General features: G+C 42.4%; 4 protein-coding genes across 9 annotated transcripts; 1 reads left to right on the top strand and 3 right to left on the bottom strand.

Moving 5' to 3' along the window:
- Positions 1-23,510: 23,510 nt before the first annotated feature.
- On the bottom strand, positions 23,511-26,001 carry LOC306889135 (zona pellucida sperm-binding protein 3). 3 transcript variants are annotated; one of them, XM_079447854.1, is made up of 10 exons: positions 25,810-26,001; positions 25,526-25,704; positions 25,345-25,442; positions 25,179-25,270; positions 24,617-24,791; positions 24,444-24,537; positions 24,281-24,369; positions 24,116-24,201; positions 23,960-24,046; positions 23,511-23,884 (listed from the first exon to the last, which is right to left on the bottom strand). In XM_079447854.1, the coding sequence occupies exons 1-10, from the start codon at positions 25,862-25,864 to the stop codon at positions 23,730-23,732; spliced, it is 1,110 nt and encodes a 369-aa protein (XP_079303980.1). In that variant the 5' UTR covers positions 25,865-26,001; the 3' UTR covers positions 23,511-23,729. The 3 variants fall into 3 exon arrangements, with proteins under 3 accessions (XP_079303980.1, XP_079303981.1, XP_079303982.1); XM_079447855.1 differs by having other exon boundaries at positions 23,691-23,884; positions 24,290-24,369; XM_079447856.1 differs by having other exon boundaries at positions 23,691-23,884; positions 25,526-25,692.
- Positions 25,868-28,852, bottom strand: mtfp1 (mitochondrial fission process 1). Its single transcript, XM_079447896.1, has 4 exons — positions 28,631-28,852; positions 27,455-27,582; positions 26,770-27,002; positions 25,868-26,695 (listed from the first exon to the last, which is right to left on the bottom strand). Exons 1-4 carry the CDS (start codon positions 28,698-28,700, stop codon positions 26,629-26,631), a joined length of 498 nt encoding a protein of 165 aa, XP_079304022.1. The 5' UTR covers positions 28,701-28,852; the 3' UTR covers positions 25,868-26,628.
- On the top strand, positions 27,825-35,115 carry lman2la (lectin, mannose-binding 2-like a). Of its 2 annotated transcripts, XM_079447882.1 has the most exons (10): positions 27,825-28,069; positions 29,600-29,676; positions 29,830-29,948; positions 31,411-31,528; positions 31,606-31,688; positions 31,809-31,841; positions 32,263-32,424; positions 33,582-33,696; positions 33,773-33,892; positions 34,383-35,054. In XM_079447882.1, the coding sequence occupies exons 2-10, from the start codon at positions 29,628-29,630 to the stop codon at positions 34,523-34,525; spliced, it is 942 nt and encodes a 313-aa protein (XP_079304008.1). In that variant the 5' UTR covers positions 27,825-28,069; positions 29,600-29,627; the 3' UTR covers positions 34,526-35,054. The 2 variants fall into 2 exon arrangements, with proteins under 2 accessions (XP_079304008.1, XP_079304007.1); XM_079447881.1 differs by lacking the exon at positions 27,825-28,069 and having other exon boundaries at positions 28,829-29,676; positions 34,383-35,115.
- Positions 35,116-36,063: 948 nt separating this feature from the next.
- wbp1 (WW domain binding protein 1) lies at positions 36,064-41,273 on the bottom strand. Of its 3 annotated transcripts, none has more exons than XM_079482131.1 (4): positions 40,833-41,273; positions 39,666-39,768; positions 38,453-38,623; positions 36,064-38,028 (listed from the first exon to the last, which is right to left on the bottom strand). In XM_079482131.1, the coding sequence occupies exons 1-4, from the start codon at positions 40,893-40,895 to the stop codon at positions 37,637-37,639; spliced, it is 729 nt and encodes a 242-aa protein (XP_079338257.1). In that variant the 5' UTR covers positions 40,896-41,273; the 3' UTR covers positions 36,064-37,636. The 3 variants fall into 3 exon arrangements, with proteins under 3 accessions (XP_079338257.1, XP_079338258.1, XP_079338259.1); XM_079482132.1 differs by having other exon boundaries at positions 39,666-40,076; positions 40,582-41,014; XM_079482133.1 differs by having other exon boundaries at positions 40,586-40,833.
- Positions 41,274-64,472: the final 23,199 nt, after the last annotated feature.

Below are 64,472 nucleotides of genomic sequence, written 5' to 3'. Positions count from 1 at the left end.
GTCTCTCTCTGTGTGTGTGTGTGTGTGTGTGTGTGTGTGTGTGGATGTAGTGGGACAGAGAGACAGTGACACCTGCTGCTGAGACTCATCTTCCCTTCATGTGTGTGTCTGTTCTACGCACGCACGCACGCACGCACACACACACACACACACACACACACACCTAAATATGTCAGATATTAAACAGATTTTTACAATATCTTTAGGAAGATGTTTTTCTTGTTTGGGAAATAATGTTATGAAAGCAAGCAAGCTTGAAATGCTTTAAAAACACATGAAGCACTCATTGCCCATCCAGCCGTGTTTTGTGAGTCATTATTGTTAAAGGTGACAAACAGAAGAAACCTACAGTAAATAAACAGCATCATTACTGTATGTAAACAGCATTGTAAATCAATTACTTTTTTCATTTGTAAAGGCTCATGTGCTCATGATGAACAGTTCATGATTATGTCTTATCACGCTCACTGATCCTGTAAGACACGTCTGTGTGTAATCCATCGTATCAAAAACACCAATCCTTTCTTTAATATTGGATCTTAACACAGGATAAAGCCATCTTCCTCTTGTTTCCAGGTCACACGATAATGTGCACACCCACTTAAAGATTTACAACAGAAATGTAAAAAACATAGATTTTCACACATAAGGTGAACCTTACATTATTGTGATTTTCTCCATAGTTTTATTGTTTTTTATTATTTTAATGATTTTAACAGAACATTTATAACTGAATCAAAACGTTAAATAGATTTCTTTAAGGTTTAATTATGTATGTAAGTAGAATTTTTAAATAATCAAATAAAATCAAAGCAGTGTTTATATGTTGTGAAGTGGTCTATAGAGCTGATAGTACTGATGCTAAAGATCTGACTGCAGAAGCTGTTAGGTGAAAAGAGTGTTTTTTCAGATTTGTTGACTAAGGAATCTGAATCCCAAAGTCTGGATAAAGAGTCAAGGCCCCAGACACACTGCAGGTTAGTTTAGCATGTATCTGCGGTCCATGTGTGTGCGTTTGGTTAATGAGATCAATCCAGGATGCAGCAGCGATTGAGAGAGACCACAGAGGTGAACGGTTTGGGGAGAATTCATTAGCGTGTAGACAGCTGGCTCGAGTTTCAGCACGGCCGTGTCCGGGATCCTGCGCTGTAAACTATACTGCAGGATGACATTTCCTCCGGCCCAACAGGGAACTGATTAGAAAATGGTCTGTGATGAAACAACAAGGCTGCGATCTTTATCAGACCTGAACATCTCTCTCTCTCTCTCTCTCTCTTTGGCTCAAATGGTGCGTCTCGTGGGAGTTGCCTGTAAGTACTCCATCAAGCCAACTGCATTAGTGTAATTTCGTCCCAGGAAATTAGCAGAGCCAAGCGGCGCCAATTAGAAGTCAATAGCTGGCTTTATTAATCGAGCTAGCCATCACACTTGATTAGATTAAGCAGAGAACCTCTGTGTGTGTGTAAAGGCAAATTTAAATCATTTACTCTACTTGTTTAAACCAGCTTTGACTAAAATGTAAATTATGAACATCAATGATCAACAAAAGTAAATATTTGTATAATTTATAAAACAGTCAGTTCTGGTCCTTGATTCTGATTGGCTGAGCCGAGTTCCAAGCCGTTATAGAGTACCCCGATTTTTATCGGCTGACCGCATTACATGACCTGAGTGAGGTTTGAGGTCATTATGTGGGATTATGATATGCGTAATGGTTTTCTGTGTAATCTCACAACTCCATTACAATCCTCAGAATTGTATTTTTAATCCGTCTTTGACACTCATTTGTGTTTCAGAAGAGTGAGACACATGGAAACATTGATCCATCTGTTTCTACAATCTGTCTGTGACCCAAACGCTTGTGAGAGTTCTGCTGATCAAAACCCACCCTGACGACACCACAGATACCGGACCACAATGGAAGGTTAGGATTATTTTCAGTTTTATAGATTTTCTATTAGCTTTCATTTTTATGATTTAAGTTTTCATGTTAATTATAATTCGATTTTAAGCTATTTTGTTATGCCTATTTGACTTTTTGTTACGAACTGTATTTGATTATTTGTCATGTTGCCGTATAAATTCAATATTAGGTTTTATTTCAGGTTTAAATTTATGTTTAGTTTTCCGTAATTTTTTATTCGATAAGTTTTTTTGTTTCTAGAGTTTCTTTAAAGTTTTCAAATCATATCTATTACTATGTTTTATTTGATTTTAATAAACAGATGTAAACAGTTTCAACGAGTTTAGATTGAACTTTTGGACAACTGTAAAAACATTGCCATAAATCTCATCTCTTCACAGGTCCGATCTGCTGTGACATGGACACACGGTTTAATCCGGACGCGGGAGAAAAAAAGAACAGATATCTTACTGTTTGTGATGATAAGTAAGTGATGAAACAGAAACTTGTTCAGTGGTAAGAGCGTGATGCTAACAACACCAAGGTCATGGGTTCCAACCCATGAGCTGTGCACATAGTCACAAACAAATGCCATGTAAGTTGCTAAAAGTTTTTTTGCTGCCAAATGCATGAATGTAAATGTAGATAATTAACAGTATATCACAAAGTACAAGTACTCAGTTTTTAAAGTATATGTAAAAGCACTTTTTTTGTAAGTGTAACAGGCTGAAAACTGTGAGCTTTGATTCATGTGAAAGTACAGCATGTATGCACATATGATAGATTGTCTTTAGAAAGCTGGTTGTGTTTGTTTTATTTGGTGAAAATGCTGAATGTTGTGTGTCTCCATCTCTTATCAATGTCTTGTGTAATGTATAAACTCTTCTCTTAGTCCGCAATACTCATCATTTAGTTCAGAAATCACATGACAGATGATGAACTTAAGATGAGCTTCAGGACTGAGAGAGAACACATATGTAATAATAAATATGAGTTAGTGGATTACAATACTGTTACAATAATGGTGGATAATGAAGATTTATATTTATGCATCTGGCATATGCTTTTATGAAAAGCCACAGGGATGGAACTTTGTAGTGCAAAACCAATACTCTACTAACTGAGCTACAGGAACAATGATGGTCATTTTATTTAGTTAATATTTTCAAACAATTTCTTTATTTTTTTTAAAGATATGCAAATAATGTCTAAAATATTTGTGTTGAGTATCTGAAGAGTAACGTGACCTCTGAACGAAGGCCTGAGGTGTATCCAGCAGTCATACAATGAACTGTACATTCAATGAAGTCAAGCAGTTTCCCATCATGATATCTGATAGATGACTTAGCCAGAAGAGAAGATGATGTCACAAGGAATCCTTGTTACTCTTCGCAAGCATAAATCACAGCACAAGATTAGCGTGTGCTAGAATGTGTCCCGTGACACTGATGGAATGAACTGTTGACACGCAGCACAAGTCCCGCTGGAGCCGGCGAGTTAAAAGGTCACGTATATGCTCACCGCTGTAGTCATTACGAAGCACGTGGTGCTCAACTTCATCTTTGAAAAGTGGCAATACAAAGATACAGTCTCGACACCTTGGAGGTTGGTGTTTGTGAAGATAGGAGCAGTCCTCTGTCAAGCTAAAAAAAACTGTCAGAATAAACAGTAACCCTGCAGTAAAAACTGTTCAGTGTGTTCTGCTGAACTCCTTCGGGCGTATTCGTTCAGTCTCAGTAAGAGGGCTAAAACATGAAGTCTCACTCTTCGACAGGTCATGATTGTGCCTGAGGGTCCTGTACGAGATTGATCAGCCGTTTATCGCCAGTCAAACAGGGTCGAGATTCCCGTTTGTTATTTGCCATGTAAAGTGTGTTTCTAATAAGATGTTCTCATGAGAGTAAGCAAACATGTCTTTTGTTATGTGTTTACTGGTTTCAAAGAGAACATTCAAATCATGTTGTTTAGAAGACTGTGAAGAGCAGCTCACTGAAACTCTGTCATGGCTCGAATAACTTTTTGTCTTTCATTGGACCCGGCGGGACAACAAATCAGTTATTGTCTGTTCTGCTGGGCATCTGGACTGCTCAGTTGATAGCACACTGTGCTAACAGTGCAAAAGTTCGTGGGTTCGATTCCCTGGAAAAACACATACACATGAAATATAACTTGAATGCACTACTCAAATGCGTAAAAGAACACACTGCTTTCCTGTGGCTCAGTGGATTAGAGCATGGCGCTAAAAGCGCTGAGGTCATGTGTTCAATCCCAGGGATTCCACGTGCTCAGAAATTAAAATATTGTATGAAAATACAGAAAAATAGAACACAGAATACATGGTATCTATTTTTATAGCATCTCCCTGTTTAAGTTCACAGTGATGTCTTCTCCCAGAATATTTGACACTGAGTGGAAGATGAACTTGTGTCCCTGCAAAACTGAAAAAAGTTTTCCCACATGCAGGTCATTTCAAACAAGCATTTATGCAAGTCTCATGCCCGGTTCGATCTCTTTCTTTGTTGGTGACTGGAAAGTTTAATGATAGCTGTGGGGCTTGTGCATTTGTATCTGTCATACAAAGACATTATAGGCATTCCTCCCCAACACAAAGTTCTCTCATTTGAGAGTTGAAGATGCGGTCAGTACCTGCCCCCACCGTAACCCCACCCCTTTATCCATTGCCCCACCCCCTTGTGTTGTCACACCCTTTGTAACTGTAGTGTTCCCCTCCATAATAAACCTCCAACTCTGCATGCGTCTGTCACCGGCTGAATTTGCTGCTGTGATACCGAAATATTGACTCATCAGTGGTGGAGAATACAGTTATCAGCAAATGCTCGCCCCCATCCACACAAACTGAAGGTGTAACTTGACAAAGGTATCTGACAAACCCTGATGCAGGAACCTCACTCGCACTGCAATTATCTCTTTATAGATCTGGCCTCTACAGGTAAGTGCCCTGCTAAAAGCATTTGTACATAAACATCACTGACTGGGAGACATTTATCTGATAATGAGTCATAACTTTGACAGGCGCCGCAGACACTCTCAAAGACACTCCTGTCATGACAGCCAACAAAAAAACAGCTATTGTCTGTAACCATTTGATTTTTAACACTCACATTGTAGAAATGACCTATGATACACAGCAGTCAAAATCTAATATCAGCTAAGGTCAGGAATTCTGCTTCCTCGTATTTTTCTTTGCTTAAATTAGACATCATTAGGTTGCGAGGGAAGAGTTGATATCAACATCCAAGTTTTCTTCTCAAGTTTCAAACATTCAAAAGTGACTCCTATAAAACATTATGATTGAATATACATTGCACAAAGCTGGAGCAGCAGTTCCGATTCAGAAATCCCTTAATGGACGAGAGGAGGTAACCTGAGCTAGTGTGAATGGACTCGTTATTCGGTTGGTCATAATCAGGCGTGACAGCTGAGGCGTGAACAGATTCCCATCTTTACAGCCCTAAAAAGCCCATTAGAATTGATGCCACGCTTCGCTCAGACTCACTGTCTGCTAGAGTTAGGCCAAGCTGAAGATAACTGCATTGAATTACATCAACATTTCACTAACAACTAGAATAATGGAATTAACGATTGTTGCATTCACACACAGGATAGCTTGCAGGGCACACAGTTAACACTGAAGGTCACACTGACACTATTGCAGGTTCACATATATAACTGCAGAGTTCACAGACATCACTGGAACTCACACAGACATCACTGTTGCTCACATATGCATCACTGGAACTCACACAGACATCACTCAAACTCACACATGCATTACTGCAGCTCACACAGACATCACTGCAACTCAAAATGCATTACTGCAACTCACACAGACATCACTCTAACTCACACATGCATTACTGCAGCTCACACAGACATCACTGCAACTCAAAATGCATTACTGCAACTCACACAGACATAAATGCAACTCACACATGCATCACTGCAACTCACACAGACATCACTCAAACTCACACATGCATTACTGCAGCTCACACAGGCATCACTGCAACTCAAAATGCATTACTGCAACTCACACAGACATAAATGCAACTCACACATGCATTACTGCAACTCACACAGACATCACTCTAACTCACACATGCATCACTGCAACTCACACAGACATCACTCAAACTCACACATGCATTACTGCAACTCACACAGACATCACTCTAACTCACACATGCATTACTGCTGCTCACACAGACATCACTGCAACTCAAAATGCATTACTGCAACTCACACAGACATAAATGCAACTCACACATGCATTACTGCAGCTCACACAGACATCACTGCAACTCACACATGCATCACTGCAACTCACACAGACATCACTCTAACTCATACATGCATCACTGCAACTCAAACATGCATTACTGCAGCTCACACAGACATCACTGCAACTCAAAATGCATTACTGCAACTCACACATACATAAATGCAACTCACACATGCATTACTGCAGCTCACACAAACATCACTCTAACTCATACATGCATCACTGCAACTCACACAGACATCACTGCAACTCACACATGCATTACTGCAGCTCACACAGACATCACTGCAACTCAAAATGCATTACTGCAACTCACACAGACATAAATGCAACTCACACATGCATTACTGCAGCTCACACAGACATCACCGTTGCTCACACATGCATTACTGCAGCTCACACAGACATCGCTGCAACTCACACATGCATCAATGCAACTCAAACAGAGAGCTACACGAAATACATCAATGCATCAATGAAAATAAGAGAACAAGATGAGGTGAAATATATTATAAGTGAGAAAGTCTTAATCAGTCTGGATAGACCCATTGGTGGGAAATTAGTTTTATGCATTTGATTGACATTTCCTCAGGGTCCAGGGAGAGCCACTTTCCAGCCTGAAGGAAACATTCAGATAGTCTTTAGTCACACACATACCACCTCATCCAACACGCGCGCACACACATTTTGGTATCTTTGTGGGGACATGCCATATAGTTTTGTTGTTTTTATACTGAGCTAATGGTATTTTCGTTCCCTTACCCTTAAACCAAACGCTTACACAAATCTTTTAGCTTTTTTACAATTTCAAGTGAGCATCATTTAGTTTGATAATAAATCTTTAAAAGCTCTTCTGTGGCTTTCATAAGATGGGCAATATTTCATCTGTTGATGAAGTCCAACAAACTATAGCCACAAAACTACATCTGCAGTTTTAAGATGCTTTTTTGGTAAACATGTTTCCCAAATGCTTCCCCAAACAAACTGTGCCGCCCCAGCACATCCGCTCTTTTGTTGACCACCAAATGTACAGGTTAGCACTATTAAAGTCCAGCAGAAGATACTTACTAGACTCTCTCTTGATCAGCTGCTTCAGAGTTCAGGAAGTATATTCTTCAAGATGAAGGAAACCACTGAAAATTGTCACGTCACCAGCGAGCGCTCGGCAGTCCTGGTGAGCTCATGTTGGGCACAGATTTTTTCCCTGTGAAGTTCTGTAAGGGATGAAGGCTCCAGCGGCGGCTGGCTTAATCAGGTCTGACGTAGAGGCCGTGCACCCGTCACAACCGACAGGTCAAAAACAGAGAGAAAATGGCTTCCAGAGCCGTGACAGAAGATCCCTCAGATGTTGAGCACATTCGAGGGGTCAGGTGAAATTGGAAAGACCGAGATTCAGCAGAGATGATGAGGGGTTGAAGGTCTGGCCTAAACAAACACAGGCGCTTGGACACGTGTGGATACTGAAGCATTGGAATCAAATAACTCCCAAATGATGTTGCTGGCCAGCGTTGGAGGGGAAAGCAGCAGTTTGAGGGCCTTGTTTAATGCAAATTGTTTCTTCAACCTAAAGGAATTTGCAGGTGCACTCTCAGAGTGTTCTGCAATACCTGTTTATTGTTTTAGATAAAATGACTAAATGAATGTCTTTTTTATGTAACTTTCTGACTTTCAGCTCTAGTATATGATTAGCTCCCCATGTAATTGCTTCAAAGTGTTTCTTCAAGCAAAAGTCACTGAACTTAGTTTTTTAGGTGTAAATCAGCTTCTAATTGAGTGTCGAAAAACTGATGGATGCCAAACCCCCCCCCCCCACATTTTATGGAGGTCCAGCTGATAGAGATAGATGTGTTGTTTGTTTTAGTTTAGGGCTAGAACATATTTGACACTGAAGAGGTGACAGGCCTGTGTGAGTTATGTCCTTTGAAGGGAGGAAAAGTGAGAAGTGACTCTCTTACTGCTTTACTCCAGACACGACTGGACTTGCTGAAACAGACGCTGTGAAAGAGCGGGTGTCCACAGACAAGTCTTAATCTGTATGCCTGCTTTGAGCACTACACCTATGAAAACGACAGAATGCATTGATGAAATTAAGATGAAATAGATCGAAGCATCACAGATCTGATGTTTGCTTGGACGAGGAGAGCAGATAAACTGTCTTTAGTGTTAAGGGTGAAGTGAATGTCTGTGGATTTAAAACACTGCTCAGTATTGTGAAAGTCCTTCAACACAATCAGACGCTTCAGCTCTCGGCCTCATGAGACCAGCTTGAGGATCTTGTGGAGGGTTATTTGGACGACATCCATCGAGTTCTCAGCTGAGCGAGGGGTGATAAATGACTTTACAGATTTTTTCCGAACAGTAACTACGTATCACATATGTGAAACTTTCCACAGTACCACAAAAAACATTCAAACTAATGACTGCAAAAACTACAAACCAACATTTCAGAGCAGCCCAAATGACGGATAGCATTATTCATTTATTTATTTTCAGTCGTGTGATTCTAAATCTGATGTTGTGACAGGCATTCTCTCTCACTCTCATTCCTCTTATAGCACTTGAGAAGTATAATAAAGACAGATAGCTTCTCAAAGAGATCTCGTGAGGAGCAGTCGTTGGATTCTTCTGTTCTGTGTCTAACTTCACCTCATCAAACCTCTGACGGATCCGACAGAACTGAAGCTGCTGATGTGGTGCACCACATGCACAAATCTTGAGTTGCTCGGTGCATTCAATGTGGAGACAAGTCTCTGTCTCGAGCGCTTCTCGTCTTTGATCTCTTCTGTCTCATTTGCTCTCTCTCGTCACGGTTTTTGGAATGAGTTCCAACTTCCTCTTCTAATCATGACATCATCCCGTCTGAATAGGTTAAAGATGTAGTCAGGATATTCCCAGCTTCCTCATTCGCTCTCAAATTAGTGCCAATCCTCCACGGCCGCTCAGATAATCAACAGCTCGCTCCCACCGCAGGTAATAATAAGCCCGACGGCAACAGTACTTCATTCATTTTATGGCATCGCTGTGAATAATTCATTTTACTGCCCATTTCAAGCGTGGCCTTGTTGCCGATGTGAGGTCATTCAATAGTGGCGGGTGGTGATTACAGCTTTCTTCTGATTACTGCTGAGGATTCCACATGATCTTCTGCTGCTGTCCTAAACCGTTAGATTCGCTCAAATCTGATATGCTGTTGCTCAAATCAGGAACCTTTCAAGAACCCAAATAATATACATGTGACCCAGTCTGTAACCACCCAGCTATAGTCATTTTTTGTGATTCTGTTTTCTTCATAAAACCATCCTACATGATATAGAGGACTTTCTCTTAAAAATATTGAATATTGAAATATTATTCAAAGATTAAATTCACAGTGAAATGAAACTTTGATGCTTGTAATCTTAATTTGATTCTGAGGGTCACAAATATTTCCCTCTGATGATTGTGCCACACGTGCAGAGTGCATCTATAAACCAGAAATGCACCACACAAACACGTGTGTCCCATCAGATGATTCTTTAATAGATTTTGGGTTACTTTAACAATATCTTTACTACCTTCCCTACAGGCAACCGGATGCCTGCGTGTGTGTAAGAAACTTCTCTTGACCTTTGGTTTGTTTGTCTACTGGTTCCAGTGTTTTATATTCTTACACATGTATATCGCTATCAATGACCCGAGGGGGAAAATCACTGCATTTTATTAAAACATTTCACTGCTGGAGTTAAGCACTAAATGAAATGGAACGATATTTAATTTCCCAACACTGCAGTAAACAGTAATTATGTTGAAAAGATATTTTTATACGAGTTATACATTTGAAATCTATCCCGTGGGGCGTGGTGAGTCTCAGGACCGGTGAGGCGGTGGAATGTAATTCTTTACAGGCGCTCTTCATAGTTTGTGTCGTGTAGACAGCTGGGCGCCCGGTACAGTTGAGATCAGAGGCTTTGATAACCTGACTCTTGATTTATGGACAGCGTGGCTCTTTGCAATCACCTAATGAGCTCAACTGAATTGTTTACATGTTTATTAAATACACAGAACCAGCTGCGACGGGTTCAGGTGGTGGCCGTTTGTCATCAGACCTCTGAAGACTGGAGCCGTAACGCTCGATGTGCTTTCTCACCACCTTTCAGCTTGTTTTATTTCTTACGTGTGCGACATTACTTGGGAATCAAAGGCAAATATAACTGTCATATGACGAACTTCTCACAAGATCTTATACAAACATTTGATGCGTGTCTTTGTTTTTGTGTTCATGTCATGTCTGGTTTCTTTCATGAGTACATGAGTTGCTTTTTCTTTGCAGAATGAAATTTATCCTCATTACAGGAGTTTCTGTCTCCCGTCTTTCTTTCTTTCTTTCTCAGACTCGGCAGACTGAATCTCACATGAGCCTTTGGCTTCAGTTACCACGATTTAAACGCTTAACAGCTCTCGCTCCACCAACATAAACAAGCTACTTGCGAGCTCGGCCCTTTCTTCTGTTAAGACACTTTGTGAAGGAAAGCACTGTGTGGAAATTAGATCTTGTAATCCCCACTATTCTCGCTCTCTTAAAAGCACAAAGACGGATGAGTGGGGGTTTGGCTTTTTACTGTAGTGCCGGGTCTTCTCTCAGAAGCCCACTGTTACCAAATCCTTCTCTCAGTCGGCTTCTGGAAGACCTCGGCACCTGGCAAATATTTCCTTCCACCCACAGAAAGAGAACGTTAAAGTGCAACAAAGAGTTTGGCAATCGTCTTTCCATCATCAACACACCAATGTTTATTTATTCATTTATCCTCCCCATTCCATGACAATTAAGCTCGCGTTTCGTTCTCGTGGAAACTTCAGTCATTGGTTTGAACAGATAGATGCAGTTTAGAGAGAAACACAGTGTGTTTTCTGGGATTCAAACCCATGATTCTTGTGTTGCTCACAACATTGCTCTCACAATGAAGCTAGAGTAAAATCTATGAAATGAAACATTCTGGTGGTCTTTTAGTATAGTAAATATATACTGATCCTTGTTTTTTTTAAGCGCATTTCTTAAAGTATCTTACTGTCACAAAACCACGGTTGATTTGAGGTTTTGAAGTCTACATTTTCCATAACTGAATGACAATGAAGTTTCAGGTTTGATTTCATTCCGCATCACCACTTTCTTTCCAAACTGATTAAGATGCCTTACTTCACACAAGAGCATTCTAGACATAAAATACAGACCCCCCAAAAGAAATGAATGCTCAGCGGTACATTGCTGCTCAATAATTCAAGGTCTTCTCCTCACAATAGACCTGTGGAGAATGTGACCTTTGGGAGAAACCTCCGCCCCGTCGCCGCGCCACACAAGGCCGCCACCACTTCTGACACGTCTGCGCGCTGGCAAATCACTCATTTTCATACAATCAGTCCCTCTCCTCTTCCTGCGCAAGGCAGGGCGCGAGCGTCGCCCGTCTGCCTTCTATTGTGTACTAATTTTAGGCTCCATTATTTGTTGTAACAAATGTGCACTGGGTAGAGTCACTTTCACATAATACTTGACGCCCCAGAGGAAAGTTTCCTTCAGCGATGGATCAAAGGTCCCGTCTATTGTAAGTCTTTTCCTCTTTTCCTTTTTTAGCTCCTGAGGTTTGTTGTTATTTCTCGCCCTTAGCACTTCTCTCTCTTTCGTCTGGTCGAGGTGACGAGCCGGCGTGAGAAGATGACCTTTCACCTCTTGCCAAGGGACAACTATAAATGCTGACATCATCCCACATCTGACAATAAATATACCATCAGCAGTGTTAAGGACCAGTCGGTAAAGTCTAGTGGTGAGGTTGTGAATTGCAACCAATGGCTCACCTTCCCCCTCTGCGCCACGAAGCCCTACAGAGGCTGGCACAACACGGTGAAGTACATTCAAGGGATGTACGTAGATAGAAATCGTTCATTCTAAGGTAATAAAAACATAACGTCTTTATACACGCATTATATTGCATTTCTGTCAGTTTGTATTCAGCTTTAACTTATTAAGACAATTTTGGTAAATCTTGACAATCTAATCTTATCTCAAGAGCTTGTCTGGGCCGTTTTCAGATTGGGCTCGTTTGCTGTGGTCTAAACTTGAGAGCGATTGTTCCCGGTGCCCCGCAGCGTTGGTTTGGTTTCACACTCAACTTGATTCTGTCAAACGCCATCAAAAATGTGCATGGCACATGATATATATATTGTTTTTATCAATTTGGTGCAATTATGCGCAGCGAATGGTTAATGGTTTACTGTATGTGCGTTGCATGCAGACGGCTTTCTGCTGCTTCCAAACAGACTATTTTGAGGAAACAGTGGATTACCCTTGACCTGCCGCTCTGATTCTACTCGCAACGCAGACACATGATGCAGGCTGACTCTTGCTCGAATCCGAGGTAAATCATCAACACTATCATCTCTTAGGGTCTCAGGTCACTTTACTTCCTCATCAAGTGGGCACCCGGGTCCGTGTTGCTTTCATATTCATGCGAACCGCGTCACAGCTCGAGAGCAACCAAACTCTGACCACCTTCTTCAGGTAGTATAGGGTTGGGTAGCCAGGTGCGCACCCAGGTTCGCTCAACAGCTTTCACATTAGCAATTTTTCATACGTACTGTGCCCCGTTCAGAACTAAACTTTTAATGCACTCTCACCCGACTCCTCCACTTCCCCAAATCCTCATTACTCTGCATTCATTGGCTCTGAGTCAATGACATCACTTCCTCTAAGATGCAGATGCATGTTTCAGAGCTTTGGTTGAGTGAGCTTCAAATGTTCACGTTTTCTTGCTAACGTCGCATGATTCTTTGTTGTCGTACAGCATGGATGAATAAGGTTTAAGGTGCTTTGAGGATTTCCGTGGAATGTTCGATTATATTTAGTCTCTGAATCAAATCTGTTTGGCACATTTAATAAGGCTAAATGAGACCGCTGTGCCTCGAATTTATTGCTCTAACAAGCAAAGCAGTATAATAGCAGGACGAACATCATGATCTGTTTAGCGTTGCCCTTTCAACTTCTCCCTCATTTAGACTTTTGTTCAACAAGAGCAGAATATAAACACAGGAACGTGAGCCTCTTTAATGAGTGATGTCATGAAACTCCACGCTTGTGTAGCAGACACATATGAACACCGTTCATTTCGCTCATGGATATGAAACACAAGATCAGTTTCAGAACACTTTCAGGAGATCTTTGTGTCATCTCGCCCCGGGTACAGATGTTCAGCGCTCATGCTCGTGTAAATGTTTCTAAGCGGCTTTTTAGTGATACTCGCTGCTGACCATCTTCCTCGCGAGATGATTTCAGCCTTCATGATTCAAACAGGAAAATGTGGACAATGTGAAAGACTGGCACGAGGAATACCCAGACCCTCCTCAATCAGTGTGACATCATTTGTCAGTTTTATGGACTGCCTTTGACTCACAGGCTGGAAGAAAATTTAAAATCTTTAAAAAAGATTTAACAATAAACAGTTATTTATACTGAATTGTTCTGTGCTTTTGGAAGTCATTCTTTGGACTCTAGAGGGAAATATTCACAGATACAAAGGGAAATATGTACAGACAATTCAATAAAGGTGATTTAATTTACGTATTGCATGTAAGGTGTATTGAGTTTATCCAGGATATTCAGCAAGAGAGTCGTGTTTCGTTCGTTTAAACATAGCCGATCATCTTCCTCTCTCACTTACAAGCTCTCTTCATCAGCGTTTCTCAGCATCTAGATTAATAGAGTTTCAGCTTAGATCCTCGTGTTCAGGGTCCGCAACATCTCTAGATCTGTACAGGCGGAGGAGGGTCAGTCCGCCCTGGGCCGTGCAGTTCATCGGGCACCGGAGGGCCGAGCAGGGCTGGAGAGTTAATTGCTAGTTTGTTTGTTGACGCTGAGTGAACGCGGCAGGCTGTGTGCAGAGAGCCAGTGAGCTCCTGCTACATATTCACTCTGTCCAAGAACATCGCCGCATCTGTCAGCGTTACGCCGGCTACACGACTGGGGGGAAAGTGAGAGAGCGGAGCCGTTGCTCTGGGGTGAAGGCGGTCGGCGGCGGACACTGACACGAGGCAAAAAGAGCCACATCAGATTTACAACTCAATTACAGCCACCTCGTGGTGGAGAGCATCTGCGGGAGGACGAGGGGATCCTGTTGGTCACCGCACAGCTGTTTCAGGAAGAAAAGCTTTTTCTTTGTCAGTTCGGTTTGTTGCGCTATCAAAAGACGGCTGCCTTCCCTACAGCGACCCCGCGTGTGATCGCATGCGTGTGTTCCCGTGATCCTTCACTCCCGTCACGTACAGACCTGCAGCCGTGAGTCGTGTAATTACAGCCCAGAGATGTTATTCTTACCTACGCATTCAGGTCACGATCAGTCACATCAAGGTTAGACTGGCCCACTTCAACCTGTTGCTGCTTTCATTGCCATAAAAATCCCACTGACCCCTGCGATTTCACTCACCTCTGGTTGCGTGTGTGTGGCCCTGTTTGTGTGGATCGGACCTTTCAAATTCTGAATGTAATAAAAAAGTATTTTAAATGGTACATTTATTTTAATAAAATGCTCCTTGAATGTTACTGCAAAGTGTTTGCTTGAACTTCCCTTCTAGCCTGGAATCTAGCATCCATGTCCTTTGAAGTAAAGCAGTAAACAACTATTCAGAACGACAGAACACCACAGATTGAGATTAGCAGAAGACAAACTTCATTTCCTTTCTCTCACAAAGATTTGAAATGCACACAGTCAGAATTTCATTTCATGGGATTGTGGTTTGTCATAAAGAAACTCAAGTGAGTGGGAGGACCCAAAACAGTTGATATTGTTTTAGAGTATATTTACTCAGCTGTAGTGGACTCATTATTGAGGCCTATTTTCCCCTCTCTGTGCCTCCATTTTCTCTTTCGTTCGCTGCTTGGGTTCGACATGGAGAACAATAGGTGTACAATTATCAGGACCGGGGCCAGGAGCGAGCGTTTGATGTGGCTCTGGAGTGGACGTGGCGCAGCGAGAGAGAGCGAGAGGTTTTTTCTCTTTTTTTGAAGCGTCATTAGCTCTCAGAGCACAAAAGCCAGGCCATAAATAAGCGACTGGCAGTCACAATATGCTAGAAATAATGTTTATCCTGCGTGCAGAGGCTGCAGCCCTCATTAGTTCTCTGACGGCAGAAAGCCACTTTGTCCCGCTGTCCATCTCTTCCTGAGACTCGTCCTCGTCTTCATCCGCTGCCTCAGGTACGTGATGTCAGGGGTCAAACAGTGAGTGAGGCTTAATGTTTCTCAGATAGATTTTTAAACACACACTGTCATTAACTCACAGTCATGTTGTTCAATCCAAGGAATATTTTCCTTCTGTCATGAATGTTCACATTGTTCATGTTCTGATGAATGAATGATTTGTACTAACAATAAAGCACCATAAACTCAGAATAATGCACTTATATTTTTTTGTCAAATGATGCTATTATATAGATATTGTCATCATTCACTGAAACTTGTAAACCTCATTTACACTTAGAAAGCACCTGTCACAGCATATTTGATGTCACTGACTGCAAACGCTATTGGTTCTTGAATGCCATGTGACGGTCATGTGCATTTATCCAAAGCAACATCATTAACTGATAATGTAAGAGGTCCTAACACACAAGCTAAAGATGAAGAGAAATTAAGATTATAGAGAAAATATCATAGATATTGAAGTGGTGTTGTTGTTGTCAGATACAACCAAGACCATTAAAAAGAAAAACCTATATAAATTATTTTTCCAATCTGCCCCGTACTCTTTGAACAGCATGTACATTTAATACATTCTTGAGCGACAGCAGCTTTTGAAGAAAAGCAGTCTATAACTTCAGCTGCTCTGTCCCTGTTTCACAGGCAATGTTTCACGTCTGGATTTGAATAGCAACTGTGTCAAATGTACCGCTGCTGTTACATCTCTCTCCACTGCTGTTACATCTCGTCCCAGCGGCTGTAAACCCCTCACCCCGTCTCACCCCTCTGCTGTTACGTCTCATCCCGCTGCTGTTACATCTCTCTCCACTGCTGTTACATCTCGTCCCAGCGGCTGTAACGCCTCACCCCGTCTCACCCCTCTGCTGTTACGTCTCATCCCACTGCTGTTACATCTCTCTCCACTGCTGTTACATCTCGTCCCAGCGGCTGTAACGCCTCACCCCGTCTCACCCCTCTGCTGTTACGTCTCATCCCACTGCTGTTACATCTCTCTCCACTGCTGTTACATCTCGTCCCAGCGGCTGTAAACCCCTCACCCCGTCTCACCCCGTCTCACCCCTCTGCTGTTACGTCTCATCCCGCTGCTGTTACATCTCTCTCCACTGCTGTTACATCTCGTCCCAGCGGCTGTAAACCCCTCACCCCGTCTCACCCCGTCTCACCCCTCTGCTGTTACGTCTCATCCCGCTGCTGTTACATCTCTCTCCACTGCTGTTACATCTCGTCCCAGCGGCTGTAACGCCTCACCCCGTCTCACTCCTCTGCTGTTACGTCTCATCCCACTGCTGTTACATCTCTCTCCACTGCTGTTACATCTCGTCCCAGCGGCTGTAACGCCTCACCCCGTCTCACCCCTCTGCTGTTACGTCTCATCCCGCTGCTGTTACATCTCTCTCCACTGCTGTTACATCTCGTCCCAGCGGCTGTAACGCCTCACCCCGTCTCACCCCTCTGCTGTTACATCTCATCCCACTGCTGTTACATCTCTCTCCACTGCTGTTACATCTCGTCCCAGCGGCTGTAAACCCCTCATCCCGTCTCACCCCGTCTCACCCCTCTGCTGTTACGTCTCATCCCGCTGCTGTTACATCTCTCTCCACTGCTGTTACATCTCGTCCCAGCGGCTGTAACGCCTCACCCCGTCTCACCCCTCTGCTGTTACATCTCTCGCCACTGCTGTTACATCTCTCTCCACTGCTGTTACATCTCGTCCCAGCGGCTGTAAACCCCTCACCCCGTCTCACCCCGTCTCACCCCTCTGCTGTTACGTCTCATCCCGCTGCTGTTACATCTCTCTCCACTGCTGTTACATCTCGTCCCAGCGGCTGTAACGCCTCACCCCGTCTCACCCCTCTGCTGTTACATCTCATCCCACTGCTGTTACATCTCTCTCCACTGCTGTTACATCTCGTCCCAGCGGCTGTAAACCCCTCACCCCGTCTCACCCCGTCTCACCCCTCTGCTGTTACGTCTCATCCCGCTGCTGTTACATCTCTCTCCACTGCTGTTACATCTCTCTCCACTGCTGTTACATCTCGTCCCAGCGGCTGTAACGCCTCACCCCGTCTCACCCCTCTGCTGTTACGTCTCATCCCGCTGCTGTTACATCTCTCTCCACTGCTGTTACATCTCTCTCCACTGCTGTTACATCTCGTCCCAGCGGCTGTAACGCCTCACCCCGTCTCACCCCTCTGCTGTTACATCTCTCGCCACTGCTGTTACATCTCTCTCCACTGCTGTTACATCTCGTCCCAGCGGCTGTAAACCCCTCACCCCGTCTCACCCCGTCTCACCCCTCTGCTGTTACGTCTCATCCCGCTGCTGTTACATCTCTCTCCACTGCTGTTACATCTCGTCCCAGCGGCTGTAACGCCTCACCCCGTCTCACCCCTCTGCTGTTACGTCTCATCCCGCTGCTGTTACATCTCTCTCCACTGCTGTTACATCTCGTCCCAGCGGCTGTAACGCCTCACCCCGTCTCACCCCTCTGCTGTTACGTCTCATCCCACTGCTGTTACATCTCTCTCCACTGCTGTTACATCTCGTCCCAGCGGCTGTAAACCCCTCACCCGTCTCACCCCTCTGCTGTTACGTCTCATCCCGCTGCTGTTACATCTCTCTCCACTGCTGTGACATCTCGTCCCAGCGGCTGTAACGCCTCACCCCGTCTCACCCCTCTGCTGTTACGTCTCATCCCGCTGCTGTTACATCTCGTCCCAGCGGCTGTAAACCCCTCACCCCGTCTCACCCCGTCTCACCCCTCTGCTGTTACGTCTCATCCCACTGCTGTTACATCTCTCCACTGCTGTTACATCTCGTCCCAGCGGCTGTAACGCCTCACCCCGTCTCACCCCTCTGCTGTTACGTCTCATCCCACTGCTGTTACATCTCTCTCCACTGCTGTTACATCTTAGCCTGTTGCTGTTATGTCTCACCTCGTTGCTGTAACACCTTTACCCCGTCTTACCATGATGCCATTCAGTCTCACCCCGCTTCTGTTACATCTCTCTCCACTGCCTTTACCGCAGAATTCATGAATGCCAATCTTTGATATATTGTTAGTGGAGATCGGTTACACTTCAGCAATAAAGTGCAACAGCATGTAGAAACAACTTCAATGAGGTTTGACTATATAACACTCGCAGTCGTCTGCCTCTTGCATGTGTGTGTGTGTGCGCGTGTGCGCGTGTTTTAAGTGTGTATTCAGGCTATCATGTCCATCTGTGGCTCTGAATAGAGCGTCTGTGAGAGATGTTTCATACCTCCATTTTCCTCTAATTGATTTCAATTTTCCATCCTCAGAACATCTAGACAGTCTGTGCGGCTGTTCCAGCACTTCTGCTCTCCATGAGCTCCATTCTTCAGCTGGAATAAAAGCTCCCTGCCGCACATGCTCTCCGGTCTTTAGTGGTGCCTGTGTGTTTGTTATAAAGTCCCCACTAACTTCATGCACCCTTTGATCTGTAAGAGAGAGACGGGGAATTGTGAGGGGGGGTTCATATAGATTATGGCAGATGAAAGAAATGGATGTACGGAAGTGTCCAGTGATGTGGAGGACGTGCCTGTTTCTTGCACGAATACAATCAATCAAAAAAATCTTTGTACAAACACAAATGCTACATTTTAGTGTGTAGCAAAACAGTATGCACGCACTGGGACAGACTAACAGGAAGCGGAAGTGGCCGTTGTTGCCTAGACAACATTCTGGCCATTAACTGTCACTCACACCAAAATACAGCACTTCCTTTTAAAGATTGTTTTATATGTAGCTAATGTTCACTCTATAGTTATATTTATACATTGTAAGAGGCTTCATTAGTTTAATTTTATTGATGCAGAGGAACGTCACTAAACTCCGCCTACTCGCAGTGAGTTGTGGGTAATATCAGCCGTTAGTCTTCATCATTGTGCACTTCGATTTTCTACCGGAAGTAATAGACCATCCGGGAATCTTTGAAATACTCTTTTCAACATACTACGCTTTGGGACGTACTAATTCATCGAATACTTTTTAGGACAGATAGTGTGTGAATTGGGACACAGCAAAAGACAAACATAGCCCCGCCCCCCAAACTCATGCCATTGGTTGAGTCAGAAGTTGAAGAAATGGCATAGTGCTCAGACAAACAAATCAATGTTACTGAGTTTTTATCAAAGAGATCACAAACCCTCTGAACATTGAACTTTTGTTAGTATGTACAAAATGAAACGTGTGTTTACTTTAAATTCAGTTAGAGATCCGCTTGTGGTAGTCACTCAACATAGAAAGGGACGATGCAGGAAGTGATTTTGCTTTCTTTACTTTTCAGATCAGTTGATGGAAACATCATCTTCAGATGGGAAACATTTGTCTGGTAATACATATATAAACATTTAATAATTTGACGGTATTCAATTGAGTGAACTTATGGGGTTTTTCCTTCTTTGACATCATTGAATTTGTCCATAGTCGGAACAATTCAAATGGTTGTCAAAGGTGCCCTAGAACTGTTTGCTTTCCTAAATTCTTCAAAATATATAATTTTGTGTTTAACAGAACAAAAAAATACAAAACTGGTTTTCTACTATCATAGTTAATGATGTCCCAGAAATGTTATTTGCTAACATTCTTCCAAATATTTTTCTTTGTAGGCATCAGAACAAATAAATGTATTCCCTTTAAATAAACTAATGAAACGTTAAATGAGTTTTAAACAATAAAAGAAAGCTTACAAAGCCCATAATCACATGTAACGTTTAGTCATGTTAAGTTTATATTTTAAATAGAAACAACATCCGGGCTTAATGCAGCTTGTGTTGAAAAGTCAAAACAACATAAGAGTATCAGTGTTTTATTGTGAAATAAATTTTTACCAAAAAAGTGAAATGAAAACCTTCACATGCTAATTGTATATTATTATTATTAGTGTTTTTAAGTGTTTTTGTAGGCAATATACTGCTCGCTGCGAATTTACATTTTGTTGAATAGGCTTTGAGACACGCAGCACGACCAACACACGCGCACGCACGCACGCACGCGCACACAGACACAATAAAAGAGAATGATGGACGAAGGGCGAATCAATTAAAACATTAGAATAAACTCATTTCAGAAAAGGTTGCGTTTGCATTTCAATTTAATTTAATTTGACACCTTTTTTGAGCCCGTGAAGAATATATTCTGTGATTTAAGCCACACAAACTCGAGTGTAAACAGAATACTATTTATTCGCATGTTGCTCTTTCTTTATCTCATTGTGATTAAATCAAACTTTAATTTAATCATATTTCGTACAAATTATAATGCGTTTGCAAAACACAGAGAGCAAATTTCAACTTAACACGACAAATAATTAAAATAATTTCGTTTCATAAATAATTAGGCATATCAGTGTGATTCAAAACTAGAATCTAAACGATATTAGATTAGTGTCCATAATGTATACGTTTATTTTCCATAAATGACCTAAACGGAATCAACATCCACGAACTCTTTTCATTAAAACCTCAAATGTCTCTGACAGTGAAAATGAGAAAGACTCACAGTCACTAAACATTGTTATTTCATTTATTCACATGGTGTTTTGTGAATGAAACAAAGGAATTCACTTAAAGACGTTTTTCACTTGGTTGTCGGGATAAGTACGTTTATATTAAGACATAAATATTATATATAAGACATTACGAAAAATATAATGGGAAATAAAAGCGGAATAATCAATTCAATGTTTAAAAATGTTGTTTTTATAATTATAGATATTCAGCGCCCTACAGTGGTTGTTTTTGTAATTTTCATTATAAATTTATTTTGCAATGTTATGTTTAACTAAATATTAAAAGAAATGCATTTGTGTTTTTTTTTCATATTTCACATGAACACCTCACAACCAGAAGACGAATTGTTAGGAGATCTTTCATTTTTCTGAGATTATTGTCTCATAAATTCTTCATTAGTTATGTGCACAGGACCAGACAAATCCAAGCGAACAGCATCAGCAGTCAATTCAAATTGAGTATTAAACAAACTAAATGATGCTTATATAAAAATGCAGAAGGTGTGTGTGTGTGTGTGCGTGTGTGCGTGTGTGCGTGCGTGCGTGTGTGTGAGAGGATTGGGTTACGGGATAGAAAATAGCATTAGCTCAGTATTAAAAAACAAAAATTCGTGGTCTATATCAAGACCCTGCAGAAGTGTGTGTGTGTGTTATTAATGGCACATGTTATTTAGAGAGTGATCAGATACTTGATTTATGTAAATGAACACTTTGATGTTGAAATGAAAGCTGCAATAATGATGCTGATTCTGTTTACAGCAGATCATTTAAAGGAATGGGATCACCTGCATGAAACCTGTTTATCTTTTCTTTTTGTCATGAACAGTCATTTTGATTTTCGCGTTATTAAGAGCAAAGATGCCCTTGAATATTCACTTTATTAAAATGAATATCTGAAATGGATTTGAACAGAACATGAGACAAATCCTTTTGTCTAAACGAATGTGTTGGTTCACAGATGTATGAAACGATTCAGCTATTGAAGAGCTGCTGTAGTGAGAGTCTGTCTGTCTGTCTCATTTAGATCTGGTGTGGTGTTGGATATGTAAAGTAACGTCTCACCCTTGTGGAGAGTCTCTGTACTGCAGTGTGTTCAGCACAGCTCGGTTTGTAATGTGCCTATAGAATCAGAAGAAATGTATAGTGTGTAGAAACAGAAAAAAACTTTGTATTGTGTGTGTGCGCTTCAAATGAGTGACACATGGGCACACGCACATGTGAATAGACGTGGGTCTCAACAGACCACCTGTACGCTCAACTTTCATTCATTACTGCCATTAGACGGTCGCTCCACTCTTAAAGTGACCCATCAGGCACTTCAGTGACCTCTGGGCTTCATTCTGCTTTTCATTCTATACCAGCAGCAAGGTCTCATGTTATTGAAATCCCAGGGTTGCTGTTAAGTGGCTCCCTTCAGTTAAACCTGATGCTCAAATGGCCACTCGTGAGTCTCTGTGGTTCTCTGTGTGTTCCCATGTGGACGAGTGCATCTGTTTGTTCTTTCCATTTCAAAAACAGCAATTTTGTCTTTAGATCCACTCATCATGTATTGATGAAAGTCAACGAGGTCAACCCCTCATGAAGTCATCGCCGCTGTTTAGGACAGACGTTTGTTCTGTGGGTCACATGATGTTGGGATGTCAATCGTCACGATGATGGAACCTTTACCCGAGTCCGATTGAAGAAAACTTCTGAAGTTATAGAAATGTGAGCTCATAGATGATCTCTGGTCTGAAACCTTTAGCTAATAATAGACTTAAAGAGCTCTAATCCTCTATAATCCATCAGAGAAACGCTTCAATGATTGACCAAAGTTCTTGACTACACGATGTGTGATGCTCTCAGAGTGCTTTCGTTTGCAAATGAGTCTCTTGAACGGAGACACGAGCCGCCTCTGTTGTTTTGTGTTTCTCATTGAAGTGAGCCGTTATCACATCTGCTCGAGCATTAATTAGATCATCTTCTCATATCTGTACCAGAAAAGTGAAACTTTCACGGTTATGGTTAGGCTACATTGAATTCTGGTGTGGACATCATCACTCAGACATGCATGTCCAGTCACATAGCTTTAGACACAAAAACATTGGTGAAAGAACGGTTCAAAGGAGTTTGTAATATAATCAACATTGTGTCATTCACTTTGACCTCAACACGGAACACAAACATGACAACAATGATCAAACACGATTCCCTGACATACAGATAACTAACACACAACAGGAACATGCTGCAATGCATGCTGGGAACCTTAAACACTGGGCTAATGTAAACGGTCTTTAGATCTCAGAAGAGTCAATAATATAATTCATCTCAGTTAACAACAAGCAACCAGACGACCTAATTTAGTCAGTATACACCCAACTTTACATTTACTCTTTCTACTAAAACTCTTTGTACAAGTGACATGAGTTCCTTTGTTAGGACGACACCAACGGTTTTACTGTATGTCGTAAAATACAGTTGAACTGAGCTTGGTGAATTTCTGCTCCATAGTTGAGGAAAAACTCCCAAATCTACTTGTTAGCATGTTAGTTTAAATTTACAGAAATTAGAGTTCGATCCAATTTTTTTTTTATTCTTGGCCAGATCAAGAATCTTACAGAAGTTACTGTTGTGGGTACAGATGACTTGATCAACAGCACCCCCTGCTGGTCACAACACGTGCTAAACATCTATCCAAAAAGAGAGCAAGTGTTAACATTTGAGCCAATAATAAGCGGGTCTACAAAGCCATGTTTACATGAATCTTTATTGTAAAAGAACTGCGCATCAGTGTTTCGTCAGCAGATCTCTTCTGGGTCTGTAGCCCATGCGCCCACCTCTCCAGACACACAGATAATAACTCACGGCCAACACAACCATTACAGTGACCAGCAGCGATGTGACCAACGTTACCAACAACCAAACCGGAAATTCACTCAAACCTGGACATAAAACAAATAACATTGTGTAACGCCATGCCAATAAACTGAAACGGTCATCCCATTGACTGCACAAACCTTCCTCAGAAACCCGAGTGTCCAGGGATCCGTCAGATTGATCCTCCACAATTATTAAGGGCCCGAGAATCTTGCGTTCAGAAACACCTTGAGGGGAATATCATGTGTTAGATAATCCAGAAAAGATGAGAAGTATGAGAAGTTCTGCGACCGTACCGGTTGGTGTGTCCGTCCTCCACGGGCAGGTGGACTCACAGCATGAACACACAGACCTCCGAGAATGATCATCAAGCAGTTCCCATCTGTAACAAAATGGTTCATGATCATAAACCCAACAAATCCATCTCTGGTCCTCAAATAACCACCACACAAAATGAAAACCTGCTGCGCTCCTTCACAAAGTGACACGCTTTTCCATTCACCATCATGCTGTGGATGTCCCTCGCCATCACATCACAATGAAGAAAAATCTGCAGACAAAGCGTCAAACGGAGAATGACATCAACCGATAAAACCTGAACGTCTGAGCAGCAGCAGTCCTCACTTTCTCTCCAAGAGCAAACTTGAAGGCCTCGAGATAAAGCCGGATTTCAGCAGGCACCCGTCTCGGCAGAAATGTGGAATTTTCCATCAGACACCTGCGAGATCACCAAAAGTCTCAGAAGCACCAGATGTAAACAGCCTTCATGAGAGAAAGATAAATGAATATCTGCTTACCCTGAATTAGAAATGAACGGATGCACCGGACTAACACGGCTGATGTCGGAGTCTGTAGAGGCCACACATTTCTCCAGAAACACCAGCAGAGGACCGTGACTGTGAACTTCTGCTCTGATGGGAATACTGGAGCCCAGTTTAAAAGTCAAAGATGGTGCAGGGCCGCTAAAATCACCTGAAGATATCATTCAAGTTCAGTACGTTAAAACATCAACATGATTGAATAATGTGAGACTTTCTGAAAGCAAACGGGGATACATGTGTGAGGAACTGATGCGTCGCTGTACAACAGGAGGCTAAACACACAACCGTTCTCCACCAGAAGAGAGCTTTAGTTAACTCTTATGATACGGGTTCAATTCTCAGACATGAAGGAAGGACTTTGTTTAAAAGCCTCCATGTGAAAGATAAGGGAGCTTGAATGCAGAGTTTAATATCTTTTTAATAAAATCATTGCCCTTACATGATGCAGGTCGTCTTCTACACTACATGCAACTTGTTTTTCCACATTACTTTTAAAATGCAGAACGATGAGAAATAAAGAAAGAGAAGTTTCACTGACTGTTCATGAGCTCCATGCTGAAGGTGATCTCTTCTTCTGCTTCATCCAGCGCCTCATTTTTAGGGCTGAACGCAGTCATCATGTCTGGAGGTCTGGAGAGAGGGAAGCTTCATCGGCTCATGTTCACAACATCAGCGACGTAAAGATTGTGTAACAAGTAACGTACAGATCAGAAACACATCGGAGGGATTGTGAGATGAAGGAGAGTCCAGGTCCTCGGTCATAGATCAACACACTGGAATACATCACCCGGTTCACAGAAACCTATCGAGTCGAGAGCATTTGATTTTATTTGAATGGTCTTCAACCAAAAGCAGAAAATGTCCATCACATGATTAACAACTCACCCGTTTATGAAAGCCACAATCCCGCAGTGAAACATAAAAGCGCAACGTTTCGTCTGAACCTAGAAAACTGGGAGGACAGTTTCCCAGCAGAGCTCTGGACAAATCTAGTTTCTCTGATAAATCCAGTCTGGGTCTCCAACTCACTGCGACGGCATCACTGCTACAGTCTACTGACAGATCTGATGAAAACACTCCACATCAATCAAGTCAAATGTGCTTCACACATCAAACCGCTACAACTACAACAACAACAACAACAACAACAACAACAACAACCCACCTACCGCTCTGTGCCATTACAGTGGCCACAAACATCACGAGTAAACAACCAGAAATCATCTTCAGACAGATGAGAATCAGACCATTGCTGCGCTTTTGTGAGATGTGATAATAATCAAGACAACAGGTAACAGCTGACGGTTAACCAACCGGTCACATTATCGAAAAAAACAAACCATTACATGAGCAGGAACATACTGAACAGCACAACGTTTTATTGAATCATACAACATTTACCCACTTCATCATGTTCATGAGCCTGACGTCACTCTTCAGCTCATACAGGAAGACTTTTGATTTTATTCTCAGCATTACATCGGTCACATTAAACCCAAGAAAAGCACCAAACATTTACATAAAATCATCTTTTATTATTCAATGCCCCATGTTCTCATCCCTTGAAACAAATTGCATAGAGTCGAAAAGCTTTGATTCTTAATATTATTCCACACGGTTCACAGCCAACGATGAACACAACAGATTATACAAAACAAACTTAACACATAATACAACATCTTAACAATGTTGATTCTCAGGCCATAATATGCCCCTTGACATTTTCAATCTGATTCACTTTACAGATCACTTTAATCCATGGATTAAACAAAATAAAGGTAAACATCTTAAAACAACAATGAACAAACAAACAAACAACATAAAACAAACCCCAAAACTTTAACTCAAAAAGGGCAATGAAGAAATTCGACAGGCACAATTCATTAAAAAAAACAACTCAAGATGTTCAGTGAATATGAGCAGCATTCAAATCCTGAAGACCTGCTGATGACTGAAGCTGCTGGGGTCAGAGGTCAAAATCCTGACGCTCATTCATGTTTTTCACCGCCACCGTAGAGTTTCCGTACACTCGAATCCAACAGCAAATCCACACACCTGCGCACAGACAACAATGAGTCAGTTTATCTGTGTGCGCACACACCTAAGCACACACATGCACACACACTCACTTGTCAATAGGAGTGATGATGAAGGGGATGGTGGAGAGGCCGATGGCGGTGGTGGTCCACTTGCGTACAGGAAGTGGCCAGCGTGTTGTTTTTCCCAGCAGGAAAAGAGAAGCAGCACACACACGGTTGATTGTGAATCCAGGAATGGCGACTGAAGCTAAAGCCTGCCACACAAACGTGTCGACCACGGCCACCGCCACTCTCGCTGTCTTTCCTGGATTCTCTCCATGAGCCTTCGAAATAAAACATTAATACAACCAGTCAACACATTCAACTCATAACCCCAAACATTTCCTTCTCTCTAATGTCCCGGTAATGTCTTGTAACGAGTATGACTTCTTACTGTAATGTATTCACTTTCATTTACATTTATTCATTTGGCAGATGCTTTTATGCAAAGCGACTTACAAGTATTTTTTTACAGTGTCACATTACTGCAGAGCGATCAGGGGTAAGGTAAGTCATGACCTGCTGGCACTGAGATTCAAACCTTCTGATCACTAACCCAAAGCTCTAACCCCTAGGCCACAGAGACCTGATCTTTTTCTTTTGTGTAGAGAGCCGGGAAATGATGGGATGAAAGAGAGGGCTACAGGAGCCAGGATTTGGACTCGGGTCGCTGTATCAGTTCTTTACAAAATAATTTATAAAAAAATGAATATAAAATATTGTCTATTTCACCCACCGTCGCAGCTTTCTTGCCTTTGTCCACCGCGTCTGCGGACACGTATACCGTGGCGACTGCGTAACTTGCCCACACCGCACTGACGGGCACGAGTGCGCGGAATGCTTCACCCACCTCATTAGCATAACCTGTGACACACATCATCTCATTAGAATAACTTGTAACACTATAGCTGTATCCTCACCTAGGCGATAAAAGTGCACTTCCATAACATCCCATAAAGTGCACACTCATTTTGTACTTAATATACTACAAATTATGCTTTAGTACTTCTTAGGATCATTTTAAGAACATCTAAGTGTACTCAACTGTGCTATTTCAGGATGCAACGAAATGCATTTATTAATACAGACGAGTCACACACATACTCGAGTCTATAGAACATATTGTGTGTTTGATCAGAGCTGGAGGGGCTAAACCAGGGGTCTCCAAACCTGGTCCAGGAGAGCCGATGTCCTGCAGAGTTTAGCTCCACCTGCCTCAGCACACCTGTCTGACCTCCATCAGCTGCTTCAGGTGTGTTTGATTGAAGTTGGAGCTAAACTCTAGTTTGGAGACCGGCACAACATTTGATGGATGGATGGATGGAGTCTTCAAATCTCTACGCTGAAGCATGTATGTATTGTGCATAATATTTACATTTGGCAGATGCTTTTATCCAAAGCGACTTACATTACATTATCCTATACATTTATACAAAGGTATCTGCAATCCCCAGGGATCCAACACACAACCTTATGTTGTTAACACAATGCTCTTACCACTGAGATACAGGAAAGCCTTATGTCTTTATGTCAAATCTAATATAGATTTATGACATTGTTTTAATACTATACATTAATGTTGCTACTGCATAACTGTGTGTGTTTATTTTGATAAACTGTTGAAATCCTCTGTAGGCTACATAGACGAGATTCCATCGACGAACAGTATCGCGAGAGCGATTCCAAAACGCACATAGCCTTCTGCTCTCGCGATACTTTGGTGTCGTTAAAGCCGATCTGCGCAACGCCACATCAAGTCAAACAAACTTTAAGTGAACATGGTAAAAACGATAATAACCGTCGTAATGCTTAACCGGAAACATTCTGTCCGGTGTGCGATGAAGATCTGATTTGATAAGCTCGCACACACAGTGCAGGTAGCTGGAGGTCACGCGAGTGCTAGTAACGTTACCTAGAAATCGGACCCATGTGTCTCGATAAATATCCACTTCTTTGCTCTGTTTCTCACGACTGTCCTCCATGTTGAGCTCTCTACGTGTATTTCAGATCTGATGCAGATTCAGAAACCGAACAATTTCGACTCGGTCTACACATGAACCGAGACCAGCCATACTTCATCCGAGGAACCGTCTACAAATATCATTCTTCAACACTGTTCTCAGCGGGGAAGTGTTCTGGCTGATGGCACTATGGACTTCATTCATAAAACATTTCTGTGTACTGTGTGTGACAACGTGTGTTTTCAGACGATTGACATCCATTTATTCGCAACCTGAAACTCGAGCCCACCCAGAGTAGAACATTATCTTCACTGAAAGAAACTCGCATTGACACATCTTAACATTTACCATTGTATTGACATAAGATTCGGGTCAGAAGTGTATTTTTCAAGGGTATTATGTGTACAAGAGCTGCTTAACAATTTTGAAACTGTCGGTTGATGTTTGTGATTTTACGATAGTCCCTTAACTAGAGCTTCGTAAAACACCCGGAAGTGAGCAAGCAGCACACGGCAGATAAACAGATTCAAACAAATTCATTGATTAGATCAGTTGATGGCAGAATAGCGTATCGATATTTATTTATGCGCTGTATTATTTTGCATATAAATATAACAACGTAAAACATACGGATTTTAAATTCTCACAAGGTTTATTCTTTCACGTGTATTTATATTTGTGTCATTTTGATGATAAACGTTCAGTCCCATTGGCTGTTGTGTGGGCGGACCAAAGTCTTATTGACACGTGACGGAGCAAATAGGAACGTGCCGTGTACCAGCAGCAGCCAATAGCGTGAGAGCAGCGCGTGACCCCCGTGAAGGGATGGCTGCAGTGGGAATCCAGCTGACGCTTTTGAAACATTCTGCGTGTAAAATCATGATTTTTACGTCATTTCTCATTTTATTTTCTGTTTTAAGCGTCAGTTTTTGTGATGACGGACACGAGATGGAAGAATTTTTAAAGAGAGAATATTCACTGTCAAAGCCGTACCAGAGTAAGTGAGCCGTCACGCGAATCAATAAACGACGAATTTAAAACAACGTGTGTTGTGATCATTCTCGTGCACGTGATAACATCCGCTAATGAATGTGCGCGTGTACGTGTTTATTTGATCCAGTGAACCTGTCTGGTTTCTGTGTGTTTTCAGGCATCGGTGTGTCAGGCTCGTCTCACTGGGAGCTGATGGGAGATGCTGTGGTCACCACTGATCACGTGCGTCTCACTTCTGACCAACAGAGCAAACAAGGAGCCATCTGGAGCAGAATGGTGAGTGTGTCCTGGTCAGAGATTAAAGGGACACTTCACCCAAAAATGAAGATTCTCTCATCATTTACTCACAACAAGAGTCTTCTAGACTCTGATTCATGAACAGTATGTCTGAAACCTCGGTATGCACAAAACAGTAGGCGAGAAATACCCAGATGGTCTACTACTTCTGCTGAGATTCATGAGTGTGTTTGAGGGACACTTGTCTATCCCATGATGCCACAGGAGATGAGCAACGGTCACATTTCAAAAGTAACTCAAAAATATGTAGCAGAAAACTGTAAGGCGGACGTCCGATTTGAAGTAATTTCTTGTGACTAAATTATAGAATTTTATCAACGCTTACGTGTAGGTCAAAAACCATACGGGTCACATGACCATAAAACATGGCGGACGTAGTATGTCCCAAATGCTTTCATACTATATAGAACTTACCGTTTTAACTGTCACAGTATGCCATTTCAGACGCAGCCTTTGTCTTGCTGAACACACAGGAAGAAAGTTGTAAGAATGTCAGATCTCACACACATTTCCTGCCATAGTAAGGAAAATTAATACTGGGAGTCAATTAGGGATGAGAATCTTCCAGATATCTTCCTGTGTGTTCAGCAGAAGAAAGACATTTATACGGGTTTGGATCAATCTGAGTCCACGATGACAGAAGTTTCATTTTTGGGGGAACCATACAGTCTGTGAAATCTAGGGCAACGTTGTGGATTGCAAGCAACCGCTCACTGAACAAGACCCCCCCCCCCCCCCCCTCGCTTTCCAAACACTCCAACGGCTGACAGAACGTGACCAATAACATGCAAGGGACTCGCGGTGTGTGTAGATAGAAATAACTCATTTTAAGGTGATAAAACAAAACGCTTCAATGTGTAAGGCAAGGCAAGTTTATTTATATAGAACATTTCATACAGAATGGTAATTCAAAGTGCTTAACATAAAAATAATTCAAAAGAAATATCTAAAAGAACCACAACATTAAAACAAGGAATTTATAAACCTTGATAATTATATAAAAATGGATTTAAAGTTAACTAAAATAGTTTAGAATAAACGGATTATACATGAAATATAGGGGCAGTGCTCATTCAGTAAATTCACGGCTCTTTATACACCTCTGAAGACATAGCTGTGATAATGTATATACATAAAATATTGCATTTCTATCGATAGATCATCCAAAAAAACACTGGACCTTTAAGCCTGGTCCAGACAACTTAAATGTAAGAGAACCTGCACTAATGTCTCCAAATATATCAGTGCAATAGTTTTGTCTCAAGATCCTCACCCTCATGGTTTTATTTTAAAGGTATTTATTAAAAACAACTTGAATGTCTCAATTTAACTAAGGCCTAGTCCTGGCTCAATCTAATCCCTGTCTGGGAAACCACACTGAGAATATATGACAATATATACAACAAGTAAACATGACGCGTGCACGTGTGTGTGTGTTTAGCCGTGTCATCTGAACGATTGGGAGCTGCAGGTTCATTTTAAGGTTCACGGTCAGGGAAAGAAGAATCTGAATGGTGACGGTTTGGCCGTGTGGTACACAAAGGAACGAATGCAGAACGGTCAGAACATTTCTTTCTTTCAGTTGATTTACTGATGACCCGTCTTGGTGTTTGGAATGATGTCATGTTGTTTGCAGGTCCTGTGTTTGGAAACAAAGATTTCTTCACAGGACTCGGCGTGTTCGTGGACACGTACCCTAATGAAGAGAAACTTCTGGAAGTAAGCCATCACAATCCTGATGTTCATGTCATGTGAAATGTGATGAACAAGTGTGTGTAGAATTGATTTCATATCAGCAGTGTGCTGTGGGATTTGATGTGTGTGTTGATGTGTTTTTAGGCTCAGAAGAAGAGATATACCCCTCGCACAGAGGTAACGTCACACACAAAGCCTGATGATTATACATTAGAATGTTGTTTTACACTATTGGTCTGTGTCCACAGACACATTTCAGAGTTCACAATGAACTTCATCCTCATTGTGTGCCTTTCTATAGTTTAATGCTCATTTAATCCTTATTTTATAATTCAAAAGTGAAGATTATATCTGTTATATTATTATACATTATTAGGTCACATTACTGTTAGACACATCATAAGCACAGCTGATGTTTTTTTAACTTGACTTTGGTTTGATCTATTGTTATCCTTTTTTTCTCTGTATTTTACTGACGGTGTGATAAAATGTAAAATATGACCTAGACTGTTTATAGTATCCTGTGCATGACATGTTGTGAGTTTGGGTTTTGTTGATGTCAAACAGTTTTGTGCGTCTGCACATTTCTGAATGTTAGAGAATATTTCCGTACGTGTTGGCTATGGTTGCCAACGGCACAATCAGCTACGATCACGATCGAGACGGTCGGCCCACAGAACTGGGAGGATGTAACGCCATGGTGCGCAACCGGAAGCACGACACCTTCATCTTCATCAGATACTTCCGCCGCAGACTCACGGTGAGAGAGCAAACACACACATGACTCCACAGACTTTGTTGTTATTCAGAGAAATGTTGCACGGCAGTGGCTGAAGTGCGTTTGTTTTGGTGTTGTCGTCGTAGAGTGAACTTGAGCTTTTACCTGAACACCTCACAGACAGAATAACATCAGATGAGCAGTGTCCAGAGATCACAGTTCACTTCTCTGAAACACCCTGCTTTCGGTGCAGTCGTGGCCTAATGGTTAGAGAGTTGGACTCGTGACCAGAAGGTTACCGGTTGGATCCTCCGGCCCGGCGGGTAATGACTGATGTGCCCTTGAGCAAGGCCCCTGACCCCTACTTGCTCCCCGAGCGCTGCAGTGATAGCTGCCCACTGCTCCAGCTGTACATGTGTTCATGACATGCTGTGCGTGTGTTGGCTTAAATGCAGAGGTCACATTTGGGTATGGGTCACCATATCTGACAAACGGGTCACTTTCACAGAAGCATTAATAAAGCTCTGCACCACGAGTCATCATTGATCTGACAGAGGTCCACACACAAAGCACACAGCAAATGTTATTTTAATGCTGTACATACAGGCTTCTAGACAAAGACTGATTTACAGTCGCTGTGTCTGGTGAGGCTTTTGAAATAAAAAGCATAAAACTAAGAAGAATAACAAAAATCTGAAACTTCTATGAATGATTTTTTTATTTTCTCCAAAAATGAAAGTTGTGTAATGGGCCGTGTCCACCGAGGTGCATTTGCGCGGCTGAAAACGGCCACTGCAGGCGCAGCGTTCTGCCCAAAGTTGAGGACCAGAAAAAAACGGATGGCTTTTTTTTTAAAGCACAGCGTTTCTGTTGAAAACAATTGGAAAAACACGTCGGCTGCAGGTGTAAACTTCTCTGTGGACACAGCCCCAACAGTGTAGTTTTCCTGTGTAGTTCTGATGAGTTGTAGGGAGCACATTTATTTTGTGTTTCCTCTCTTTGGTCAATGAATGACACTCAGGGAGGTGCAGAGAGAGTTTTTAAGCCTTGTGGCTATAAAGGCCAAATTTTCATTGGGTGCTTAATTCGTTACAATATTATCATACGTGATCATGGATAATCGTGATTTTAATATCTGATGTATCTGTCTGGTAACACAAGCGACATGGAGATCTTAGGTAGTCATCTATTGTGTGTAGGTCATGATTGATATTGACGGTCAGCATGAATGGCGAGATTGTCTGGATATTCCAGGTGTGCGACTGCCACAGGGCTTTTACTTTGGAGCATCAGCCATCACTGGAGATCTGTCCGGTAAAAAAACACCACCACACAAATCACACTGCTGTGAAGTTTTCGTGTCTGAATGACATGCTGTGTGTTTGTGTAGATAACCACGACCTGATCTCTATGAAGCTTTACCAGCTGACCGTCCTGCGCAGTAAACAAGAGGAGGAGCAGGAAGAGGAAATCTTGATACCCAGCGTGGACAACATGGACTTTTACAAACGTAAATACTTGTTACATTTCACACCAAAATAAAACAAGATAATAAACTAAAAGCTCAAACCTAGATTTATAACCTTTGGGATTTCATCCCTAAATGGTTTCCTATTGTAATGCGCATATATATATCCACCGTTTATATAAAATACATCACTGAGATGCCGTGAACAAACAAACACACCTCAACTTCTCTCACTATTGCAAGAGTAACAAGCTGGAGCTGCAGGCCCACTTTCCGAAACCTATACGAACACTGGCGGAGTATAACGAGCACAGAAGTACTACGTCATGTGTCCAACTTTTTTATCAAGTCGACCATATCAAGCATGAGAAGACAACACTTTTGACTTTGTAAAGTCAGAGTGCATGAAACACTGTTGCACCACCCCTTTAATGTAATGGGAAAATGTAATGTTATGTCATTTTCATAAGTCAAAGTTTCTAATGGCTGTATTTTCTTTATTTAAACTATAACGTTGTGTTGTGTCTCTCAGCATACACCTATGTGGAGAGCGTCAGCAGTGTTGGCATCTTCTTCACCGTTCTCTTCTCCATGTTGGGTTTGTTTCTGCTGGTGGTGGTGGGACTCGTGCTTTACGGTCACTGGAATGAAAACAGACGAAAGCGATTCTACTGACACAACACAGAAGTTTTTGTTATGTTTTACTCCGCATTGATAATGTAAAGCAAGAGTTGTGACTGCACGGCTGGTCCTTCAGATTCAGATCGGCTGCTCAACACAAGACTTCAGTTGAAAAGGGATGATGATGATGATGATGATGATTGTACAGTATCAACTGTGTCTGTTTCACATTTCAGTTTGGTTCTGTATCACTGAAGCCTTAATATCATTTAGTGGATGTCCTGTTTTCCATATGTATTTATTTATTTATTTATTTATTTTTGTTTTTGAAATGAACAGATTGGAAAATCAGTTTAAATCTGTGGCTCAGAAGTTCCTTCTTTTGCACAGTTGATTGTAAAAGCGTTTATATCAGGAGACTTGACGACTTTAAATCTTAACATCCCAATCCTACTCCTGGATAAAGGTCATCTGTGTGCCTGAAGAAGATGAGCTCATTCTGTTTCAGTAGAAGTCAAGATTCCACTGCTGATGGTGTCACATAATAAACTGTCTGTCTGGTAATCTTTTGACATTCATATTAATCGAAGTCGGCTTTATTTACACATTACACTTTATTAACTCGGTCCGGTCAACCACATCTCTCACAACCTTCAAAAATCTACTTAAAACACATCTCTTCTGTAAATACTTGACAGACAAATGTAAAAACAAAGTACCCTAACCCTCCCTCTTCTCTCAACAGGTAGTGATCTAGCTTTTGTTGAAACCTAATGTACTATTGCTCTTTTATGACATATCGCTTATTGCTCCCCGAACTCGCTAAGTCGCTTTGAGTCATTCAGCAGATGCATTTATTCATTTGGCAGAGCACTTCAGCTTTTTATCCAAAGTGACTTACAAGTAGTTTTTTTGTTTTTGTTTTACTGCAGAGCAATCAGGGGTAAGGTGTCTTGCTCAAGGGCACTTCAGTCATGACCTGCTGGCACTGAGATTAGAACCAGCAACCTTCTGATCACAAGCCCAACGCTCTAACCATTAGGCCACAGCTGACCCCACCAATGTATCCAATGTAAACCCTAAAAATTACACAGGTTCAAAATAGACAAAAATGTCCACGTCTGCCATGAAGTGTTGCCTTAATATTTTTCCCACTTCACGCCTCAGTAAATGAATGTTTGGTAGTTAGAATCAGAACCGAGGAGCTTCTCCATTTCTCGACTTTAATCTCTGTACGAAAACAACAATTGGACAATTCAAAAAAGGAATGAAAAAACATTTGAATGATATTAAATCTTTAAATGTCAGTAAGAAAGAGTCAGGGACCTGAGATCTGTAATTTGCAGTACAATAAAAAAACATTTCAAATCGCATACACACAAAACCAGTAACTATTTTGTGTAACCAGTTTAAAATTTAAGCAAATGTCGTAATATACGTAAAAGCGTACGATCCACTGGATCACTGGTGATGGTTTTGGATGAAACGATTATAAGCCCCATTTAGTTCCATGAAACGCTTTTTGAGTTTGTATTTGTGTTATGAAGCAAAAACTGATGTGTTGAGGGCAAAATGAAGGCAGACAGCCAGGCTGAAAGCAAAAGCTGGTGTAATTTTATTACAAAAATAAAATACAAATGACTATATATGTACTAATCACAGCAGACAAATTACTATAGATACCCGACAGTAGAAAACACATGAACAATCAGTGCTGGAACTTTTCTTCCTTCATGAAATAAAACTTTTGTGTGTGGCAAAAACCAGCTCATATAAATCAAGCACATCATCAATATCTGCTATCAGAAGAACCAAATGAAAGAAATCTACTGTAAAATGTTTCATTAAACACACGTTACATGTTTTAACTGAGCTCTAAGTCTGTTAAAGATCTTAATGTTTACAGAAAAAGTGCCATCCGTACACGCGCATGCTCTTTTTTGGCTCAATGTTAAACCTGATTTGTTATTAAACATTGATGTCCAAGGCTTTGGATATCAGAGCACCGGCATTTGACAGACATCATTTCACTATTTCTGAAAAAACAAACATTAAAGTAGCTATAGCAATCACCAATCACACATCTGATACGATCAAAAACCCTGAACAAATGACACAACAAAATATTCTCATAACATGATAAACAAACCGTCTGGACTCACATTGACCTGAATGAGCGTCAGCTGAAGGAACAGATGTATACAGTGGCATGTCTACTAACACGAGAGGTTCTGTTAGTCTATGAGATAAGTATTGCTTGTCGCTGCAGCACACAACAGATTTCTAGATTCTGTTTTGCATAGCCTAGTTAGTCTGATTTCTAGTAAAAAAAGGCACAGAATGGGTAAAGTCTGAGCATGATGTGAAGTTGAGCAAAGGAAAGGTGTGCGACACAGAAATAAATGAAAAGAAAACAAATGACAGCATGACGCTCAAACCGCTGTGACACGAACTGTAGAGAAAGCTCCTCTGTGTGATATTTTCATTCTAGCCCTTTAATCCAAGTAAGAGTGTGGTGTGTACATCTGCTTTATGAACTCAATCCCGCATTCATGAGATCAAAGAATGAAGTCATGCAACGGCCGCACGCGTCCAGAACATCATCTCAACACAGTGTGTGCAGAGATCACACATGAACACACAGTTTTTTGTAATATTATTTGTGCTGTGTGGAGGGGTCTCAACTTCATGAGACACTGATTCCGAGTGTCTATTACCGTAACAACAGATGTCACACACACTTCAGGATTCTCTTTAAGACAGAAGGACACTTTGAAAATCTTTCAACTCAGCCGTAAATCCCACATGACCAACAGAGAGACGATGATATCAAGGATCATGTGACCTTGTTTTCCATCAGTGCAGAGGCTCATGGGATTGCACAGGCACACCGCCAGATTAATATCATTAAACACAGACAGCATCACAGAATATATGTGTGCGTGTCTGCCCCATTAACATTGTGCAGAAGTGTGTGTGTGTGTGTGTGTGTGTGTGTGTGTGTGTCACTCTGGCACTGATGTCACAATGCAGCTGTGTGCAAAACTGCTGGCTGTCAGTCTATCAGTCTGTATGTTAGAGAGTCAAGAAGAGGAGAAAGATGGTGTGAAGATATAAACAGACGTAAAGCTGTTATCAAAACAAGCTGTCATTTCAAAGGCAGCATCACACAAGTGGCTCAGCACCGCCATTGGATTCAGACGTCAGCTCCTTGTTGGCATCGACCTGACGCTCAGAGCAGCATCCGCCGGACGCCCCCTGACACAGCCGACCCTCCTCCGGCCCCAAACCCTCGTCTACGTCCAGCTGGCACACGCACACCTCGATACCAGAGTCACCCGTCACGTGTCTGCGCCGGGTGTTTGGCTCCTCCTGATCAGTCCAATCGCAGGCCGGTCTGTCAGACACTTCCGCGGGAGACTCCATAACCACAGCGGCCTCCGGTTGGTTGATAGGTGGCTGGGCTTCTGAGGGCACCTCTGAATAGGGCGGAGGGGGCGTCGGAGGGTGACCGACCACCTCTTCATAGTCGGGCAGCTTGCAATCGGTCCAGAACCCTGAATGTAATTCAGAGAAATACAAGCAACATGTGAGTAAATTCAACGAGAGTGTTGCTCAACTTAAACCAAAATAACTAACTCAACAGCTGCTGCGCTCATTTCGGAGGAACGGATGTGAGTGCGCTCAGATGTTTCTGCTGAAGAGCGAGAATCTCTGTTGACACCCTAACACAAAACAGTTGTCTGCCAACCTTGTAACGTTTTTCAATTTTTATCGTTTATATAGGACATGTTCTTGCACTCAAAATCATCTGACAATGTCAAACTAAAACAGCAGAGAAAAAAAAAATATATGTAAAAACCATTCTGTGAAAAGCCCATTAGAAATTAATTACATTTAGCTGACGCTTTTATCCAAAGCGTAGAAGCGTCTTACAGAGGACAAGAAGGAGAAGTATAGGAGAAAGAGAGGAGAACTCACGCAGGTTCAGAGGAGGAGGAGGAGAAATGTAGGAGCTGGAGGCGCCCTGATATGCCATGAGACTGATCTCCCTCTGACGCTGCTCCTGCTGCAGACGCATCTTCACACGCCGATGTCTGTATGCGCAACAACAGCTCAACATGATGATGAGAGTCCACACCAACCAGAACCCTGTACACAAACAGACAGACACACACACACACACACACACAGACAGACACACACAGACACACACACACAGACACACAGACAGACACACACACACACACACACACACACACACACACACACAGACAGACACACACACACACACACACACAGACAGACAGACAGACAGACACACACACACACACACACACACACACACACACACACACACACACACACAGACACACACAGACACACACAGACACACACAGACACACACAGACACACACAGACACACACAGACACACACAGACACACACAGACACACACAGACACACACACACACACACACAGACAGACACACACAGACACACACACACACAGACAGACAGACAGACACACACACACACACACACACACACACACACACACACACACAGACAGACACACACACACACACACACACACACACACACACACACACACACACACACACACACACAGACACACACAGACACACACAGACACACACAGACACACACAGACACACACAGACACACACAGACACACACACACACACACACAGACAGACACACACAGACACACACACACACAGACAGACACACACACACACACACACACACACACACAGACAGACACACACACACACACACACACACACACACAGACAGACACACACAGACACACACACACAGACACACACACACACAGACACACACACACACAGACACACACACACACACACAGACAGACACACACACACACACACAGACAGACACACACACACACACACAGACAGACACACACACACACACACAGACAGACACCTCGATTAGTTTGGTAATAGAATCAAGTCCCGCCCGGACAAAGTGTGTAGACACCTAAACCACAGCTCATAATAGTAAGCACAGCATTTTGTGTGTATGTGTAAACATGTGTGTTTGGATTTAAATAGATATTTAACGAGGATACACATGTGTATAGTGACATGTGTATAACAATGTAAACATGATTTGTGTGTGTGTGTGTGTGTGTGTGTACTTACACCAGAGCTCATAATAATAAGTGCAGCATTCAGTCTCTCCGCAGCAGTAACCCATCTCACATCTGTACTTCTCATTATTCACTCCAAAACAATAATCTTTACCCTGTTCAACAAACACTTGCATTAAACACACAAACACTTGCATTAAACACACAAACACTTGCATTAAACACACAAACACTTGCATTAAACACACAAACACTTGCATTAAACACACAAACACTTGCATTAAACACACAAACACTTGCATTAAACACACAAACACTTGCATTAAACACACAAACACTTGCATTAAACACACAAACACTTGCATTAAACACACAAACACTTGCATTAAACACACAAACACTTGCATTAAACACACAAACACTTGCATTAAACACACAAACACTTGCATTAAACACACAAACACTTGCATTAAACACACAAACACTTGCATTAAACACCCAAACACTTGCATTAAACACACAAACACTTGCATTAAACACACAAACACTTGCATTAAACACCCAAACACTTGCATTAAACACACAAACACTTGCATTAAACACACAAACACTTGCATTAAACACACAAACACTTGCATTAAACACACAAACACTTGCATTAAACACACAAACACTTGCATTAAACACACAAACACTTGCATTAAACACACAAACACTTGCATTAAACACACAAACACTTGCATTAAACACACAAACACTTGCATTAAACACACAAACACTTGCATTAAACACACAAACACTTGCATTAAACACACAAACACTTGCATTAAACACACAAACACTTGCATTAAACACACAAACACTTGCATTAAACACACAAACACTTGCATTAAACACCCAAACACTTGCATTAAACACACAAACACTTGCATTAAACACACAAACACTTGCATTAAACACCCAAACACTTGCATTAAACACACTGCATCACTAAGTTCCACGAAACCGCTGACCGACTGTTGAACAAAGCAAATCTTTCACGTTAGTCTGTAACTACAAAGTAAAATGTTTTGAGTGCATCTTTTCTCGAAAGTAAATCGTGTCGCTCGATATATGTCATCTCTTAACTTTTAACGTATAAAACGCGTCGATTGTTTATATTGTTTGTCAGCAGCTTGTCGAGGCCGCGCGGATCCTCGAGCTCGAGTCACAGACTCACCTCAACAAGGCGCGTCCCCGCGCACAATAGCCCCACGAACGAGCCCAGGACCTTCTGCGGCATCTTATCGGGCGTTTCTCTTCAAACTTGACGCGTGGTTTTAAAAATAGCTAAACAAACGCGTTAAACGCCCGCGACAGATACTAGCGACATGTTTACGCGGCGCTCGTGAACGTGATTTCACGTAATCTCGAGAAGAGCGCGTCACTAGTGATGGCAGTTTGCGTTCATGTAGGTGATTCGGTCTTTTTCAGTTCGTCTGAAAGATACATCAGTGATCATCTCCACACATCACATACACACACCAGTGATCATCTCCACATCACACACACACATCAGTGATCATCTCCACACATCACATACACACACCAGTGATCATCTCCACACATCACATACACACACATCAGTGATCATCTCCACACATCACATACACACACCAGTGATCATCTCCACATCATCACATACACACACCACCAGTGATCATCTCCACACATCACATACACACACCAGTGATCATCTCCACACATCACATACACACACATCAGTGATCATCTCCACACATCACATACACACACCAGTGATCATCTCCACACATCACATACACACACCAGTGATCATCTCCACACATCACATACACACACCAGTGATCATCTCCACACATCACATACACACACACCAGTGATCATCTCCACACATCACACACACACACACACCAGTGATCATCTCCACACATCACATACACACACACCAGTGATCATCTCCACACATCACATACACACACCAGTGATCATCTCCACACATCACATACACACACCAGTGATCATCTCCACACATCACATACACACACACCAGTGATCATCTCCACACATCACATACACACACCAGTGATCATCTCCACACATCCATACACACACACCAGTGATCATCTCCACACATCACATACACACACCAGTGATCATCTCCACACATCACATACACACACCAGTGATCATCTCCACACATCACATACACACACCAGTGATCATCTCCACACATCACATCACACACACACCAGTGATCATCTCCACACATCACATAGCTACACACACACCAGTGATCATCTCCACACATCACAACACACACACCAGTGATCATCTCCACACATCACACTACACACACCAGTGATCATCTCCACACATCACATACACACACACCAGTGATCATCTCCACACATCACACAGCACACACACACCAGTGATCATCTCCACACATCACATACACACACACCAGTGATCATCTCCACACATCACATACACACACCAGTGATCATCTCCACACATCACATACACACACACCAGTGATCATCTCCACACATCACATACACACACCAGTGATCATCTCCACACATCACACACACACACCAGTGATCATCTCCACACATCACACACACACACCAGTGATCATCTCCACACATCACACACACACACCAGTGATCATCTCCACACATCACATACACACACCAGTGATCATCTCCACACATCACATACACACACACCAGTGATCATCTCCACACATCACATACACACACACCAGTGATCATCTCCACACATCACATACACACACCAGTGATCATCTCCACACATCACATACACACACCAGTGATCATCTCCACACATCACATACACACACACCAGTGATCATCTCCACACATCACATACACACACCAGTGATCATCTCCACACATCCATACACACACACCAGTGATCATCTCCACACATCACATACACACACCAGTGATCATCTCCACACATCACATACACACACCAGTGATCATCTCCACACATCACATACACACACCAGTGATCATCTCCACACATCACATACACACACACCAGTGATCATCTCCACACATCACATAGGCTACACACACACCAGTGATCATCTCCACACATCACATACACACACCAGTGATCATCTCCACACATCACACACACACACCAGTGATCATCTCCACACATCACACACACACACCAGTGATCATCTCCACACATCACATACACACACACCAGTGATCATCTCCACACATCACACACACACACACACCAGTGATCATCTCCACACATCACATACACACACACCAGTGATCATCTCCACACATCACATACACACACCAGTGATCATCTCCACACATCACATACACACACCAGTGATCATCTCCACACATCACATACACACACACCAGTGATCATCTCCACACATCCATACACACACACCAGTGATCATCTCCACACATCACATACACACACCAGTGATCATCTCCACACATCACATACACACACACCAGTGATCATCTCCACACATCACATACACACACCAGTGATCATCTCCACACATCACATACACACACCAGTGATCATCTCCACACATCACATACACACACACCAGTGATCATCTCCACACATCACATACACACACCAGTGATCATCTCCACACATCACACACACACACCAGTGATCATCTCCACACATCACACACACACACCAGTGATCATCTCCACACATCACATACACACACACCAGTGATCATCTCCACACATCACATACACACACACCAGTGATCATCTCCACACATCACACACACACACCAGTGATCATCTCCACACATCACATACACACACACCAGTGATCATCTCCACACATCACATACACACACCAGTGATCATCTCCACACATCACATACACACACACCAGTGATCATCTCCACACATCACATACACACACCAGTGATCATCTCCACACATCACATACACACACCAGTGATCATCTCCACACATCACATACACACACCAGTGATCATCTCCACACATCACATACACACACACCAGTGATCATCTCCACACATCACATACACACACCAGTGATCATCTCCACACATCACATACACACACCAGTGATCATCTCCACACATCACATACACACACACCAGTGATCATCTCCACACATCACATACACACACCAGTGATCATCTCCACACATCACACACACACACCAGTGATCATCTCCACACATCACACACACACACCAGTGATCATCTCCACACATCACATACACACACACCAGTGATCATCTCCACACATCACACACACACACACCAGTGATCATCTCCACACATCACATACACACACCAGTGATCATCTCCACACATCACATACACACACCAGTGATCATCTCCACACATCACATACACACACCAGTGATCATCTCCACACATCACATACACACACACCAGTGATCATCTCCACACATCACACACACACACCAGTGATCATCTCCACACATCACATACACACACCAGTGATCATCTCCACACATCACATACACACACCAGTGATCATCTCCACACATCACATACACACACACCAGTGATCATCTCCACACATCACATACACACACCAGTGATCATCTCCACACATCACATACACACACACCAGTGATCATCTCCACACATCACATACACACACCAGTGATCATCTCCACACATCACATACACACACCAGTGATCATCTCCACACATCACATACACACACCAGTGATCATCTCCACACATCACATACACACACACCAGTGATCATCTCCACACATCACATAGCACACACACCAGTGATCATCTCCACACATCACATACACACACCAGTGATCATCTCCACACATCACATACACACACCAGTGATCATCTCCACACATCACAACACACACACCAGTGATCATCTCCACACATCACATACACACACACCAGTGATCATCTCCACACATCACACACACACACACCAGTGATCATCTCCACACATCACATACACACACACCAGTGATCATCTCCACACATCACATACACACACCAGTGATCATCTCCACACATCACATACACACACACCAGTGATCATCTCCACACATCACATACACACACACCAGTGATCATCTCCACACATCACATACACACACCAGTGATCATCTCCACACATCACATACACACACACCAGTGATCATCTCCACACATCACACACACACACACACCAGTGATCATCTCCACACATCACATACACACACACCAGTGATCATCTCCACACATCACATACACACACCAGTGATCATCTCCACACATCACATACACACACACCAGTGATCATCTCCACACATCACATACACACACACCAGTGATCATCTCCACACATCACATACACACACCAGTGATCATCTCCACACATCACATACACACACCAGTGATCATCTCCACACATCACATACACACACACCAGTGATCATCTCCACACATCACATAACACACACCAGTGATCATCTCCACACATCACATACACACACACCAGTGATCATCTCCACACATCACATACACACACACCAGTGATCATCTCCACACATCACATACACACACCAGTGATCATCTCCACACATCACATACACACACCAGTGATCATCTCCACACATCACATACACACACACCAGTGATCATCTCCACACATCACATACACACACCAGTGATCATCTCCACACATCACATACACACACACCAGTGATCATCTCCACACATCACATACACACACACCAGTGATCATCTCCACACATCACATACACACACACCAGTGATCATCTCCACACATCACACACACACACACACCAGTGATCATCTCCACACATCACATACACACACACCAGTGATCATCTCCACACATCACATACACACACACCAGTGATCATCTCCACACATCACACACACACACACCAGTGATCATCTCCACACATCACATACACACACACCAGTGATCATCTCCACACATCACATACACACACACCAGTGATCATCTCCACACATCACATACACACACCAGTGATCATCTCCACACATCACATACACACACCAGTGATCATCTCCACACATCACATACACACACCAGTGATCATCTCCACACATCACAACACACACACCAGTGATCATCTCCACACATCACACACACACACCAGTGATCATCTCCACACATCACATCACACACACCAGTGATCATCTCCACACATCACATACACACACACCAGTGATCATCTCCACACATCACATACACACACCAGTGATCATCTCCACACATCACATACACACACACCAGTGATCATCTCCACACATCACATACACACACCAGTGATCATCTCCACACATCACACACACACACCAGTGATCATCTCCACACATCACACACACACACCAGTGATCATCTCCACACATCACACACACACACCAGTGATCATCTCCACACATCACATACACACACACCAGTGATCATCTCCACACATCACATACACACACCAGTGATCATCTCCGCACATCACACACACACACCAGTGATCATCTCCACACATCATACACACACACCAGTGATCATCTCCACACATCACACACACACACACCAGTGATCATCTCCACACATCACATACACACACCAGTGATCATCTCCACACATCACATACACACACACCAGTGATCATCTCCGCACATCACACACACACACCAGTGATCATCTCCACACATCATACACACACACCAGTGATCATCTCCACACATCACACACACACACACCAGTGATCATCTCCACACATCACACACACACACCAGTGATCATCTCCACACATCACATACACACAGCAGTGATCATCTCCACACATCACATACACACACATCAGTGATCATCTCCACACATCACACACACACACCAGTGATCATCTCCACACATCACACACACACACCAGTGATCATCTCCACACATCACATACACACACCAGTGATCATCTCCACACATCACATACACACACACCAGTGATCATCTCCACACATCACATACACACACCAGTGATCATCTCCACACATCACATACACACACCAGTGATCATCTCCACACATCACACACACACACCAGTGATCATCTCCACACATCACACACACACACCAGTGATCATCTCCACACATCACATACACACACACCAGTGATCATCTCCACACATCACATACACACACACCAGTGATCATCTCCACACATCACATACACACACACCAGTGATCATCTCCACACATCACATACACACACACCAGTGATCATCTCCACACATCACACACACTCACCAGTGATCATCTCCACACATCACACACACACACCAGTGATCATCTCCACACATCACATACACACACACCAGTGATCATCTCCACACATCACATACACACACACCAGTGATCATCTCCACACATCACACACACTCACCAGTGATCATCTCCACACATCACACACACACACCAGTGATCATCTCCACACATCACATACACACACCAGTGATCATCTCCACACATCACATACACACACACCAGTGATCATCTCCACACATCACATACACACACCAGTGATCATCTCCACACATCACATACACACACCAGTGATCATCTCCACACATCACACACACACACCAGTGATCATCTCCACACATCACACACACACACCAGTGATCATCTCCACACATCACACACACACACCAGTGATCATCTCCACACATCACATACACACACACCAGTGATCATCTCCACACATCACATACACACACCAGTGATCATCTCCGCACATCACACACACACACCAGTGATCATCTCCACACATCATACACACACACCAGTGATCATCTCCACACATCACACACACACACACCAGTGATCATCTCCGCACATCACACACACACACCAGTGATCATCTCCACACATCACATACACACACACCAGTGATCATCTCCACACATCACATACACACATCAGTGATCATCTCCACACATCACATACACACACACCAGTGATCATCTCCACACATCACATACACACACACCAGTGATCATCTCCACACATCACATACACACACCAGTGATCATCTCCACACATCACATACACACACCAGTGATCATCTCCACACATCACATACACACACACCAGTGATCATCTCCACACATCACATACACACACCAGTGATCATCTCCACACATCACATACACACACACCAGTGATCATCTCCACACATCACATACACACACCAGTGATCATCTCCACACATCACATACACACACATCAGTGATCATCTCCACACATCACATACACACACCAGTGATCATCTCCACACATCACATACAACACACATCAGTGATCATCTCCACACATCACATACACACACCAGTGATCATCTCCACACATCACATACACACACATCAGTGATCATCTCCACACATCACATACACACACCAGTGATCATCTCCACACATCACATACACACACATCAGTGATCATCTCCACACATCACATACACACACCAGTGATCATCTCCACACATCACATACACACACATCAGTGATCATCTCCACACATCACACACACCAGTGATCATCTTCACACATCACATAGACACACACACCAGTGATCATCTCCACACATCACATACACACACACCAGTGATCGTCTTCACACATCACATACACACACACCAGTGATCGTCTCCACACATCACATACACACACACCAGTGATCATCTTCACACATCACATACACACACACATCAGTGATCATCTCCACACATCACACACACTCACCAGTGATCATCTCCGCACATCACACACACCAGTGATCATCTCCACACATCACATACACACACACCAGTGATCATCTCCACACATCACATACACACACATCAGTGATCATCTCCACACATCACACACACTCACCAGTGATCATCTCCACACATCACACACACACACATCAGTGATCATCTCCACACATCACATACACACACCAGTGATCATCTCCACACATCACACACACTCACCAGTGATCATCTCCACACATCACACACACACACATCAGTGATCATCTCCACACATCACACACACACACCAGTGATCATCTCCACACATCACATACACACACCAGTGATCATCTCCACACATCACATACACACACATCAGTGATCATCTCCACACATCACATACACACACCAGTGATCATCTCCACACATCACACACACACACATCAGTGATCATCTCCACACATCACATACACACACATCAGTGATCATCTCCACACATCACACACACTCACCAGTGATCATCTCCACACATCACACACACACACATCAGTGATCATCTCCACACATCACACACACACACCAGTGATCATCTCCACACATCACATACACACACCAGTGATCATCTCCACACATCACATACACACACATCAGTGATCATCTCCACACATCACACACACTCACCAGTGATCATCTCCGCACATCACACACACACACCAGTGATCATCTCCACACATCACATACACACACACCAGTGATCATCTCCACACATCACATACACACACCAGTGATCATCTCCACACATCATATACACACACATCAGTGATCATCTCCACACATCACATACACACACACACCAGTGATCATCTTCACATCACATAGACACACACATCAGTGATCATCTCCGCACATCACACACACACACCAGTGATCATCTCCACACATCACATACACACACACCAGTGATCATCTCCACACATCACATACACACACCAGTGATCATCTCCACACATCACATACACACACATCAGTGATCATCTCCACACATCACATACACACACACACCAGTGATCATCTTCACACATCACATACACACACCAGTGATCATCTCCACACATCACATACACACACACACCAGTGATCGTCTCCACACATCACATACACACACACCAGTGATCGTCTCCACACATCACATAGACACACCAGTGATCATCTCCACACATCACATACACACACACCAGTGATCATCTTCACACATCACATACACACACACCAGTGATCATCTCCACACATCATACACACACACCAGTGATCATCTCCACACATCACATACACACACACCAGTGATCATCTCCACACATCACACACACACACACCAGTGATCATCTCCACACATCACATACACACACATCAGTGATCATCTCCACACATCACATACACACACCAGTGATCATCTTCACACATCACATACACACACACCAGTGATCATCTCCACACATCACATACACACACCAGTGATCATCTCCACACATCACATACACACACATCAGTGATCATCTCCACACATCACATACACACACATCAGTGATCATCTCCACACATCACATACACACACACACCAGTGATCATCTCCACACATCACATACACACACATCAGTGATCATCTCCACACATCACATACACACACACACCAGTGATCATCTCCACACATCACATACACACACCAGTGATCATCTTCACACATCACATACACACACACCAGTGATCATCTCCACACATCATACACACACACCAGTGATCATCTCCACACATCACACACACACACCAGTGATCATCTCCACACATCACACACACACACCAGTGATCATCTCCGCACATCACACACACACACCAGTGATCATCTCCACACATCACACACACATCAGTGATCATCTCCACACATCACACACACACACCAGTGATCATCTCCGCACATCACACACACACACCAGTGATCATCTCCACACATCACATACACACACCAGTGATCATCTCCACACATCACATACACACACACCAGTGATCATCTCCACACATCACACACACACACCAGTGATCATCTCCACACATCACACACACACACCAGTGATCATCTCCACACATCACACACCAGTGATCATCTCCACACATCACATACACACACACCAGTGATCATCTCCACACATCACACACACACACCAGTGATCATCTCCGCACATCACACACACACACCAGTGATCATCTCCGCACATCACATACACACACCAGTGATCATCTCCACACATCACATACACACACCAGTGATCATCTCCACACATCACATACACACACCAGTGATCATCTCCACACATCACATACACACACCAGTGATCATCTCCACACATCATACACACACACCAGTGATCATCTCCACACATCATACACACACACCAGTGATCATCTTCACACATCACACACACACACCAGTGATCATCTCCACACATCACACACACACACCAGTGATCATCTCCGCACATCACATACACACACCAGTGATCATCTCCACACATCACACACACACATCAGTGATCATCTCCACACATCACACACACACACCAGTGATCATCTCCACACATCACATACACACACACCAGTGATCATCTCCACACATCACACACACACACCAGTGATCATCTCCACACATCACATACACACACCAGTGATCATCTCCACACATCATACACACACACCAGTGATCATCTCCACACATCACACACACACACCAGTGATCATCTCCACACATCACATACACACACCAGTGATCATCTCCACACATCACATACACACACCAGTGATCATCTCCACACATCACATACACACACATCAGTGATCATCTCCACACATCACATACACACACCAGTGATCATCTCCACACATCATACACACACACCAGTGATCATCTCCACACATCACACACACACACCAGTGATCATCTCCACACATCATACACACACACCAGTGATCATCTTCACACATCACATACACACACACCAGTGATCATCTTCACACATCACATACACACACACCAGTGATCATCTCCACACATCACATACACACACCAGTGATCATCTCCACACATCATACACACACACCAGTGATCATCTCCACACATCACACACACACACCAGTGATCATCTCCACACATCATACACACACACCAGTGATCATCTTCACACATCACATACACACACACCAGTGATCATCTTCACACATCACATACACACACACCAGTGATCATCTCCACACATCACATACACACACCAGTGATCATCTCCACACATCATACACACACCAGTGATCATCTCCACACATCACATACACACACCAGTGATCATCTCCACACATCACATACACACACCAGTGATCATCTCCACACATCACATACACACACCAGTGATCATCTCCACACATCACATACACACACACCAGTGATCATCTCCACACATCACACACACACACCAGTGATCATCTCCACACATCACATACACACACCAGTGATCATCTCCACACATCACATACACACACCAGTGATCATCTCCACACATCACACACACACACCAGTGATCATCTCCACACATCATACACACACACCAGTGATCATCTTCACACATCACATACACACACACCAGTGATCATCTTCACACATCACATACACACACACCAGTGATCATCTCCACACATCACATACACACACCAGTGATCATCTCCACACATCATACACACACACCAGTGATCATCTCCACACATCACACACACACACCAGTGATCATCTCCACACATCACATACACACACCAGTGATCATCTCCACACATCACATACACACACCAGTGATCATCTCCACACATCACATACACACACACCAGTGATCATCTCCACACATCACATACACACACATCAGTGATCATCTCCACACATCACATACACACACCAGTGATCATCTCCACACATCATACACACACACCAGTGATCATCTCCACACATCACACACACACACCAGTGATCATCTCCACACATCATACACACACACCAGTGATCATCTTCACACATCACATACACACACACCAGTGATCATCTTCACACATCACATACACACACACCAGTGATCATCTCCACACATCACATACACACACCAGTGATCATCTCCACACATCATACACACACACCAGTGATCATCTCCACACATCACACACACACACTAGTGATCATCTCCACACATCACACACACATCAGTGATCATCTCCACACATCACACACACACACCAGTGATCATCTCCGCACATCACACACACACACCAGTGATCATCTCCACACATCACATACACACACCAGTGATCATCTCCACACATCACATACACACACACCAGTGATCATCTCCACACATCACACACACACACCAGTGATCATCTCCACACATCACACACACACACCAGTGATCATCTCCACACATCACACACCAGTGATCATCTCCACACATCACATACACACACACCAGTGATCATCTCCACACATCACACACACACACCAGTGATCATCTCCGCACATCACACACACACACCAGTGATCATCTCCGCACATCACATACACACACCAGTGATCATCTCCACACATCACATACACACACCAGTGATCATCTCCACACATCACATACACACACCAGTGATCATCTCCACACATCACATACACACACCAGTGATCATCTCCACACATCATACACACACACCAGTGATCATCTCCACACATCATACACACACACCAGTGATCATCTTCACACATCACACACACACACCAGTGATCATCTCCACACATCACACACACACACCAGTGATCATCTCCGCACATCACATACACACACCAGTGATCATCTCCACACATCACACACACACATCAGTGATCATCTCCACACATCACACACACACACCAGTGATCATCTCCACACATCACATACACACACACCAGTGATCATCTCCACACATCACACACACACACCAGTGATCATCTCCACACATCACATACACACACCAGTGATCATCTCCACACATCATACACACACACCAGTGATCATCTCCACACATCACACACACACACCAGTGATCATCTCCACACATCACATACACACACCAGTGATCATCTCCACACATCACATACACACACCAGTGATCATCTCCACACATCACATACACACACATCAGTGATCATCTCCACACATCACATACACACACCAGTGATCATCTCCACACATCATACACACACACCAGTGATCATCTCCACACATCACACACACACACCAGTGATCATCTCCACACATCATACACACACACCAGTGATCATCTTCACACATCACATACACACACACCAGTGATCATCTTCACACATCACATACACACACACCAGTGATCATCTCCACACATCACATACACACACCAGTGATCATCTCCACACATCATACACACACACCAGTGATCATCTCCACACATCACACACACACACCAGTGATCATCTCCACACATCATACACACACACCAGTGATCATCTTCACACATCACATACACACACACCAGTGATCATCTTCACACATCACATACACACACACCAGTGATCATCTCCACACATCACATACACACACCAGTGATCATCTCCACACATCATACACACACCAGTGATCATCTCCACACATCACATACACACACCAGTGATCATCTCCACACATCACATACACACACCAGTGATCATCTCCACACATCACATACACACACCAGTGATCATCTCCACACATCACATACACACACACCAGTGATCATCTCCACACATCACACACACACACCAGTGATCATCTCCACACATCACATACACACACCAGTGATCATCTCCACACATCACATACACACACCAGTGATCATCTCCACACATCACACACACACACCAGTGATCATCTCCACACATCATACACACACACACCAGTGATCATCTTCACACATCACATACACACACACCAGTGATCATCTTCACACATCACATACACACACACCAGTGATCATCTCCACACATCACATACACACACCAGTGATCATCTCCACACATCATACACACACACCAGTGATCATCTCCACACATCACACAAGTGATCATCTCCACACATCACATACACACACACCAGTGATCATCTCCGCACATCACACACACACACACCAGTGATCATCTCCGCACATCACACACACACACCAGTGATCATCTCCACACATCACACACACACACACCAGTGATCATCTCCACACATCACACACACACACCAGTGATCATCTCCACACATCACACACACACACACCAGTGATCATCTCCGCACATCACACACACACACCAGTGATCATCTCCGCACATCACACACACACACACCAGTGATCATCTCCGCACATCACACACACACACACCAGTGATCATCTCCGCACATCACACACACACACCAGTGATCATCTCCGCACATCACACACACACACCAGTGATCATCTCCACACATCACACACACACACCAGTGATCATCTCCACACATCACATACACACACACCAGTGATCATCTCCGCACATCACACACACACACACCAGTGATCATCTCCGCACATCACACACACACACCAGTGATCATCTCCACACATCACACACACACACACCAGTGATCATCTCCACACATCACATACACACACCAGTGATCATCTCCACACATCACACACACACACACCAGTGATCATCTCCACACATCACACACACACACCAGTGATCATCTCCACACATCACACACACACACACCAGTGATCATCTCCGCACATCACACACACACACCAGTGATCATCTCCACACATCACACACACACACACCAGTGATCATCTCCACACATCACACACACACACCAGTGATCATCTCCACACATCACACACACACACACCAGTGATCATCTCCGCACATCACACACACACACCAGTGATCATCTCCACACATCACACACACACACACCAGTGATCATCTCCGCACATCACACACACACACACCAGTGATCATCTCCGCACATCACACACACACACCAGTGATCATCTCCGCACATCACACACACACACCAGTGATCATCTCCACACATCACACACACACACCAGTGATCATCTCCACACATCACATACACACACACCAGTGATCATCTCCGCACATCACACACACACACACCAGTGATCATCTCCGCACATCACACACACACACCAGTGATCATCTCCACACATCACACACACACACACCAGTGATCATCTCCACACATCACATACACACACCAGTGATCATCTCCACACATTACATACACACACCAGTGATCATCTCCACACATCACACACACACACACCAGTGATCATCTCCACACATCACATACACACACCAGTGATCATCTCCACACATCACACACACACACACCAGTGATCATCTCCGCACATCACACACACACACACGCCAGTGATCATCTCCGCACATCACATACACACACACCAGTGATCATCTCCGCACATCACACACACACACACCAGTGATCATCTCCACACATCACACACACACACACCAGTGATCATCTCCACACATCACACACACACACCAGTGATCATCTCCACACATCACATACACACACCAGTGATCATCTCCACACATCACATACACACACCAGTGATCATCTCCACACATCACACACACACCAGTGATCATCTCCGCACATCACATAGACACACCAGTGATCATCTCCACACATCACATACACACACATCAGTGATCATCTCCACACATCACACACACACACACCAGTGATCATCTCCGCACATCACATAGACACACCAGTGATCATCTCCACACATCACATACACACACACCAGTGATCATCTCCACACATCACATACACACACCAGTGATCATCTCCACACATCACACACACACACACCAGTGATCATCTCCACACATCACACACACACCAGTGATCATCTCCGCACATCACATAGACACACCAGTGATCATCTCCACACATCACATACACACACATCAGTGATCATCTCCACACATCACACACACACACCAGTGATCATCTCCACACATCACACACACACACCAGTGATCATCTCCGCACATCACATAGACACTGTGTATGTGATTCCTGTGGAATTTGATATTTGCATACCTTTATATTTAGGCCTAATGCTAACATATCGTTCTACATATATAGGCTAGCACACAAACACACACGCGAGTGTCAGTCACTTATACACAAGCGTTTGACGTCTACTAAACATATCACGGTTTAACGCCTCGATCATTACTTTTATTCTCACGTTTTAATGTTTGAGGCATTAGCTGAAGTAGTTGGCGCAGGGTAAATGATGTCTTGTAACTCTACGATTTATATATTTATCCAAACTAGTTTTTATTTCCTATTTGTTCTGAAGTTTTTATTTGGAGATGAGGGTCTGGATTGTTGGCCACTGTTGTGTTTTTCTATTTCTTGTATAGAAAAGGATTTAAATGGATGGATTGATATTATTTTGTTTTCATTTTGACACTGTATCCATTCACATTTTTGTTTCATATGACAAACAACCCTATCCTCATGTTATCCCAGATGCTTTTTCCAGCTGCACACGTGTCATCAGGGCTCACTATCGGTCCTGAGGAGATGGAGAATTCTCCTGAGCGGGAGGTTGAGATTCTCCAGTTGGGTTTGGTCAGTGCAGGTAAAGCTCCCTGGTGGCATCAGAGGACATCAGATATATCACCACAACACACAGGTCACTGCACACTTCTCACAACAACACTGATATGATACAGACATCTTTCAACCAACTGCAGTGATTATAAAAAATAAAAAGAAATGAACATTCTATGTTCTTTATGTCACACTGTATGTTTTGAAACAGGCCTTTAACATAAGCGTGTCCAGTCTCAGGGCTATCTTTATCGTAAATAAAATAAATATCCATTGCCCTAATTATTTTTATTCTGCACAAACTGTATATCTTGTCCCTATAAATCACTGCTAAAGTCACTGATTTGGTGTTAGTGTTTGTGTCTGCTGTAGGATGAGATGATCTGGATGTGCAAAAATAGTCCAACCAGAGAGAGATGATTACCAACAACAAGCAGAGTTTCATTATAAGAGAACAAATGTTTTCAAATCTTTAACTGCATTGATGTTACTTTTTCCGGCCACACCCGCGCTTTGCCTCGATCACCTCCCTCTCGTTCCCCGGACTATAAATCCCCAAGGACTACACTCCCCATGACCCCTTGTGTCCAGCACCTTGATTCCAGACTCCAGAAATACAGTTCTGTGTGTTGCTTTCACTGCCAGGTCTAGTTGTGATTCTGTGTACATTAGTTCAGACCCCTTGAGCGTTCGTGTGTTTTTGTCAACACTTTTCTCACACGTGGATTCATTCAATTGGTTAAACGTCTTTCGGTCTGGTCATTATGATCATTATTGACATTAAAAGGATTAATGAATGCCAAAAAATATTGCTTTGTTTTAGGTGAAGTTAGCCAGTTCACTAATATTAACTAATTACATTTTATTGTTATCAAGATTTTAAAGAATTGTATTAAACTAAGAATATTTTAACTGCAAAACTGTTAAAGTACTTTGAAGTGCACAATGTATTTAAATGTCGGCCTACTTCATGTCTCGATACAATAACAAACGTCTGTAGCACAAAACAATCCGTCACTTCTGTTTCTGTTTTGCACTCATGCATCTTTCTTGAATTTACAATAAGTGAAAACCCACCGGCGCGCTATTCGATTTCCAAAGTTCTCACCCCGTTCACGGCGAGGAGATGCAGTGATGTTAAAGGACATCTGCATACGACTCTCTCTCTCCAACACATCATACATCTCCAAAACAATTTGCATTTAAATAGCTCCCCTCATAGAAACATGATTTAATGTTTTGCCACGATGAAAACACACGATATTCGGCCTTGACTTGAGCTGCTGGACACTGAAGCTCAAGGTGAATCAACAGTCAGCGTTCAGTGAATCTGCACACAGAAGTTTGTGCTGAACGGACAGAACACCACGCACACACTTCAATGGCATTAGGTTCATTATATACTTAAACTTTCTAAAAGATAATTAAAGCAAAAATCTGTACTTTTGTCAATCTGACAGACAGACATGACACAGTAAGAGTAGATATATGAGTTTGGTATAAGAGTTTGGTTCCGTTTTTAAATAAGCTTTTTTGTGCAATCCATTAATATCAACCAAACTGCAGTTGGTTTGTATTGATTTATTCCAAAATAACAAAATTACAATAGAATACACAATAAAAAACACGATTTAATCATATTTTGCAACCGAACTCTTCACATAATCCACAAAAATCGAGACAATTGACAGGCATTTCAGACAGTTCTCTCACAGCATGATGCCAACCACCACATGTTTGTTCGACCTAAAACATTCAGGTCAAATAGTTCTTATATTTTGCCCAGTAGTCACGAGAGAAAAAGATTCGTTTTTGGTTAAAGGCAAGACTTAACAGAATTCATGGCCAGCAGGTGGCACTGTCCCCAACAGAACAAACTCACGTGCAGCAGTGCTGATGGTATGATCCGATGAGAATGATGATGAAGAATGCAGAAAATCCAGAGAGACCAAATAAACGAAAAACATCATGATTCTTGAACCCATGACTTGGCAGAGGAACAGACCCTTTAAAGAGTGTAAATAGGCATATCTTACATCTTGTTCGAGGCAAAGACTCTTAAATCGTCCTCATTGATGTCATCGCTGCCGATGACTGAGGTGGTGAAGATCAAGGTGAAGAATGATGCTGAAAGCCCATTCTTCAACACACCAGATTGTTTTAGACGTTCTTTATCAACCGGATTCAATTATTACTGGCAAACAGCATAGCTCTTCTGGTCCAACAGCATAAAACAGTCTAGAAGAAAAAGGAAATAGAATCCATTTTTATTTCAGGATTAAAGCTAATGCTTTCTAGTTTTATTCTATAAACAAACAAGACATTAAACAGATGTGGCAGTCAAATGTCACATGACTGGGTCACATCATTTCTAATCTCAGGGGGAAATGAATTTGTCTGCAACGCTCCAGAAACTACTGGATTGCCTCCAGATCTCATACACTGTATATCAATATGTGTTCAGCTTGTGTAATAAACAAAATCTTACTTTAATTCTTGAATGTTATCTAATTGCCATTGATATTGTTTATTATTTTAGGTGTAAGCTCCAAAGAACAAATCTGATGCGGGTGATTAATGCAAAACCTCACGACATAGAGAACACTTGCAACTAAAGTCCTGCTGAGGAACACAGTATCATAACTAATAAATAGGTAAAATAATCTCTTCACCATTCACATTTAGATTTTACTCTTTGGAAGAAACCATCACAGTCATCTGTAAATCAGATGTCGAGCTCATCTAATCTTAGTTTTATTTTAACAACCCTGCTGAGACAATCTCAAACACATTCTCTGACATCATCCACAAATGACACGACAGCATGCTGCTATGATAAAAGCAAACACAAACGCTGAAGTGTCAGAGTTTTTACAGCCCCGTAGAGTCATCAGATCATAAACGTGGGCAGATATTAGTTCACACCTCAGCATGGGTCAGAATCAGAGCTCTCGGGGGTCTATCGTTCTGTTTGAAGGTGTGGAGATAGTGATCGATATGGAGATGAATGAGATGGGGGGGTGATATAAGAACGCACCTTCGTTACTTCCATTTGAATCTTGTTTGTGTTGAGTCAAAAACATTTCAGTGTGATGTATATAAACTTCCATATTATTAAGAAATTTAAATTTAAAGACAATTAGGCTGTAAACACTCGAGTGAATGTCTAAAGGCGACTGTGACAATAAATGAAAATGTTTGCATAAGGTGTGTGAAACTAGGCTTGAAAAACTAAATGAATCTACAAAAAACAGCTTTGTATGATATGACACAAATAAACAGCAGGACGTAATGTTTTATAACGGCAAAGCATTGTCAGATTCTTACAGCTTGTAAATGTTTCTAATGCTTCTGCTCCGTACATCTTATGTTAAAAACATGGTTTGTATGTAAGATGAAATTCAGTTTGTCATCATAAAAACAAAGCAGAAGCCGAATGAAATCCACTTCCTTGTGTTTGTTTTAAATGCAGAGAAATTATATCATATTAATAATATTTTTACTTGAGGTCAAATGTGTTCGAGTGTTGAAAGATTTGAAACAACACTTCGAGTGTTGTTTCAGTGCTTTTTGTATGAGATTTGCAGAATTATCCGAAATGATAGAAACATCTTACAAGCAGCACTAACTTTAGGATCTACACAAGAATAAAGAATCAAGAAGAGGCCAAATGTCATGATCTTGACTTCTCTTTGACCTCTGACTAAAGGACTGTCTGTCTTCCTACAGGTCTGTCTGTCTGTATGTAGGTCCATCTGTCTGTCTGTCGGTCCGTCTGGGTCTGTCTGTCTGTCTCTGTCTGTCTGTAGGTTGGTCTGTCTGTCTGTCTCTGTCTGTCTGTAGGTTGGTCTGGCTGTATGTCTCTCTATGTCCGTCCGATCGTCTGTCTGTATGTCTCTAGGTCCGTCTGTCTGTCTGTCCGTCTGGACCCGTCTGTCTGTCTGTCTGTTCGTCCGTCTCTCTCTGGTTTGACTTTTTATCACCTCTCCTTGTGAGAGAGAACTGCCGTCATCCGTCATTACGGCTCACGATGACAGTTCCTCACGCATGCATGAAAGAAATAGATTTTTACATTTGGCCAAATCCGGGGGGTTACTTTAGTGTAACCGATTCGATATTCTCCAAACGAGCCGAGCGATATACGAACACGCCAGACAGATGTGATGATATATAGCTGCCTCTTAATGGATTCTGTCAACTTTAGAGAAAAAACAGGACTGCTACTTTTAGGGAGAAAAAGACATAATGTGTGCAATAAAAACATAATTATTCAATTGATTAGGCCTGTAATTTATTCTGTTCACATTTGCCTCTGTCTGAATAAGACAGCAAGTCAAATGTGTTTGAGGTATGAAATAAAGTCCTGCGGCCACGTCATTACACAAACACACTGATCTCAGGCCAGCGCTGATCACCCACAGATCTCTTAAACAAGCAGCTGAAATGACTCTCCTGAGATTCTTTTGTAAATTGTCATTATTACTATACAGAAAGATTGATTGACACCAGCAACGCTTCAAAACCTGAAACCCAACCCTGAATTCGACTGCAGTGTGCTACATTTGTAAGTGTCTAGTGATGATTAAAAGGTCTAAATCAGACACCTCTGGTTCCTCTTTAAGCAAAAACCTGATGCAACACTTTTGCTTTAGTATTGTTGTCACAGTACCTTCAGAAGATGTTAAATGTGCCATGAACACTTCTGGTGTGCTCAGAGTTTCTTCTCCTAACCAGCATTACTGTTGCAGAAATACTTCTCTCGTTCTCTCTCTTTGTCCAAAAAAAATAAGGATGTAATTTTGTGGAAGGAATTTCCAGTTTTTCTAAAAGAAGAAAGAGCCACAAAATAAATAAATACAGTGAAATGATTTTCTGACGCCACCATTTTGTAATGATATTGATAAACTGTAAATAACTGCAATTAGACATCTGTATGTCTTTGAGTATCATCTGCTAATAAAGAACGTTTTGGGGGATTTTACTGTGTAAGAAAGTGGAGGACAGACAGAGACGTCATGTTTGTGTTTGGTTAAACATCTCTTGCTTTTAATAGTTTGTGTTGTGTGTTTTTGCGACTGTCTGTGACGTGGAGAGAGAGAGAGTATTCTCAATTTCCCTCTAAAAAGAAAATTCATTTGCGCTTGCTAATGTAATGTCATCGTTGTGTTTACTGAGCGTGGATGATGTATAGGGGGATGTTGCATTGAGTGAGACTGTTTAATGATGCATAGAATTAAGTCTCTAGCTTTCAGCTGAGCTCCCCCTCACCGCTGCGCCGCTCGCACCCCAGTCCTGCGCGCACACACGCGCACACACACACGCACACACACACACACACACACACACACACACACACACAAACACACGCGGCCCTCTGTGCTCCAATGCTTCACTCCATCAATCACTATAGAGAGATGGAGAGGTGCAAAGAGTAAAAGAGATGTTGTTAAAAAAGCCAAAAGCGCAACACACACACACAATAACAAACAATAAGAGTGAAATGAGAAACACACAAAGCTGCAAATCGGTCTGGATGGCATCTCGGAATGGACACAAGCCACTAAAACTGTTGAATTGTGGTTAACTAAAGTCATTGAATGAATGTGTTATGAAATGAGATTGTGTGATTATAATTGTTATTATGATGATGATGATGATGATGATGATGTCATATCCTATTACAGCCACACAAACACTGAGGTGCCACACGAGAGAAAATAACACAACAGTTTTTAATGCTTAACAAGCTTCAGAAGTCATTTTTTTAAAACAACAGAGGTTGTGTGTCACAGTGATTTTAAAGCAGTAAGGAGTTTTGTATTTGTGACAGAAAGCACAACAGTAGTCACATTAAAATGCTTTTGGTTCCTAAGATACAATACAGGAAAAGTAGATTGTATCCGTGCTTGAATGGTGCTGTAAATGTAGATCTCTGTCTTTTGTTTCTGTTCAACAAACGTTAACTATGCGTTACAATCAAAATACGAGTATAGTTGTCACAGCGAATGTTTAGAAAATAAATAACAAAGAAGATCAATCTTGTGCTAAAAAAAGAAAAAAGATAAAATATTGTGCTATTTTTATTATAAATATTCTAAATGTTAAATACTGTTACTAATTGTTTAAAAAAATTACTGTCACACCATAAGACACATGAATGGTATACAGCTGCGGACACAATTAAGGGACCAATTCAAAGACCATTTTCAGTTTTTCTGATTTTATAGGTGTGTGTTTAGCTAAAAGAGAGAGAGAGAGAGATGGAACTGACTGAAACATGACTGTAAAATTTCACAACATTCATAAATGTTAACTTAGTAATATTTCTTTCCCACATTTTAGAATAATTGCAAACTCATAAAAACTATGAAATAACAGAAATCTGAATTTGAGAATGATGTTGTCATTACAAAATCTAAAATATATAAAAAGTGATATCATGTCTTTTTATTACGTAAGCAGCATATTGCCTTATCTTTCTTTGTCAAAGTCATCTACTTCCAAAACATTTCTATTAAATTAAGTTGTATTTTGTAATGAAAATATGTTTGCACAGTTATATATTTTGTTCTACAAAATGAATTTCAAACTTTTATGAAAATACAAAAACTTCACTTAAATGACAAGTAAATTTTTACCGTTTTCTTAATTTAATTTTTATCATGTGTATTAGTGTGTCAGTATATTTCATGTTCTGAAGCTTTTGCGATGAAAAGGCTTGGATCTAACATAACAGACAGGTTTTGATGTGAAATATTTGGTTTAATTTGATTTTGGAGTTCATACCAACTCACATTCATGATACAAAAGTCGATCACTTAAGTCACTTTTATTCCATCTTTATGTCTGTTTTGGTATGATCACTTTTTCCATTCAGTTCCATTGTTTAGACATTGTTCATCGTTTCTAATTTGAGTTCACTTTGAAAGAAAGAAAGATATGGATAAACTAAAGACAGAAAATAGAGATGGACTCTCTCTCTCTCTCTCTCTCTCTCTCTCTCTAAACGTCTGGGATAATTTATCACTTCTTCTAGCTCAACTGACAAACTATTCGCAGGAAAATGAGTTTTTCCGCTATAGATTTGTCCTCTGGGAATGAAAAGGGGAGCAGTTGTGTTTTTATCCTCTTTCACACACACACAGAAACAAGAGCATTTAAAGGGAGGGTCTCTCTCTTTCTTTACTCGCACACACACGGACGCACGCACACACGAACACACACACACACGTG

The sequence above is a fragment of the Barbatula barbatula genome (assembly GCF_947034865.1).
Source record: "Barbatula barbatula genome assembly, chromosome: 2".
Lineage (NCBI taxonomy): Eukaryota > Metazoa > Chordata > Actinopteri > Cypriniformes > Nemacheilidae > Barbatula > Barbatula barbatula.
The sequence above is the reverse complement of the archived record's forward strand: the minus strand, read 5'-3'. Positions and strand labels throughout refer to the sequence as shown.

Excerpts from the sequence above, each read along its gene's own strand:
- LOC306889135 (XM_079447854.1), bottom strand. The coding sequence starts at position 25,864 with ATGATTTCTGGTTGTTTACTCGTGATGTTTGTGGCCACTGTAATGGCA. Across the intron at positions 25,705-25,809 it reads CACTGTAATGGCACAGAGCG|ATCTGTCAGTAGACTGTAGC; the intron begins GTAGGTGGGTTG and ends TGTTTTCATCAG. Across the intron at positions 25,271-25,344 it reads CTCCGATGTGTTTCTGATCT|ACCTCCAGACATGATGACTG; the intron begins GTACGTTACTTG and ends CCCTCTCTCCAG.
- mtfp1 (XM_079447896.1), bottom strand. The coding sequence starts at position 28,700 with ATGGAGGACAGTCGTGAGAAACAGAGCAAAGAAGTGGATATTTATCGA. Across the intron at positions 27,583-28,630 it reads CACATGGGTCCGATTTCTAG|GTTATGCTAATGAGGTGGGT; the intron begins GTAACGTTACTA and ends TGTGTGTCACAG. Across the intron at positions 27,003-27,454 it reads AAGGCAAGAAAGCTGCGACG|GCTCATGGAGAGAATCCAGG; the intron begins GTGGGTGAAATA and ends TTTATTTCGAAG.
- lman2la (XM_079447881.1), top strand. The coding sequence starts at position 29,505 with ATGGCTGCAGTGGGAATCCAGCTGACGCTTTTGAAACATTCTGCGTGT. Across the intron at positions 29,677-29,829 it reads ACTGTCAAAGCCGTACCAGA|GCATCGGTGTGTCAGGCTCG; the intron begins GTAAGTGAGCCG and ends GTGTGTTTTCAG. Across the intron at positions 29,949-31,410 it reads GAGCCATCTGGAGCAGAATG|CCGTGTCATCTGAACGATTG; the intron begins GTGAGTGTGTCC and ends GTGTGTGTTTAG.
- wbp1 (XM_079482132.1), bottom strand. Across the intron at positions 38,624-39,665 it reads TTATTATTATGAGCTCTGGT|GGTTCTGGTTGGTGTGGACT; the intron begins GTAAGTACACAC and ends GTTTGTGTACAG. Across the intron at positions 38,029-38,452 it reads TCCTCCTCCTCTGAACCTGC|GGTTCTGGACCGATTGCAAG; the intron begins GTGAGTTCTCCT and ends AATTACATTCAG.